We start from the raw sequence: 72,089 nt of genomic DNA on the forward strand, positions 1-72,089 counted from the left end.
GTTACAGAAAACTTGGGCAGAGAACTGTTAAAAGCTGAGAATGTGAGTCACATCCCCAGATGTGTGACCACTTCCTTCCCTGAAGATAACTGCAGAGTGACTTGCCCAGTAGCTGGACAGCTGGGGGTGCTTGGATTGGCCCCTGGCAAGGAGAACACTTAGGCAAGGTTTCGGTCAGGAGAGCCTATGTCCAACTAGGGAAATTGCTTCTAAGCAGGCTTCATTGTGCTGTTTCCTGTTAGGATGATTCCAGACAACAGGTCAATTATTTCTCACTCAGATGCTGAAACCAGTGGAAAGGAGAGATCAAAGGTTACAGCAAGAGGTTAATGACTGAAATAAGTTTAACAAATACAGGGGGAAAAATTGTTCTCTTTACACAGCATGGAGTCAACCCCTAAGAGTCACTCTAAGAATAGGTCACAGAGTCAAATACTGCAGAGCTGTGTTGTAGAAGGGCTTGGCAACTTTATATGAATAATGGTGTTTATATAATATGATGGGTTTGAGCTGGAAGCTAAGGGCTATGGAGATCAACAGTAAGTACTGACCCCACCACCCGTGAAAGTGTCTTACTGCTTTTTGAGTCAAGTGGGAAGCTCAGTGTCCATGTGCTTATTTCCAGATCTGCATTAATCTTCTTTCATTATCCACGCTTCCTTTCTGATTCACCAGAGGTCAAAGAATCTGGACTTGTACATGCTGACTATCTGGCCTACTGACATGTATGGCAGGGGCAGAGCAGTCCTCAGACCTAAGTTAGAAAAAGCCCCTCTCGATGTCCTCATGGGCTTTAACTTCAGTGACAAATTGCCAGGTCAAGATCTGCTGATTGGAAGGAGGTGAGATTCTTTACAGAAGTCTTCCAGAGCAAACTTCCAGAGCAAGTTTGCATGACAGTCTGACATAAATGTCCACATACTTCTACACAGAGATATGGGTTGGAGTGGCATGTGTTCATGCATGTATGGGTGTCTGTGTGTGTGGTATTGGGATTGGAGGATGAAGGGATACTGGTGAAGGATACTTTCCCGGAGGAAAAAAAATCACTTTTACAAGTGTCAGAGGGATGGCAAAGGCAATGCAGTTTTTATTTCTGAAAGGCACCGGAGGCCTATGCATCCAGAGTGTTGTCCTCAGAAGATGTGATCCTCGGAGCATACACACTTCTAAGTATCCTACATAGTTTCAGACTCAGTTGGGAGGCTCTTCTGGATGTTGCCTTCAGAGCTGGCAGTGTATTCCCTTCAAATATTCCTTGTTATAAAAATGTTTCAACTCTTTAAACAAAAGTAAGATTAAATGAAAATGTTTGTGTATCCTGTCTCTGTCTCTTAAGATTGGGATCAACTTGGACAAGTAACTTAACTTCTGTGTGCTTCAATTTCCTGATCTGTAAAATCAGAATAAATAGAATCTACCTCCTAGAAATCATTGGGAGAAACAAACAAATTAGCATACAGGCATACCTCGTTTTACTGTGCTTTGCTTTCTTGCACTTCACAGATGTTGCATGTTTTACAAGTTGAAGGCAAAGCCCTCCGCCAGCAAAAAGATTTTGAATCACTTTATTTTGATACATCTTATTTTGAGACTCTTTTTATTGCAGTGGTAGGGAACTGAATCCACAGTCTCTCTGAGGTATGCCGGTCCATTAAAGGCTTCAAATAGTGCCTCTGATAGAGTAAAGATTAAGTAAGTAAAACTCTTTAACAATTAACCAATATTAAGACTAAAAGAATATAGGCAATTAAATTGGGCAGTAGATTTTTGGTGCAAAACAGTTAATGAGACATATGTCATGAGACAAGCTTTTGGCATTTATATGGCAAGGATCATTATCTACCACCTTCCCCACTATTTTTATCCAGAGGCTCTTCCGTTAAACTTATACATTACAATACAACAAGGGTGAAAAATTCTCTAGCTTGGGGGAAAGTACCTCCCAACTTTGTAAATTTACACTGAAACCCCCTTCAAATTCATTTAGAAAACAGCTTAATGGAGTGTTGAAAATTCATGACATTTCCCCATGCCCTGTAGATAAATAATAACCTTAAAATTCAGCAGAAAATGAAAAGTTTGGGAGGTTTTTTTTGGTCTTTGTGTTTGTTTTTCTTGAAATGCCACTGACAGTTAGGCTGACCCAATATTTTAAAGCTTATTTACCATGTAAAGAGGACCCGAAGTCACAGTGTCCATTTTGTGTAGGAGAGTCAAAAGGACATCCTCTATCTTTAAAAAAAATACCATTAGAGCAGAGGGCTGAATCAAATGTTCGACTATCCAGGCTACTAAACACCCTTAGCAAATAAGAGCAATTTAAAACCAATGTAAAATCTCATAGTCAGGTATTTTATATACATGTGCATACATGGCTAAAAGACAGAAGTAAAAATAAACAATTCAGATGAAATTCAGCTGGCATTGTGATATACTCTGACCTAATCTCCTGCAGTAATAACTTCAAATCCAAACTAATAGAATAGCTTGAGTAACAGCATTTTATCCCAATTAACTCAGCTTGGCACTAAATAAGCATGGGTCTCTTCTACGAAATTTTAAATACTTCCTCTTGACCACCTGCACACATTTCCCTTTATTTGATTTTAATGTTTTTGTTTGTTTGTTTCATTTCATTATGTGTTTTTACTTTCTAATAGAGAGGGATGAGAAGTATGAAATGGGAAATTGCTCCAAAATGCCCCAAATCGCATTCCCTCTGCATACCTTTGAGTCTACACTGTGGGACAGACAATTGCTGAGGTCACAGAAATTGATTCATATTTTCCCTAAACCTTTCTTTTTCCTTTTTGAAGACTAATGTATGAAAATTTGGCAAACAAACCTCTTACAAATTTTTTTTCTTCAAACATTTTTCATAAGTGACATTTTATTGGTTGTTTTGAGGGTAAGTATACAGACATTTGAATTTGTACATAATTCTTAACATACATAACAAAAATGTAAAGTCATGTAATTATGATTCTTTTCTGAAGTTATTCCAGTGACTTTCTAGCTTAAAATTTGGAAACTAATTTTCTTAATAGAGTATCAAGTACCAATATCTGCAAATGTTGATACACCGTTACATCAAATTCTAATTCACAATTTAATATCCTATATACTACACAATCAAATTTTCTCTTTCACAGCACATTAACAAAGTTACTAGAGAAACTGGATGACCACATGAAAGATGTCACAGAGTGTATAGAATTCTGACAAGGAGAGCCAAGATCAAGGCGGGGGGGGCGGTGTGGGGGGGTTCTTTAGGAAACAACTCCACTAAAAACATGAGAATAGAAGTGATTTAAAATGTTCAAGACATAGTAAATGCATGGTTGACTCCAAATTGCCATTTAGTATGCTTTGTATTATAGGATATAAAAACTGCCCCCATCTGTGGAATGCTAAGCTGACACCCAAGTCAATCAAAGCCTCCCATGTTCAATATTCAACTGTCTTCTGGTTGTGCCAACAAATAAACAACCAGTAAATGATTTCGCCTCCTTAAAAAAAAAAAAAAAAAGCATTTACACATTTAAAAATGGGATGAGGTGGAATTCCTTCCTTCTTTAAAGTGTTTCTTAGAGTTACCAAAATGCATGCATTTACAAAATAGTTGGTAAAAATATTCCTCTGGAATGTACAAGAAGGGAGAGAGGGACCATCAGTAAGACACAATATATGATGTTAATCAGACTTGGCTTCTTTTTCTTCTGCTTCATCCGAGGCTGGACTTCCCTCGCATTTTGTTTCTCCGTTTTCTGCAGGTAAATCTTCGTTAGGCTCCTGGTTAGCCATTTTGGCCTGTTTTCCCCTTGCTCACCTTCTCTCTTCCCTTTGCATTTTTTTTTTTTTTTTTTTTTTTTTTTGGTCTGCCCTATTTATCCTTTCCTGCTGGATTTTTTGGCTTGGTTTCCACTTTTGCAGGAGCAGGTTTAGCTGACAACCGCACTGAATTCCTCTTGGGCTCCCCCTTTGCTGTCCCCTCAACAGAGCTGGCCTGCCCCTCGGGCATGGAGACCAGGCCAGGGGCTGGTGTGTGCCGCAGGCGGAGAGCCACGGCGCACTGAGAACCTTTGCAAACATGAACTGTCTGGCCGCTACCACTACACAATTTTTAAGAAACTATTTGGGCACAAAACTTTTGGGATACAGATTGCTGAATATGGTTTGTATATCCTGTATGAGAAATAAACTGAGTATCCTAGAACAAAGCAAGGAAACAAGATATATAAAACAACATTAAAAAACAAACAAAAAAACTAATGACATTTTCCAATTTAAAGAAATGTCAAAGGCAAACATAAATAGAATGCAATCATATGAATAATAACTATGATGAGTACTGAACTTCCCATCGAATTTTGTTTTAGTATTCTGACCTATTCTAACATTTAAATATTTCTAAAACTTTCAAAACATATGTAAACAAAGATGAATTAAAGTGCTTTGGGGGGTGGTGTTTTAAAGATGAAAGAATCACACACACCCCTGTGAAGCTGATTCACTGAATTAGGACCTAACCTGCACTAAGTGTTTGAAGGAAGATAACTTAAAAAAAAAAAATCTAGGATGCTATGAAAATGTCTTTCCAAAATCTTATTAGATAAACAACAACAACAAAAAATTTACAGAGAGTTATCAGGGACCAAAGATGCCACCTAAAGATAGCATTTATGTATCTAATGTTTAAATATAACGCCTCTAAACTTCTAGTTCACTCTTTTTTCGGTGAGCTAGTTTCTTATGAAACAGATTAACATGGAGAAATGAGGAAAGGAAGCGGAGAACAAAGCACAATAATCTCTGATGCCTCTATGGTGTTTTTTCCCCTGTCTATAAATAAAGCAATGAAATTGATTGTGAAAGAAGTGAACATAAGGAGGCCTGAATCTGAGCCTTGACTCTGCATTAATTGGTTATTCAATTCTCAATAAGTAATATAGCTTCTCTGGGTCTTATATTTTAATTATGTTCAATATATGGGTTTGGAACCTAACACAATTTCCTTTTCATATTGTAATTATGAAATATTTTAAGAATATAGAGAAGTGTACCAAATGATATTACAATCAAATGTGTACTACCCATACTTAACAAATGCTAATTTTTGTTATATAATTTGTACATCATACAATTGGTCAATTGTAACTTTATAAGTCAGAGATTTTTTTAGTAAATTTGAAGAGTATAGAATATTTTTATTACCCTCAAAAGATCCCTTGAATGCCTTTCACAGTCAATTCCCATTTCCAGATTTACTATATCTGGGTATCTCATATGTGAAATCATACACTAAGTGGCCTTTTGTATTTGGCTTTTTCTCTTAACACAGAACTCAGCAAACTAACCCACAGGCAAATCTTTTATAAGCCCTACTTTTGTAAATAAAATTATGTTGCTCATTCATTGCTGTAGCATCTAAGACTACTTTCCCACTACAAGGTCAGAGTTGAGTAGTTACAACAAAAATTTTATAGACTGCTAAATCCAAACAATATATGGATGTCATCTGGCCCTTCAGAAAGTTTTGCTTATTCCAGACTTGGCATGTCTTTAGTTTTATCACATTGCAGTATGTTTTAGTACTCTCTACCTTTATTGTTGTTGAACTATATTCCATCATGCTCCCATACAACATTTTATTTATCCATTCACCATTTCATGGGCCTGTTTTCAGTTCTTGGTTGTTATGAATAATGCTGCTATTAAGTATTTCAATATGTGTCTTGTTGTAGACCTATGCTTTTATTTTCTTGAATTGATACTTAGAGATGGAATTGATGGTCATATGATAAATTTATATTTAACTTTTTAAGAAGTCTGAAATTATATATCAAAATGCCTATTCAATTTAACATTGCTTCCAGGAACACATGAGGGTTACAATTTCTCCATATCCTCATCAATACTTGTTGCCTGTCTTTTTGATTTTAGCTATTCTAGGAGACACAAAGTGGCACAATCATTGTAATTTCCATTTGCATTTCCCAATGACAAATTATATGGAACATTTATTTCCTAGGCTTATGGGCCTTTTGTCTATCTTCTTTTGTGAAGTGTTTATTCAATTGCCTATTCAAATTCAAATTCTGGACACAGTCTTTATTGGATTTACAATTTGTAAATATTTTCTCTGAATCTAATATACGCTTTCAATTTCTTAATAATGTCTTTTGAAATGCAGTTTTAATTCTGATAGAGTTTAATTTTTAATGAATTGTGCTTTAGGTGTTGTAGTTAAGAAGTTTTTGTCTAACACAAAGTCGTGAAGATTTTTACTATGGATTCTTCTATGACATTCATTGTGTTAGCTCATATTTAATTCTATTATCCACTGTAATTTATTTTTTGTGTATAATGTGAGTTAAGTGTTTAAATTCATTTAGTATATGGAGATCTAATTTACCTAACAAAACTTGGTAATAAGACTATCCTTTCTCCGTTGATTTGCCTTGGTATGTATGTCAAAGGTCAATTAACTGTAAGTGTAAGACTTAATTTCCACACTCTCAGTCCTCTATGTGTCTATGTGAATGCCAATGGCACACTATCTTAATGTTTACTGTACCTTTATAGTAAGTTTTCAAATTGAAAAATATGTTTTTTTAAACTTAGTTCTTCTTGAGTATTGTTTTAACTATGTTAGGTTATATTTATACCTTTATATTTATACGTAACTTTAAGATCAACTTGCCAATTTCTGCCAAAAAAAACAAAGGAAACAAAACAAAGGATTGACTGAATCTACAGATTAATATTGGAAGGCTTGCCATCTTATTGACAGTGAGTTTTCAAATACATGAACGCAGAATGGTTCTCCATTCATTTAGACTTTAATTTCATTCAACAATGTTTCATAGCTTTTGGTGTACAAATCTTACACATCTTTCATTAAATTCATTCCTAAGTCTTTTATTCTGTTTGATGTTATTAAAAAATGAAATAACTTACTTTCATTGTCTTATAATAATTGATTGGCTATAGAAATACTATTGTATCATGAATATGCATCCTTGCTGAACTTGTTTATTAGTTCTAATAGTATGGGTCTTTGTTTCTTATTGGGGGGTTGTTTTTCTGGATTACCTAGAATTTTCAACATATTGAATCATGTCCACTATGATTTCCCAAATCCTTTCTGATCTTAATATCTCTTACATCTTTTTGTCTCCTGACTTGGTTGGCTCTAACCTCTAGTACAATATTAAATAGAAGTGGTAAATACAAACATCTTTGCTTTGTTCCTTAATCACAAGGAAAACAGTCTTTCATCATTAACTATGTTAGCTGTAGGTATTTTATAGATGTCCTTTATTGTGTTGAGAAAGTTTCCTTCTATCAACACTTTGTTGAGAGGATTTATGACTTTGTCAAATGTTATTCCTGTATCTACTGAGTGATTTTTATTCTCTATACTATTAATATGCTGCATTATATTAAATGACTTCCCAATGCTAAACAAACTTTGTATTGCTGGAATAAATCTTTCTTGGTCATGGCATATAATCCTTCTTTTATGTTGTTACATGTAATTTTATAATATCATGTTGAGGATTTTTTATGTGTATTAAGAAGGGATTTTGATCTATAGGTTCTTATGTTAATGCTATTTTTGACCTTGGTATCAAAATAATATTGGCTTCATAGAACAAATTTGAAGCCATTTTCTCATAATTTTTCTGGAAGTGTTTCAGAAGGATGACTTTTATTTCATTTTTAAATATTTGACAGAATTCATTAGCAAAGCTATCAGTGCTTGGGCTTTTATATGTGAAAATATTTTAAATTACTATTTCATTTCATTACTTAAATAAGTTCAGATTTTCTAATTCTTCTCGGTTCAATATTTGTTAATTTGTTTCTTTCCAGATTTTGTTCATCTAAGTCATCTACTTTGTTAACATAAACTTGGTCCCAGTATTCCTTTATAGTGCTCTTAGTTTCTACAGGGTTTGTGCTGATGTCCTCTTTCACTGTTTTTTTTTAATAGGTATACAGAACAAATTTATTCGTTGATTTACAGGGTAACAATTATTTCTTTCTTTTCTTTCCAATTTGTAAAAATTTTTTTTCCAAACCATTTGTCTCCACCTACCTCCCACCATTTTACCCTGCCCGATCCTTCCCCACTTTGGCTTTGTCCATGAGTCCTTGCTATATGTTCCTTGACTTGACCCTTCCCCTTCTTTTCCCTGCCCACTCCTCCCTTCTTCCCTGTTGTCTCTGTTGGTTTCTTTTTTCTTTCAGTGTTGCTGATCTTATTTTCCTTTCATCTTTGTTTTGTTGGTTAGGTTCCACTTATAAGTGAGATCATATGGTATTTGTCTTTTGCCCCCTGGCTTATTCTAGATGATTATTCAATTGTTCAATTTTAAATTGTTGATTTGAGATGGCTACTTTATCATATATCAAATTATTAAAGGCATTTAAGTCTATTTGTATATCTATACTCATTCCTTTTACCTGATCTGCCAGTTGATAGATTCACAAATACTGTACTTTATATTTTCTAGAGGCTATATAATATAATTTGATTTCCATCTAATTAAACATAGTGCTTAATTTTAAGGGATTTTCTAGCTATATATACATGTGTATATATACTTTGTCTATATATTCTGTCTCATATATATAAATGTATAAATCTAAAATAGATCTAATATAAATCTAATATAAAATCTATAAATATAAATTATATAAAATCTAACATGTATATATAATCAGCTTCTTTGCAGAGATCAAGTTTAACCCCAAAGATAATCAAATCAAAATAATAACCCAACTCAAAAATAATTAAGTCTTTTTTGTTACGGTTGAATGATAATATACAAAGACAAACTTTCATTTCATTATTTTCAAATATAACTTAGTATATTTCAACAGTTTTACGATTCCTTTATGAGTTGGCACATTCATCGTTACCTTTTTTCCTACATGTTTCACTAAAATGTTTTGGAGGTAAGATCTCTAATATATGTGTTGAATTTTGTTAAGTTCTTCATAAGAATGTATCATGATCAATGTATTATTTTCTCTATAAACCTATTATATTAACTTATATTATGGGCTTTGTGATAGTGAAAAAGTATTACATTCCTGGAGTCTATCTCAGTTTGTCAATATATATATTTTAATGGGTTTTGCTTTATCCCTGCTGATATTTTCTTTAATATTTTTGCAGCAATATTGACATTTCAAATTTGGTAAGTTTTATTTTGTGTTCATTATCAATCACATTTTTGCACCCATAACATATTTGCTTGATGCAATAATTTAGAAGTTTTCATTATCACTTCTCCTCTTTGGATTATCTGATATTTATAGAATTGATAGAATTGCCCTGTGAAACAGTTTCTGAAACTTATTCATGAGCAATGCCTTTTATTGTATAATTCCTTAAATTGTTTTCTGAGTATTTGTAAGTTTAGATAATTTTTACTGCTACTTTTCCTTAATTATATTTTTCTAGAAAGTTATCCACATCATCTAGATTTTCAAATGTATAGAATTGTACAAAAGAATTACTGATAATTTTTTACAAAGAGCTCCACTTTTGTATTTTATTTGATGTTTCCTTATTTTTTAATTACTATATTCTTTTCTTTTTTATTATTTAAACTAGAGTTGTATATTTGCCTAATTTTTAAGTGTTATCTTTTTATATACTTATCAAATAAAAGCTTTGCATTTTCCTATTCATAATGTCTGCTTATTTATTACTATATCCTTTCTGCTTCCTTTTGTTTTACTATTTTCTTCTTTTTCAAATTTGTGAGTTTGATATTTTATTTATTTATTTATTTTCTTTTTGTTTTTGTCTTTTTTAAATTTTATTTTAATTTATTTTTTCAAATACATTTGTCTCTGCCTCCCCCCCCACCACTTTCCCTTGCCCCTTCCCTCCTTCCCTCCCTCAGCTCTTCCCCTTTGGTTTTGTCCATGAGTCCTTGCTATATGTTCCTTGACTTTCCCCTTCCCTTCCTTTTCCCCGCCCCCCCAGTTTATTTATTTATTAATACAGTTATTTAATGCTACAAATTTTCTTCTAAGCATTAATCTAGCAATATCCCATAGATTTTAACATCTTTTTATTATCATTATTTTCTAGAAATTCTAGATTTTTGTTTTTATTTTCCTTTTATTATTCCCAGAGGATTTAGTAGAGATTTTATACATTTCTAGGAGAAGGGCATTTAAATTTTTCTATTAATTACTATTTTTTATGTTTGCAATTTTTGTATCCATGTTTAATTTTTTGTGTTTTTTTCCTCTGTTGTCTAATATGTGGAGATATTATTTGTAAATATTTTTATATATACCTAAAAGAAGACGTACTCATTTTTTTGGATTTCTTAGTTTGATATATTTAAGAGATACAGGAATTAAATTAAATGGAAAATAATTTCACATGAGAATATGTATTGTTATAATCAAAACACTAACAGATTAAAAGAGGATGATTTTAAGATGACTTCAAAAAATACAGAAAACGATATGATAAAATCCAAATGCTTCCATGTAAAGCAGCACATCCCTCAATACAGCAAGAAATTAGTTCTTAACACATAAAAGGATATTGTTTTCAACTATTTCAGATACAAGTTGTTTAATTACTCCCAAATTCGTCATTATGACCCTGTGTTTTAGTTTTCAATAGTGTATATTTGATACAATAATGTCTTCATTAGTATGAATACTTTAATTCACTCTCACTTTTCTATATTGACTATGTAGTTATAGGATTCAAAGTGAGAAGGTCACTCAAAAATTTAAAGCTTGATTCTAATGCAAGTTATCTTGTCATGTAATTGCTGTCTCTTTGCAAATAATCTCTAGTATACATGATATAGTTTCAGGATTTTTATTTTGCTTTTTTTTTTTTGTAATTTTTATTCTGCAATACCACTATGATGCATGGTGCAAAACCATTTGGTATCCACCAAAATCTATCATTTCCTGCTTTTATAGCAATAACACTATGCTGGACACCTGAAAAGTCCCTATTTCCCAGCCTCCCTTGCAGTTAAATGTGACCAAGGGACAAATTTCTCTACAGTAAAACAGCTTTTAAGAAAGTATGTATGTCTTCCTCATGACCTTTCCCATTTCACTGACTAGTTATGGGCGGCAACAAGTCTTCCCAAAGGTAGAGCTACAAAATGGTAGGAATAGGGGTCTATAAATTCTTGCATAGAAGAGGGCCGCTTGTAAACCAAGAGCATCTGTCCTGGATGGTTTTGTGAGGGAGAAATAAGATTCAAAGAGTTTAAGCTACAATATTTTAGAATATATTTATAGAGCAATTTAATCTACTCTAATAAAATGATTTTATAGATGAATTATTTTCATTTATCCTACTCAAAATTCAATGTAATATTTATACTGAAAACCCATATTATTCTTCAATTTTTTAGAGTTGTAAACCACTGTATTTTCGAACACCTCTCCCTCATTCTCTCCTAGTCTTCTCTTGTATGAGATTTTTTAGAATGTTTTCAACTTCCTCTTTTTCTTCTCTAGGTCTTTTAACTACTTGCTTTAGTTTGAGACTCCTGAAAAGCAAAGTCTGAGACAAAGAGTAAACTACAACTCATTTCTTATAGAATGATCCCAGTAAGAGTGACGAGATTGGACAAGGAAGTATTATGGACCAAACTATGCGCTCCCCCCAAAATTCGTATGTTGAAGCACTAACTCCAGCACCTCAGAATGTGACTTTAAAGATATGATCTTTAAAGAGGTAAAATGAGGTAATATGAGTAGGTTCTAATCTAATATGACTAGTATTCTTATGAAAAGAGAAGATTAAGACAAAGATACTACTATTATTTGTTTCTTTCTTCTTTTTTTTTCTTTTTTTCTTTACCTAACACTGTCATAACAAAACGCTACAGACTGGTTGGCTTAAACAATTTTGTAGGCTAAATGTCCAAGATTAAAGTGTCAGTACATTTGGCCTTTTTGGAAACCGCTCTTCCTGGATTGCTGATGACTCCCTTGCTCTGCCTCACATAGTCTTTTCCTCTGGGTACACAAATTCCTGGTGTCTTTTGTGCCCCAATTTTCTCTACTTCTATGGCCAAGGAGAGAGATCTTAGAAGAAACCAACTCTGCTGACACCGTGACTTTAAACTTCCTGCCTCCCTCTTTGCAGTCCAGAATGGCCTATAAACCTCACCTGCCAGATTTGTCACAGGGCCTCATATGTTTTCCTAGAACCCCCATATGTACATGCACAATACATTGGTTATTTTCTCTTTTTAATCTGTCTCATATCCATTTGTTTCATGTAATTTTTTTTCATGGTAACTACTTAGAAGGGTAGAGGAAAATTATTTTTCTTCCCCCATCCCATTAAAAGCATTGACAGATATCTAAGAACTTTCCATACAGTATACAATTTATGAACTATTTATATTAATACCATTTTACCCATACAAACTTAACCTAGGGAGGCATAAGCACGTCCTTTGATTTCACAAGTCCTCTCACACAATTCATTGGTAGTAATATATCAAATCAAACTAATCATTTCTAGCACCTCTCTTTTTTAAAAGATTAAAGACATTTTTTTTTAAGATTTTTCAAGAACCCTCTGGGATATTTAAAGGACAGTTTTTGATGAAATGGATATCATTTAGGATTTTATTTGGGAAAGCAATATATCGAAAGTTGTCAGGAGATGTCCTGGCTGGTGTGGCTCAGTGGATTGAGCACCGACCTGCAAACCAAAGGGCTGCTGGTTTGATTCTCAGTGTAGGGCCCATGCCCGGGTTGCAGGCCAGGTCCCCAGTTGGGGGGCGCATGAGATGCAACCACACATTGATGTTTTACTCCCCCTCTCTTTCTCCCTCCTTTCCCCTCTATAAAAATAAAGTAAAATCTTAGAAAAAGAAAAGTTGTCAGGAGATTTGAACATGATTAAAACAACATCATGAGTGGCTGTATAATATTTTACCACCCATTTATCCAAAGTGACAATAAATTATTAGAAAATGAGATAATGTGATTTTTAAGTTATCTTAGTCTTTCCTGAGTGAGAAATCTCTGTTTAATATAATTATCAAGGATATAATAAAATAAATATAAACCATGGGAAGTTATTCTCATAAAGCACAAAATTTTTGTTATCTAGGCAGATTTCATAGTGTCTTGTACAGCTTCTTTTAATGACAGACCAAGTCCAAAATTATTTAGTCATTTTAACAGGGGGAAAATTCTAGTTTTATATTAGTATAATATTTGTGATAAAGCTATTTTGACTATGTCTATATATATATATATATATATTCTTTAAAATACAACTTTTCAAAGTGCCAAAACAAAAATATTCATTATAAAACTGAAATACATATGTAAATATATAAATAAATATGTAGCTACTATTTGACAAATAAAAATGAGGCAACATATCGAACTTAAATTATGCTTAGAAATTAATGTTTTCATGTTTTATCCTTTATTACTTTTAGGTATAAACTGAAAATCCATTAACTACCTAAATTTAGCAACAGTTCAAGTGTTTTAGTTGCCTAAAAGTCTTCAAAAACTATATTTTACAAAATATAATTGATATTGAGATAAAATTTATTAGAATGAACTAGTTTCAGAAACTTACATTTTTCATAATCTTAAGCATTTGACAGAAGTAACACTAGGTTATTCAATTAGCAAACTTATATAAATTTAGATAAAATAAACCAAAGTAGAAAAATAAGCTTTCTTGCCCTAGCCAAGTAGCTCACTTGTTTAGAGCACCGTCCCAATACAGATACATCAAGTTTGTGAGTGTGATCCCTGGTCAGGGCATACGCAAGAATCAACCAATTAATCCATCAATAAGTGGAACAACTTATCTCTCTCTTTCTCTTTCTTTATTTCCTTTCCTTCCTCTCTGTAAAACCAATAAATAAATAAAAAATTTCAAAAAGCTTTTTTGTATATTATACTTAACATTGACAAATCAGAGAAGATACAAATGCTATTAAACCAAACATATTAAATTAGTCTAATTTGCCAAAAATTTACCTAAACTAGGGACTTGAATTTTTAAAACATTTGTGAGTTATAAGAATAAATTTTACTTTTCATGTTTAAGAGTATTAGGAGTGTCATTTATTTTCTGGAATGTTTAGGAGTATTTAACTAACATTAGTGATATTTGCTTCTACTCTAACTAGAATAGGACTACTTAAAACATTACATAATCACATTTGGGAATATCTGTAGAAATAGTAAAATATTATCCACTCACACAATGAGAGATAAAGGTCCTGAGTTACAGACATATAAACATACAGAGATGCAGAGAAAAGGCTTATAACTCCCATTCTAAAATTTAGCAATGGGTCAAGCATAAATACGCAAATACAAAATTATTCATCCAAATACACACTTCCTTGTGGGCAGAAAATGTTTAGTTTATTTGAGCTCAAAATAAACAAACAGGAAAACAGAAAAGGCTCACAAACCAGATTTTTTTTCCTCCCAATAGATATAAGATCTCTAAAACCATCCATCTATTTTCAGAGATTGCCACCTGATCAGACAATGAGGACAAAAGATGCTGGTACCATAAATCAAGTGAGTAATCACTAGGAATCAAAATCAATTCCTTATCATGACTCAGATGAAGAAAAGTCAGGAAGATGGGAAAAGAGCTGGGTGTACAGTAAAGTCCCCAGATCACCAGTCAGGGACAGAGAAAAGGGGCTCTGAGATGTCTCATTACCTGGGCTGAGTAAATAGTGACCTGCAGCCAAGAACCAAGTCTACCTGAGTCATGACACCAAATCAATGAAAGACAAATTGTAACAGACAAATAAGGAGATAATTTTATTCAGGCTATTACAATGGAGAGAATATTCTTAATGAGAAACTCTTCAAAGAAAAGAAAGGGTGTCCTTATGGGAATCAGGAGGAAAAACAGAGATAGGTCTTATCTCTGACTATGTAAAAATAGAGCAGTCCTTTACAGTTAGCCATTTTTTAGAAGAAAAAAATGTGCAAATTCTCCTTGACTACTGCTCTCTTCTGGAAATGTGAGTAAGCTGAAATTCAACATTGTCAGAGTTTTCTTTATTTCTTCATGTAATATTAAATTTTTGGTTGTGTGCCTTTCTTTGGTGAGGTTATTTTTCAAAAGTCTGTACACCATAGTATATTAAAGTTTCATGACATAGAAGTTTCCTACCTGTAATCAACTTGGGTCCAGGGGTTTCATTCACTAAGGAACAATTTAAGATTAATATACTTGTTTATTGTTTGTTTATTCACTGCACAGTTAGCATGAACTTGAACCAAAAGCAATGCAGTGCAAAGTCCTGGGATTTTCATTTCTTATCTTCTAGGGTTTTTTTTCTCTTTTTTCTTCCTTTCTTTCCCCCTTTCTCCTCCTCCATCTCCTTTAACATCCAGTGCCTAAGATAAGAAATACAATGCAAACTTTCATGTGCTTTTTTGAATCATTTTGTGTAGAGTTTTCTAACAGAAATATTCTGCAGACGGTGTTACCTGGGAAAGTTTTAACAAGGAGTGATTTTGGAACCGGCACCAATTGAAGGGAAAGAAAAATGCAGGATTGGGAGAAGGAGGATGCAAGCTATGTGCTCCCAGCAGACTTGCCTGCTCCTGTGAGGGTTTTCATGGGGGAGGGTGACCTGGCAGATTTGTCCAGAGTTGGGTTGAGAAGCCAGGCCTTCATGCCCATATGCCCAGCCATTAGACATGCATCAGCCTAGAAAGGGAGCTTAAGTTTGGGAAAAGTCTTTCACTTCAGCTCAGGTATTCCCCAAAGGAGACTAATAGATGAGGGTATCTGCTGTAGCTAAGGAAATAAATCATATTTGTCAGAGGCTCTCAGTAACCCAGTGCATAGTCCACAAAGTATTTTTCTAAAATGATGGGGAGAACTTGGAGCCCTGGGATTTACGCAAGCAATTCAGTTCTAAGTTAATCACTCTGTTCAGGTCAAAGCTTCTGTTTTCTTGCCCTGGTCACAGTGTTAGAATCCCCACCTGTAACTTTTAAATTCTGTAGTTTACTGTAAATCTTAGGAGTGTCAGCTTCTTCATAATGCTTTTGGCTTGATTTCTTCTCTTCAATTTTAGCACCTCAGAATTTCTCTTTAGAGCCCAGCTCTAAATTTGTTCTTTCATAGTTATTTTATAGTGTCTTTCAGATTATTTTATTACTTTGTGTTTAAAGTTCTAAAACTCTAACATGCTCTAGCGAATCTCTATCACTGACTGTTTTGGGTGTGAATTGTATTTGTTACCTATGACTCATTTCCTGTATTTTTAGCAGAGAGTGCCCTGTTTTCATCAGTTCTGTGCACTTAAAGGATCAGTGTTTCCTTAACCTGCTAATGTTTACTGCTCGTATCTTTTGATTTTAATTGTGAAATGCTACTCAAATTTCCTTTTCTTCAAAGGATTCCCTCAGCAGTAGAATGCCTCGTAATACTTAGGAGACAATATTTTTTAGACATTTTACTGGTAAAACCAGAATAAGAAAATTTTATGTTTGACCTTGAGACATGCCATTATTGTTAAATTGGAAATCTCTGCAACATCAACTTTTTAAGTTAAAAAGAAAAGGTCACTATCTCAAAACCAGGTTAGCCTCAAGTCACGATCAGATTTATTATCAGTTATTCCTTGCATATACTGTTATATGTGACACCTGTCTTTGCCAATAAAATCCATAATCCTGGAGAGCAGATAATGTATTTTCAATTTCCTTTGGCCTCACCCACATTATTTGGGACAAAGCCGAAAATATATAGGTATTTAGTCCTTATGGTGTCACAGAAGGATGTAGAGAGGAGAGAGGGAGGATGCCAGAGTGAGAGGTTGCCAGGTTCATTGGCAAGCATCTTGGCAACATCTCACCTGGGGAGGCAGCATGACACAGTAGATTTTGAATCAGACAAACATGAGTTTTCATCCCAGCTCTGTTGTGCACTAACTGTGTAACCTTGGGCAAGTACTTAAAGTTCCTTAACCTTACTTTTCTATTTTTTTTTCCACCTGATAAATGCAGTTAATAATAATACCTAACTCACAGGGGCTGTGTATTAAATGTGATAATGAATATCAATTATCTTTCTATCAGCCTGACAAAAGAAGGGATTGCAAAGCATATACAAAAAACTTGTTTCCTTCCCTTATAGCAGTGTCGCTGCAAGTGTGTTCCTAATTGCTGAATCAAATCAAACAATGCTAAAAACGCAGACTCTTTGACAGCCCACATTGCATCAAACATTTGTGGATTGGGTCTGGGGAATCTGCCACACCCAGCAAAATGAAACCCCAGCTACATCAAAAACATGGAGATCTAGAGTAAAAGTTTTTCTTTCTTGGTTTAAACAAATGGAAAGAGAAGGGTGGGGGAGATCGAGAGATGCAGGAAAACAGCAGCACAGGTCAATAGGAGGCCCATGGCCAATGATCATCTCGGCAGGACCCCAAGAAAAGAGCTCAATGTCTGAGCCCCTGCTGTTGCTTGGCTCACTTGCTAAACAGCCCTGTTTAAGGCTGAAGCCTCATCTTCAACAAACCCAGGAACATTTATAAATTAATATGATTGGTGTTCCAATAATCTTTAGGCAATTGTGTTCCATTGTGTTATTTGAGCTTTGTGAAAAATTTATCTAATGGAAAAATTCTTTATGGATGAAAGCTGGGGACAAATGATAAACATTGCTGCAGACAGAAAACCAAGTCCTTTTCTGGAACATGAGAAAGAAAAAAAATGTTGTTTTTTTCTCCTTTGTAAATAGTGTGAATCTATCTAAATCATTCTGTCTGGAAGTGATGCTGCTTTTGCCTCACCTTTACATATTCAGAGCAATATGTTCCATCATGGAATATCATCCCTGCCACACTCACCTCTTCCACAACTACTTTTTAACTGTAAGCTACAATATACATAACATCATGGCTTTTCTCGAACGAAAGTAGGTTATAAAAATACAATGCACATGTTAGGGTGCTGTAGTCAAGCTGAGTCTTAAACCCTGCCTTGAAGACAATAATGATTCCTGAACACCAAAAAGGGGAGAAACAGATCCCCAATTTCTAATATGTTAACAGCAGCTTCATAGATGCTTATGATTCAGGAACAAGAAATCTGATAAGTCAGTCAACACAAAGTTGTATCTAATGTTATTAAAAGCTGGCTGACATTCTCACTCTGCACACAGCTCAAGACAGGTGCAAGTGAAAACTCAAAAACAAAGAACCAGCCTCTGTTCCTTGGGGCTCTGTCCTGTCTGATTAATCAGAGGAGACCTGGCCCTCACTGACAATTGCCAAGAACCCAGTAGCAGCACAGATCAGCCCATTGAAACGTAGAAAAAGCAGTAGTCAGATTTAGGAGGCTGGTTTCTTCTAAGCCTGTGGGCAGTGACAATAAGGATGGTTTTGCCATGCTGAGAGGCAAATAATCGGTTTCCTACCTCCTACCATACTCTCCAAATGTGTTTAGATCACTAATGAAAATGAGTCCAGGGGCTTCCCATGGGTCAACATTTTGCATGTCAGAAAAACACTATATAATTCAGCTTGAGCGACAAGTCTCCGACGCCACACAGGGCTGCTGGAATAGGAGTAGAAGCTTGCAGGTCAAGAGAGGCATGAATTCTTAATGCCCCATGAGTCCAAGAAAGGAATAGCAGGGGCAGTCTCATATTCAATTATTTATCAAGTTCTTATGAAAATAAACCCAATATCTAGACTAGTTGGTGCATCTGAGAGAGTAGTAGCATGTATATCAATAAATAATATGGACAGTTCAGCTCCCCACAAAACTTTCCTTTTCTTACATTTTAAAGATAAAACCTGGCTCATCTGGCAGCATACACTATATGGTGCCATATATTTCTGTTCTATAAATAATGCTCCAAGCCACAGATATAAATGGGATATAAAATCACCACCCAGATATGAAGAAACCTTATTTATTTTTCTAGATTAATTTTTAAATAACAATAACAACTGCAATTTAATGAAGGCATATGCAGTAACCCCCCTTCACATGTAGTTTTGGTTTTCTAGGTTTCAGTTACCCATGACCAGCTAAGGTCTGAAAACGTTCAATAGAAAATTTACATTGTACAACTAAGTGGCCCACCATCACAGTAAAGTCTCTCGCGCCCTCCCCTTCCCCGATATGTAAGAGTTACGGTTGTCTCCATTTAGCACCATGCAGTTAGATTTAGAGCTAACAAAACTCCCAGATAAGAAGAAAATCTCTGAAAAATAGTTATTCTTATTAATCACATTAATGACACTATTTGATTCTCTTTCTATGCTCATTTTTCTCCATTCTGATAAATGAATTATTAAAATACAGTCTGATTTTCTCAGGCACCATTCTATCAAAACAACACATTATTTTGCAGAGTTAATGAAGAGCAACAGTTCCAACAGATGAACAGGGCAAGTCCAACAAATGGGAATGGACAAGCTGGTTTAAGCGAAAAATAAGAATTGTCCCAGTCTCATTTTTATCCTAGTGAATCTTAATTAGACTTATGGTAAGCTGCATTAGTGTTAATAAGGATTAATGTCAGAGTGATAAGCAGAGCATACAAATCAATAAATGCTGCCATATCAATATATGAACAGAGACACAAATAGCCATTCCAGCTCTTAACAGTGAACTCATTATAGAGTTAAATATTTGCTCTGTGGATTTGAAATACCTTGATAAGCAGGAGACGTTGTACTTGCACAGAGAGCAGTGCAGTGAAACTTGATAGATAAATGTAAACCTTAAATGGTTTACCAACTTGCCCATAAGGGTTATTTCAAAATTCTGCCGCAGTTTGGAGTCTTGTCCTTAGTTTTTGGAAGTGAAATAATGATCAATAAATCAATCTAATGCGTTCTTATTGATTATTACTATGGAACTGAGTATCAAGTTTTGTACCCCTGTGAAGGGTGCAGGAGTCACTTGAGGAGCTCACAGTAATGTTAAGAAGGAAAAAAAAATGAAATGATTATAAAGTAACATGTATCAGAATTAATTTTGGATTCAAGGTAAAAAGAGGTAAAAAAATAATAATAATAATGGCTTATACAAGAAAGATATTTCTCTTAAAAAGAAGTCAGTTTGGGGACTACAATTTCCATGTGGTGGGAGGATCCCAGATGGAACCTCCAACTTCATGGTCCAGAATGGGTTCGGCTGCAGGTAACAGACGGTGGGAGGAAATGGATGGGTACAACTCCTCACATTCACGAAGCGCTGAAGTCACATATTCCACTTCTACTCAAACATTCCTTTTATTCCTATGAATTTCAATTTATGATTTTTTTCTTTCATGCATTCTGCTTTTGATATCATATCTAAAAATTCATCACCAAACCTAAGGTCACTACTATGCTTATTTTTGAATGTTTTATATTTTACATTTAGAACTATGAACAATTTTCACTGAATTTTGTCTAAGTTGAGACATATCTGTCAACTTTTTGTATGTTTGTTTTTCCTTATGGACATCTAATTGCATGGCTAATACTTTCAGTAGAATGTTTGATTGATTTGTCACAGAAGACATTCTTGTTCTGTTACTGATATTAGCAAAAGTTAGATGTACAGTTTTTGTTTCATTTTTTTCCTTTAATAATCTTTCTTAGGTTCAAGAAGCCCTATTTTGTACCTAGTTTTCTGAAAGGTTTTTTTTAATCAAAAATGTATGTTGAATTAATTTATATCCTTTTGCTGCATCTAGTAAGATGTACATTTGGTTTTCTTTATTTAGCCTATTACTATGGTGAATTTTATTAATTTTTGAATATTGACCCAGTCTTACCTTCTGGAACAGTCCTTGCTTAGTCACGATATATTATTTTTCATATATTGCTAGTTTCAATTTATTAAATTTGTTGAGGATCTTTGGGTATGTTTCAGTAAGGGGCATTCTTCCTTGTTCTCTTTCCTGAATTTTTGTATCAGGAGAATGCTGGCCTCAAATAATGAGTACTGAGAGGTTCTATTTTTAATTTTCTGAAAGAGATCACTTAAAATTGGTACTATTTCTTCCTTAAATATTTGCAGGAACCCATCAGTGAAGCCATCTTGATTTTATCATTTATTTTTTAATATTTTTATTATTATAAATGCAATTTCTCTAATAGACATAATATTCAGGTTAATTTCCTTCTTTCTTATCCATTTGTTTATTTTATTTTACTTACCCTAGTTTCTTAAAGTGGAAGCACAGGCTACTGATTTTAAATCTTCTTCTCTAATATGAGCATATAATTTTAACAACAGTTTAAATTTTATTATTGTACTTTTAATGTTAACATATTTCTCACTGCTTTTAGTATTTTCTCATTATATTTGCTAAGTTAGCTTTAAATCTTACTGCTGTGACTTTGATGGTTCTGTCTCTTGTTTATTTTTTATTGTTGGTTTTTTGGGGGTCTTTATTTTTTTTGATTTTGGATTTTGGCAGTTTTATTATATATATTTATTCTATTTATTTCTCTTAGGTTTTGCAATACCTCAATTTATGATTTGAAGTTGTTTCATTTTTGAAAATTTTCAGCTGTTTTCAGTTATTGCTATGCTCTGCTTTCTTCCTTATACTGAAATTAAATATATATTAAACTTTTATACTGTATACTTTATGCTCTAGTGTTGCTGTTGTTTTTTAATCTCTTTACTTTATTTTGGATAGTTATAGCTGACCTAGCTTCCACTGCACTAATTCCCTCTCTTGTTGTATCTAGTATCCTATTAATCCCATCACCATTATTGTTTCTACATTTAGTTTTTTTGTTTGTTTGTTGTTTTTTCAGTTCTAGACTATCCATTTTAATCTTTTCTATGATCTCAATTTCTCTGATAAAATTCTTGGTCTAGGAGTTTATATTCTTGCACATACTAAGCATAATCATCTTAAAAATCATGTCTAATAACTCCATTATTTAGATAACCATGAATTTCTCTTTACTGTCTTTTTTTTTCTCCTGGAAAGGATAATATTGTTTACCTCCTCTAATATTGATTACTTCTGATGTAGAGCCAGGCATTATTGATGAAAAAAACTTAAAGACAATTTCAGGTATGAGATACCTTTCTTTAAATATCTCCAGAGCATTTACATTTATAACTTTTTTCATCTTGCAGATGGCTAAGGGATTTTGTAATGCTTGTTAACCTGAATGAACTCAGAGATATTTTTCTAATCTGGATTTCGGTTCTCAGAAAAGATTACCTCTCCTCCATATTCATTCTTACCACATAGACCCACAACCTCTCACTCCATAGTTAAGGCTCTAAACTAGTTTTGGATCCCAGACTCTTTAATTCATCAAAAGCTCTCAGCCTTTAATTTTCCCTCCTTAGGTATTGGGCAATACCTTAAAAAGTGGTGGCTTCAAAAATTTCTTTTTTTCTTGCTAGATTTTCTTTGTCACCTAAATCTTGGGCCTTAATTCTTCACTGTTTTGATAGTTCTCTTATGCCTTTAAATGTATATTTTAAAAATATTTTAGCAAATTGTATAGTTCTTAGTGAAAACATCGGTACAAATTACTTATGCCACCATTATTGGAAGCAGAATTTGACATGTGAATTACTAATACATAAAGTTATTTTTCTCCCTAAATTGCTAGTTGAGTGTTTCATTTTTAGCCTTTCATCATACAACTTAACAGCCCAAGCATCTCTCTGTTTTCCGATTCTCTTTCCCCATTCTAATCTCATGGTACTATCATCTGAAAATTTAGTTGCAGATTTTATTGGAAAAATCAACACTAAATTGGCTAAATTTATTTAAATATAAGTTTTACCAATATTTTAACCATTTCTTTCTGTTGCTTGCTTTTCCCTTATAGTTTTACTTTTCTGAAGTAGAATATTAGTTATCTTCTTAGAGTATGAGAGTTGAGCATCAGTGCCAACATTTCAGTGTTTTCTCCTTTTAAATAATTCTATCATATCCATATATTGAACAAATAACCTAGGGGATGCAAGTATCTAGGTTTAAATCTTTATTTTGACACTGAGAATTATTCTCTAGCTTCTTATATTAGGTGTTACTGATAAAATTAGTTGAGATATCTTGTGGTTTTATGGTTTTATATATACTCTGACCTATTTTTTATTTTTCTTTTGATCTTGAAGTTCCAAAATGGCTGAATGTGTTTTCTGTTGATCACATGCCACTTGGAGGTCCCTGTCAGTGAACTCATACCTTAAGTTTTTGGTAGTTTTCAATTGTTATTTTTTCTTTCTTTATGACTCTAGTATATTAATATTGGCATTAAATCATATATCCTTAATTATTTTTTTCATATTTTCCTCTTCTCTATTTCTACTTAATTCACTTTGGTGGTATCCTTTGATCTTGTGTACAAGTTACATAATTTGACTTATTCTTCTTCTATTGTGCTATTCCTATTCCATTGTGTTCTTTAACCCAACTATTTAGGGTGGTTTTATTAAACATCAATAATAGTAAATGTATTTAACTCTTTTTTGAATTACTTGTTCTTGATTTATGTATGTTCTTGCCTTTATTACAACTCCATGTGTTTGCCACATCTCGATGAATTTTACTCATTTTAAAGCCTTGCCTGGGCCCCACCCCTCCCCTGGGACAGATAATAATTTTCAAGCCCAGCCTGGAAAAAACCCCACTACACAAAGTGCTATATAACTAGCCCTATGGCCATGACTTTGGGTTACTGGGACATCCGCCCACTGGCTCATGCTGCCCACGTGCACTTGAAGTACTCACACTCAAACTAAGAGAAGTGCATGATGGGAGACAGACGCTCCAGGCTATGACAGAAGCCAGTGGCTGGGGAAAAATTCAAGCTGGGCCTGGACTGCCCCAATCTGCCCTACTTCATCGATAAGGCTCACAAGCCCACCCGGAGCAATGCCATCCTTCGCTCCATTCCTCACAAGCACAACCTCTGTGGGGAGATGCAAGAGAAGATTCTTAGGGACATTTTGGAGGACGAGGTTATGGACATCCAAATGTACAACACCAAGACCTGCTACAGCCATGACTTTGAGTAACTGAAGCCTGAGTTTTTTTAAGGCATTCTCTGAAGAGATGAAGCTCTTCTCACAGTTTCTGGGGAAGAGGTCTTGGTTTGCAGGAGACAAGCTCACTTATGCAAATTCCCTATGACATCCTTAATGTACAGCATATTTTTGAGTCCAAGTGTTTGGATGTGTTCCCAAACCTGAAAGATTTCTTGGTCCGCTTTGAGGGTCTGAAGTAGATCTCTGCCTGCATGAAGTCTAGGTACTTCCTCCCAACACCTGTGTACCCAAAGGCTTCCATGTGGGGTAGCAAGTAGGGCCTGTAAGTCCTGGAGATGGGAGGCCGGAGAATTGCCTGACATTTCTGCATTCTTAGAACCATCTCTTTGATTCTTTTTTCCTTCCCTGCCCACTCACCAGATGCCTTATTCACTCCTTATCTGCCTCATAACCCCTTTTTTACCCAGGTCCTCTACAGCTGCCTCCCCACATTTCTTCAGTGATGTTCCTACCCCTCACACATTAATCCTCTTACACTAATGCCAACAGGACTGACGTTCACCTCACTGGTTTTTCTGCTTTGAGGAGCCAATCAGACCCCTGGCCTGTAGAGCTCAACCCTGAGCTCCCACCACTGCCTTGAAGACCAGTATTGTCCGGTATTTAGGCCCTGCTACCCCAGCGTGGTCCCTGCCCAGCACTGCCTGATCCCCAGGAAAGCCTAATCATACCTTCCTGTCTTATTATTCCCTCTTGGCCGCTGGACTCAGGACTGAGTGTGTTGGGGGTCTGGGGTGTATTTGTTTTCCCTCTGTTGGCTACAGTGGCTGGGTTGTGGGGATGTATGTGTGGAGTGGTGGCAGGGAGAGGGACAGGTGGGATTATAAGCCTTCTTGTTCATTTCTATCTCCCTTTGTGTAGCTTTCACCTCAGTCTGGGGTTTCTACAGAAGAGAGTGCCTCCTGTGTTGGGGTCGCTCCTTAATTTCAACATTCGCAGAATGCCTTTTGTGAGCTTCTAGTACTCCGTGTCCAGGTTCAGGGTGCTCTCCAGGGTGGGGAAGGAGGTTGAGCCATCCACTGCTGGTGTGGGATCCTAGTGGCTTACCTTCTGTCACCTTTTCCTGGAAGTGTTTCTTGCTGTAGATGCCTTTCCTCTGTGCCTGTACAACATATCTCAGTAAAACACATTCCTCTATAAAAAAATAATAATACATAATAATTCATGCATGGTAGCTCACCTGGCTCCTTTACATGGGTGTGGAGTTTTCTTTTACTCTTATGTCTCAATGCACCTGTTGTGATTGGCTATCTTTTGGTTCCTCTGTGTGAGCTCATACATGCACTTAAGCAATCCTTATAGAGTATCAGCCTCCTCCTCGTGCAGTTTACGTGGCACTTAGAACAAAATCCACTGGCAAGGCAAGTGACCCTATTTGAGTTGCAGAATACTGAGTAAAGAATTGAAAATGTTATTATGTTGGTGGCCTTTAAAGTCCTTATAGAGTATCAGCCTCCTCCTCGTGCAGTTTACATGGCACTTAGAACAAAATCCACTGGCAAGGCAAGTGTCCCTATTTGAGTTGCAGAATACTGAGTAAAGAATTGAAAATGTTATTATGTTGGTGATCCTTTAAGGTCCATGGCTTCTTATTCATTCCAGGGAATCATATCACACAGGGCATGACCTTAGTGCTATATTTCTAGGCCTTCCAGACATCATGAAATCTTGTGGAAACTGAGTTTCTTTCAGGTATCCACTCTACTGTGGACCTGGTCAGCCTGACCGCAACAGCAATGAGATCCTCACCTCTGACAGCTGATTGTCAGGCCCCTCATATTCATGACCTCTACTGCATATAGGCATGAAATCTGTTGGCTTTGATCTTGTCTTTACTATTCCTACTGTCTTGAAAATACCTTCAAGAACCTAGGCTGTGTTTTAACCACATCCTGTCTTCCTTGTTTCTGTCCCTCTGACACTTAGCCATCTTGTCCTATATGGACACATGAACTTTTCTCTGTCAAAATGCTTTTTGCTTTTCCCTGCACATTGAGTGAGCCTATACACTTAGCTAACTTGCAACCAGACTTACGAATCTAGGTTGTTCTCTTAGGTATAGCTTTATTCATTCCCACAAAATTTTAAGCATATCACATGTAAAGCCCTCTAACTTCTTGTACATTATAAAATTATGCCATTAGACATTTCATGTTTTTTTATGTAGTAAATATTTGTAAAATGTCTGCTTGGTACTCAATTTTTGGGCTATCCTCTAATTAATCTCACAAGATCTTAACATATTAATTGATACTTTCATCTTCTAGAAAAGCAAGGAAATGATAGGGGAACTATGGTTCTAGCCCTAATTATGCATAATATGGAGAAATAAGTTGGTGAAGTGGAAATGATAGTAACCTTGGGGAAAAAAGGCGATCATGATATTATTTTAGAGTCTGATAGCTGGGTAGGAAATACAGATTTTTACCCTAGACTTACAGAGGTGAAATGCAAATCATTTTTTAAAAAAGTAGTTTTACATGTCTTTAATTAAAATAAAAACAAAACTTCACATTAGTAACAAATTTATCATGAACAGATTTATGAGTTTGCCATTAAATACTTCAGAAGACCCCTTTTTTAAATGATACTGGTAGGAAAGAATTGGGAGTAGCCTATGAAGACAATGAAGTTCCAATGGTAAAAAGAGTTAAGATTTTTAAAAAACATAGCTCTACATGGCAGAGAAAAAAAACAAGATAATTTATAAAAGGGTAGCATGTATCTGTCTGACACGTGCTGATATATGAGCCTGAATGGTTTTTGAAATGTGCACGGAATAGTGTTGAAAAGATTAAACTCAAAATGAGATTAAAGTTTGAGATGCAAATTATTGGATCTTCAAAATTTGATTTTAAAAACATGTTCAGAATAAGAACAGTTTAAAAAAAATAATCAGCCATCAAAAGAGACACATAAAAGTATAAAACAGATCAGATAGTTAAATGTAAATTTAAATACATAAAGGTGAGATAATCATTTAATTGACCTCTTTTTCTAAACATAACTTTAAAATCACTTTTTAAAAGCACATCTTTCTAAATTTTCTTATCTTAGTCTCTATCCTTGATTATTTTTGCCTTTTGTTTTTCATCTCACTTAAGTTTTTTGTTTTTTGTGTTTTGATCCAGAGTATTTATTGAGAGATGACAAATTCACTCCGTGGTAGATATTAATTTATATTTGATTATTCACAATTTGTGTGTTTTAAGTTCAATTCTTCTTTTGAAATTCCTTTTATGGTAACTCTCAGTGCTGGGGTTAGTGTGCAGCTCACAGGATAGGGGTGCTCTTCCTCTGTTTGATAGTTTTAATATCAAAGAGTTTTGTTATTCATCTATGGTTTCTTTTAGCCTTGCCTCTTCCTTTCCATTTTCACCTCCTTCCAATACAATAAATGCTGAGATTTTTAAGGGGTGTATCTTCATGACTATAATAGTGTTTTTGTGGTATCACAAAATTTTATTTGGTCACATTCTTGAGGAGTATTCTTAATATGTTACTGGAGACAAAAATAGATGAATTTGGCTTTTTAATGTTTAGGGAAGAGAAATGTGCAGGAAACTATTTTATAACTTTGGTTGACTAAGCTCCCATTATTTAGGATTTCTTTAATGAGACAGTTTGCCATTTGTGAGGTGATCTGGCCAGAGCTTATTTGAGATGCCTTTGTGAGCAGAATCTTTCTCTTTCTGCCCTTCTACAATATTTTTGGACATCCTGGGAAAGGCAAACTGAAGAGGAAGTTTATTTGATTAACAGTTCCTACTCAAAACTGTGTAATAAAATATCCTTTGATGTCATATTTTCCCAAAATTTTTTTCTGAAAACTTCCATGATAACAAATTTTAAGAAACGAAAGTTAGGCGTCATGCATGACAAGATTCTTTTTTTCTTGCCTGATTAAAATGAGAGAAGGAGAGAACCCTGAGGAGTGTTTTTAATACATTTTCCCCTGACACTGCATAAATCTAAGAACATTTATATGCTAATCAAACCAAAATAGGAATTATTAGTGACTGGAGAGCCCCAACATGGCTGTTATTTTCCCATCAACATATGATAACAGCTCTGACGCTGAATTAAGGAGCTGAATATTATATAAGCCCCAACAGGTTATAGTACATGACAGGTTTAAGCAATATGAAAATCCAGAAACCCTGCCCCACCTATTACATATTTATTTGATATTACAAATTGTAAATATTTAAAAATACACAAAGATACAGTGTGGGTAAATTCTTAATGTTTAATGAAATTATTCATGATATACAAAGAGTGAAATAACTCAACAAACACCATGAAGGTTAATGCATGCGAATGAATCAGAAGAGTCCAGCAATGAGAAGAAGATAGCGTGTCCTTTCCTAGGAAGATCATGAAATGGAATTAAAGTAACCTGATTTTCATGGTTAAATGATATCTCTGGGGATAAACGGAAGCATCTTTCACTGCAGACCTACTAGCAGCTAACCGAGATCCCACATCAGGTCTCTATCTCATACACTGGAACTCACTGATTCTTGTATGGTTCTCATTTTAATACCTTTTAAGATAGAAACATGGGCCCTGTTTAAAATCTATATATTTAGTTTTTCTTTTAGCAGTTTATCATATCACTTATTAAGAGATCTCCTCATGGTTAGAAAGCGCTATGAAATATAAGTTCAGATAAACAAACAATGGGAAATTCAAGAAAAAGCCAGCAAAAAAAAGCTGAGGTTATGGGTCTGGTGGGGAAATTTTTATTTTGATTTTCAGAGTTTCTAATGTTCTTATTTATCACAGATCCTAGTGCCTGAGGTCGAAGTTTACACTCCCCATCCTTAACACTGCACTGCCCACACAAGGAAAACCTCATCTGCAGAATTTCCCTGGCAGACTCCATTTGCATCTACATTCAAATGCTGTTTTCTAGTTCTTATCCTCAGAAACAACAGCAAAATTGCTCTGATGTTTACAAAGGCTCAAGAAACCAAGGCAGATAAAACAATTGTGAATAAAGTTTCAGCTACTGCCCTATGAAAAACCCAATATTTATAATGAAGCTGAAGAATATTGAAAAAATATCTGTTGATAATAGAATATTACAACCATCCCTGGAAACTTTAATTGCTAGGCTTTCATCTTTTCAGTACCTATTCATCTACTATCTATCCATCAATCTGTGTATTCTAATAGTCAGAACTCTTGTATTCTTAATTGAAAAACAAAACTTTTAGATGTTTATGTGAAACTTCATTTTTTTCGAGAATAAAAGCCATGTTGGATTTGCAGTTATACTCCATACATTCTAAGAAGATATATCCCCTATTATAGTTCTTCAAGTAAGTTTATCTTGTTTTTCAATGTAATAAAATCAGTATCTTTACTCTTAGAAGAACCCTTACTGATTAGCACAATTTTTTGTGTGTTAGAGAAATGTTTAATTTTAAATGTTAATCAGAGAGGAATTACTTATATTTTATCAAATGATTAAGATTTTATGATGTTTTTGTGACACAGTTTTCTTAGTAAAAGGGACATAAGAAACTTGGCTTTATCTGACAGATTTGATTGGTTTGACAAAAAATTATCTGTCATTTCCCGAAGAAACAATACACTATTACATCACTTAGATTTCATTTAATCTCTATATTTTGAGGTGTGTTAATTTATTTAATAATTACTTGATTACTAGTACTCGTGTAAATAAATATGATGCAAAGATCTATACCCATCCAATTGGAAGATTTCTTCAGTTCCCTGTGTAATATATGGACAAATAAACAGACACAAATATGTGTGTGTGTATGTGTATGTGTGTGTGTGTGTGTGTGTGTGTGTGTGTGTGTGTAAATAAATTTGATTCTAGGGTCCAGAAAAATTTGAATTTGGATTTTCTTGCAGAAATTAAATACTACATGACAAAGTAGCCAATTTACATAATCCCTTAGAACCTGGAGTTTCTGATGTACAAAAGTAGGGGCAATGATACTACCTAGCTTACAAGGTTGTATTAACTAAATCACTAACACGTACAGGGACTGGTTTCTAACAGTCAAAAAATAAATGGTGGGCACCTATGTGTGCTAACATTTTGCCAATAGTTAGTACTGCTACTGAAATGAGTTTTGAAAATTAGTCATACTGCTTGTTGACTTAGCAACAAGAAGTTGGTTTTAAAAACTCCGAGTAGAATGGGATAGGCCATCATGAAGATCATTTTTTTAAATCCCAGAATTTTTCCTAAGTCCTGAATATTTAAACTGAAATCATTCTGTACAGGTAGGTGAATACTCAGAATAAAGTTTTTAAAATGTTGCAAAGAATAATCCTGGCTTGTCAGAAACCTTGTCTATACTGTTCCTCTCCATACTCCATTACCTAGCAGAATCAGAGGTACAGAGGAAGTACTGGAAAATACTTTTAGTATAAATTAATTGAACTGAGAATTTTTATTCAAGAATTACTCAACCAAGGATATGTTCTATTTTTACTTAATATTCAGAGTATGAATCAAACTGAGATTAAAGTGCAATCTTTTGTGGGGCTCATACATAAACAAAGAGAATGATTAAAAACTTCCACTGGGGCCAGCAACATCTATTAGATAAACTTTTGAAAAGTTAGCCCAGCATTCAAAGTGCTTCACAATTTATCTTTTACTAAATTTTTAATCCTTATCTCCAACCATTGTACCAAATCCACTGCATACTATTTTATCAGACCAACATTCATTCCCTCTGTGACTTTCAGCCATATTTTACTTAGTACACAGGACACCCTTCTTAATTCACATATATAAAAAAAAAATTGCTCTCATAATTCAAAGTCCAGATAAAATATCTTATGTACTGTGAATACTTTCTAAGTTCCTTCTGAAAATTAATCACTCCCTCCTTTTTTATCCCATAGTCATTCTGTTCCTATCTCTAACGTATTTGTTATCACATTTTATTATAAATAGCTTTATTTATAATTTTCTTGTAACATAGTCATAAAGTCCTTCAGAGGAGGACCTTTATTGACATGTTCGTGTTTGTATGGCCTGTACTTAACATATTAGCTGGTATTTAATTTTGGTTAATAAAGTTTGTTGATTTTTGAGTTAGATTTAGAAAGAGGGAGCAAGCAGAAGGAACAAAAAATTACATAATTAACATTTCACACTTCTGAGTACCTAAATAATATTCTGGTTGCTTGCAGGATGATTCAAGTTCAATTTTCTTCAATTAAATTGTGAGTGTTCTAGTGAGTAAATAACCACTCTATCATAATTTTCAGCAACAATCTGATGGGATTAAAATGTAAATCAAGGCATCCATCACACTTTAGGCTGCTGATGGTAAAATATCCCGCACCTCCAGATTTCTTAGAGTAATAGATATGTCCTCGTCTTTCTCTTTACTGAAGAAAAGTGTAGTTTTGCCCTGAAGAATATTCTTAGCAGTAGAATATCATTAAAATTAAAAATAGTGATGAAAGAAAATGAGTAGAAATAAACAATGAGCAATTCACACACTAAAAACAGTGACATAAGGTGGAATATAATGGAAAATGAAAAATACATATAACAATGACTGGCTGACAGATTGCCATCATTTTATTCTCTGGGGTTTTGTCACAACCTTCAGTAAGGAGTTAACATTGAACATCTGGTGGACAGCCAGTGTGGAACCTCAATGAAGCTGAGAGTGCGCGATAGTAGAGGGATGAGCTTGGGGCTGTGGCTCATCTCCTCACACACACACCTAAGAAAATAAAATGAGCCAAGAATAGTATCAAATAATAACAGTTGCCTTCTAGAAAAACATCTGAGTCACATATATAGATCTTTCTTTGGCACCAAATAGTATGAAAATCAACTAAAAAAATGCTACTCTTGCTTTTGTCATCTAGAAGCTAGATGACGTTCAGCACTTAACCTCACTGAGCCTTAGGGTCCTCATCTGTAAAATATGGAAAATAATAACTCAACAAAATAAGTTCTACCTTTGTAACAGTTAAGATGATATTGTTGCCTGTGTTCTGCAAGCTGTTAAGTGAGGACATATAGTGCAATCTAATAGCAAGCTTTTTTTTTCCCTGAAAAGTCAGTAATTACCCACTCTGTTGCTGGAATCTGTCTATCTGTCTGTCTGTCTATCTATCTATCTATCATCATTTATCTATCTTTGAAGAAGAATAGTCTCCTATATTAAAAATCCCTCATGTTAATTATTGGCCTGAACTGTCTTTCCATTAGTAGCCTTAATTTTACACCAGTCTTTAATGATTGATAGATCTCATATTTTCTAGATGTCATCACCTATCATCAGCATGTGCTACTAAACCTTTAATTGCTGGCTCTCTGTCTCTTGGGGTGAAGCAGTGATGTGTAGCATTTCCCAGTTCCCTAGGTGTAAACATTCCCAGTACTATATACTCAGAGTTGGAAGAATTGTGCACAGTCATTTCTTACCGGCTGGTAAGAACGCGCTCTAGCTCACAACTGCCTCTTATTCACTAGAAGCTAATTTCCTCAAGCATCAATAAAAAACGGTGAACTTTTCTTAACTTGCTGTCTCTGAAACAAACACACTCATTTAGGCTCTTACCTGTAAATGCTGAAAATAAAAATGGAAACTGGTGAGAATAATTATTTCAATATGTGCCAAGTTCCAAGAAATTTGAAGACAGTTGTGTCTGAATTCCATTCAAATATAAGTTAAGGCTAAAGTTTGCTGAAATACCTGAAGCCAGATGTCCTGCTGAGCCACCCGGTAGATAAAGACTCTGACTTTGTTTTTGCTGCCTTGACTGTTCTGTATTCCAGCGCTCCTACTTAGAACAACCTGCCTAGTATTGTCATTGAGTGGTCCGCAAAGGACAGAGTTCTGTTTGACAGCTCAGCAGTTTTTACTCCGAAAGCCTCAAGAGACAGAAAAGCCTTCTCAGAGCAGCGCCGCCCTCCTTTACCTGAGCAGCGAAGAGCCACACCTCCAGGCTGCTTTCTCTTATCTGGTTCATTCTGTTTTCCACCCAGTAACTCCCCAACACCACTAAACTTGTCTTCCAGGTGAAGAAGAGAGGTTCCTATACAGAATCCACATAATTCAGCTCCAGAATTGAAGTAATCCTGCCTTTTGATGGCATCTTGGACTTTTTATCAGAGACTCTTTTTTACTTTAAACCTGGAAACCTTACTCTCATTCCTGTTTGATTACTTTTTGCTCTGTTTTCTTTTGAAATGCGAAGAAACATTTTCTTGTGAAACATATTCAAAAGCTAGTTATATGTTTAGGTTTGATCCTAGCCAGGTATATTCTCTGTAGTCCCGGCTTTGGCAGGCACTCTCATGGCTGTGGTCTCTGCGTCATACCATTTTCCCAAAGCATAGGTGGTGTGCACCAGGACCCTAAATTTGTTTTTTTTAAGATCTTATTTCTTTATTTTTAGAGAGAGGGGAAGGGGAGGGGGAAAGGAAGGGAGAGAAACATCAATGTGTGCTTGCATCTCATGCACTCCTGATTGAGCACCTGGCCTGCAACCCATGCATGTGCCCTGACTGGGAATCAAACTGGTGACCCTTTGGTTTGCAGGCCAGCATTCAATCCACTGAGCCACAGCAGCATGGACAGATTCTTAAAGATATCGATTCTCTGGAAGCCCCCACTATGATTGTCCTCCTCTTTTCTTTTCAGGGCAGATATGACTGATACAACATGCATTCATGAGTAGTCAGAGCTGTCCTGATCTGACTTTTGAGTTCCTTTCCTTTTCAAGCTGAGCAATTCCAACTCTTCCCACCATGTGTCCCTCTTAGAGGCTGCTAAGTACCATCATATTAGACAAAAAAGAAAACAACACTAGACTACTATTTTCCCCCTCAAGAGCAATTGAAAATTTTCTTTATGCAAATAGCATTTTTGTGTTCAGGACTAATTGGCAAATATATTCCCCAAATAATAATGTTAGTTCAGACTCTAGAGAGGGGAGCAGAGGAATGGCACACACGTTCTCCAGAAACCCAAAGACTAAATGGCAATAGGCTTTTACTAAGATAATTCTGCTCTATGAAAGGCCTTCAGGCTCACTTCCCAGAGAACAGCAACTGGAGATGAGTCATGACCCAGCTCTGCCAAGAACACAGCTACTGCATCCTCTTTTATGGTTCAGAAATGAAACGAACAACCTTGGCGTAGGACGCTAAAAAATCACAATGGGTATAACTTTCACAGAAAAGTATCAAGTATACCATTGGTTTGCCTATCTCTTATTGAAAGATATGAAAGAAGACAGTGTGTCCTTAGAGCAGCCAAGAATAAATGTGACAGTTAAACCAGACTACTTGTTTTTAAATTGTTCTGTATTAGTCTTTCTCCCTTCCTTCCTTCCTTCCTTCTTTCCTTCTTTCCTTTCCTTCTTCTTTATTTTTCTTTTTTTTTAGAGAGAGAGAGAGGCGGGCAGGGAGGGAGAAAGAGGGAAAGGAATATCGTGTGGTTGCCTCTTGCGCGCCCCCTACTGGGGACCTAGCCCACAGCCCAGGCATGTGCCCTAACTGGGAATTGAACTGGCGATCTTTTGCTTCGCAGTCCAGTGCTCAAACCACTAAGCCACGCCAGCCGGGGCTGCTTCTTAATGTACATATAATTAAAAAGTTAAGGCAAATTTTTTTTTCATTTTTCCTTCCAACTTATATTTCCATAATTCTACTTTAATCATTTAATACTTAAACATTTATAATTTTTACATTTTTAAATTCTGGGACTGCAGCTTTATGTTTGCACTGTTTTCTCACTGAATCCTTGTAGTAAACCCTGTGAGGAAACTTGGGCAGGCACCAACATGAGCAACTCTTTACACAAAGGTAGCCTACAATCAAAATGCCCAGTACTAAATTCAAGTTCTAAGTGCCTTTCTAAGTGTTCAAATGACAATTTGTTTTTAGGTGCTTTGTTCTTTTAAACATATTGATTTGGCTGCCCACCCCCATATTGAAGACTGTTTTAAAGCTATCTAGTAGTGACTTGATTATCTATAATGGAACTTCTGTCCATTCATTTGACTCTAAATTTGGAGCAATCTTTTTCTCCTAGAGCTGGTAAAATCCACAATGTACATATCAAATGCAAAGGGCCCAGGGGACAGTGATCTTTTAGAGAAATGTGAGAAACTTATAGTCATAGGAGTTGTGAGTCTTAGGGGAGCACATTTCTCAACCAAATCTAGTGAAAACCTAGAGCACGGGGAAAAACAAGAAAAGGAGGAGGGTGTGTTTTCTCTTCACTGTGGTCAAAAAATGGAAAGGCTATTCCCTCTATGGAGTGAAATGGAGAATATTGATAAACACCTTAAAACATTTATCCTGTCGATCATTAAAGGAGGGATTTAAACACCAATAAAATAATATTTATGCCTTTCAAACAAATTCTTTAGAAGACACGACTATGTTCAGTATCTCTCAGTCTTTGAAGAAAATTTACACTACTAATGAATCATATATTTATTAATATAGAAGAGAATCTGACAACAATGAAGTTCTTCCAAACAATTTCATATAGTAGATTTTCAATAAATATTTTTGATTAATTAATTATTATAGTGCATTTCTAGTCATTGGCCAGTTAGTCACCTCAGAAATATTTGTTGTTTGTATACATTTAGGAACATAATGCATATGAAAAACTATAAAATAAATGCACAAAGACATAAGTAATAATGACACATAAATAATATAGGCAATAATGTTCAAAGTTTTTAGAAGAGAAAAAGAATCCCAAAAAGACAAGTGGCCAGAACGGGTCTCTCAGAGTCCGAGTGATACTCGCTCTGTCTTGCATGTGGGTAAAACTTTGGGATATAGAGAGCAACCAAAAGGGAACCCCAGGTGTAACACAGCTACTGGGAAGGCAACGTGGGAATATTTGAGAAGGTGTGCACAGTCAACTTGAGTGAATAGAGACTACAAATATGACAATGGATAGGCAATAAAGAACATTTTTCTTCTAACTTATTTATGCCCCATCACTATGCTACCTCTAATGTGTTTTTGATGACATTTTTAAAATTCATAAAAACATGAGCATCTAGATTTTTCTAGTTTAGATGTCATTCCTAAAAGAGCTCAATGAGTTCTAAGTGACTATTGCCACAGCTTATCATTTGTGTTTAAATTTACTTTTCACATGACACTTGACTGCATTTACATGATTTTTTTTAATCTAAAGTATGTTCCTCACTACTTTCAAATATGCTTTAGGTTATGCAATAAAACAAAAGACAACTGCCCAAAAGGATGAACTATATTTCAGGGGAGAGTACAAGGCATTTCTGTCCCCAGAAGACTGTGGACATCAAGAACAAGGCATGCTTCCATGAAATTCTGTTATAATTATCAACATGATGATTTTTGTTTCCAAGATTTCACATCTTTAAGTTAATATACCTAAATATGTAGTTTGTTTTGTTTTCTTATATTTTCTGAATCCTCCCAATGACATACTCATAAAAAACAACGGCTGAAGCTATACTGTATATAAAATAAGTCTATTCTTTAAACTCCCAGGTACAATTTTAAATTGTCCTGAGGTACAGACCCAATCCACTGTCATTTTTCATGAATTTCAAAAGCCTCCAGCTTGTTTACCAACAGCTTTTATATAATCTCTACTCCTAGGCCATTTCTTATCGTCTGTCTAAGGAAATGGTATTCTTCAAGACAAGAGTGATCTCCTCCACCTACAACCAAAGGCTTTTTGACACCAAAATTGCTTATAATACCTTTTCTTTTGGAAATTCATTTTTTTCCTTCATTTTGGTAAGAACTATGTATTCTCAAGTCAAAGATTTCTCTACTCAGCTGCATCCAATATTGAGAGAATCTATTGTCTATAGGTACTCAGATCTTCAGAGATATATGAGAACAACTTCATGTAGTAGTTCAATTTTGCCATAGTAATGCCTTTTATCTATAATTAATATTAAGATTCTGAATCATTTTATCCCTATTATATTTTAAATCCATGGGTAACTACTACGCAATCTGCATGAATATCAATGCCTACTTGTCTCCCTTCCTGAATTGCATTTTTGTACTATCTATAGAAAGATCTGACCCCTTTTTTGATCTTTCTTGTTCTGTCTGCTTATAAAACAAGACAGTAGAATCATTCTGTCCTCTATGTCATAAAACTGTGTACATTACTTACTGTTATATTGCAAATTAAATAACTTAATATGATGCCAATACATTGTTTTGTTTTTGAGTCTGCAATTTGGGCAGAGTTCAGTGGGATGGGTGACTCTGCTCCACATGGCATCAGGTGAGCTGTTTGATTGAGGGATGTATCCATTTCCAAATGGTTCACCTGCTTGCCTGGAAAGTTGGTGTTGGCTGTCATCTAAGAGCTAGGCTGGAGGTCTTGATTCTTTTCAAAATGAGTTTCTCCGTGTGGCTTCTGGAGCTTCTTTGCAACATTGCACGGTCAGCCCCACTGTGTTCTTCGACATGGCTGCTGACAGCGAGCCCTTGGGCCGCGCCTCCTTCAAGCCGTTTGCAGACAAAGTTCCAAAGACAGCAGAAAACCTTCATGCTCTGAGTACTGGGGAGAAAGAATTTGGTTATAAAGTTTCCTGCTTTCACAGAATTATTCCAGGATTTATGTGCCAGGGTGGTGACTTCACACACCACAATGGCACAGGCAGCAAGTCCATCTATGGAGAGAAATTCAGTTATGAGAATTTCATCCTGAAGCACAGGTCTTGGCATCTAGTCCATGGCAAATGCTGGACCCAACACAAATGGTTCCCAGTTTCCCATCGGCACTGCCAAGACTGAGTGGCTGGATGACAAGCATGTGGTGTTCGGCCAGGTGAAAGATGGTATGGATGTTATGACAGCCATGGAGGGCTATGGGTCCAGGAATTGCAAGACCAGCAAGAAGATCACCATTAATGACTGTGGACAACTCTCATAAAGTTGACTTGTGTTTTATGTTAACCACTGGACCATTCTTTCTGTAGCTCAGGAGAGCACCCTTTCACCTCTGACTGCTTGGAATGTTCTCTAACCTTTGTGCTCTTGCTGCAGTTCATTGGCTTTCATATTTTCCTTCTCTCTTCCAAGTCCAGCTGGATTGAGGAGCTGAGTTTACAATTATGAAATAAAAACTCAATAAAAAATATTGTGTAATGTTGTACGTTTTAGTCCATGCTAGTCAATTAGTTAGAAACTTGACAGAACTTCTGTGGACCAAATCATAATTCACTGCATCAAAAAAAATCCACTCAATGCTAATCTCTTATAGATAAGTTCTTCTTTACTTTGGGCCCCAATGAGGCTACTGTGGGACAACACTAATATTCTTAGAAACCCTATTGTTTAAATACAAGGAATACTCTTAAGAATATAACAGGCCCTATTAGGGCATATCTTTAAATCTTTCTGAGGTCTAAAATATCAGATCATAGAGTCATGTCATAGAAACATCTAGCATTAAGCCATCCTATTGTGGTAGCCCACAAGGATTTGGTGTTTGTCCTAAAGCCTTTTCTTACTTTAAAAATCTATGTTTTGGTAGAGCTCAGAAGTAACAAGCATCCCTATTTTAAACTCTTAAACCTAATTCCTTTAGATTTCCTCTAAATTCTGCTCAGTCACCTAACAGGTCTTTCAATTCTCTCCTAATATTTTATCATACACAGCTAGAAAAAGTCAGTCAGCAATTTCTACATTCTGTCTTGAAAGCCTATCCAGTGAAATCCATGAGTTCATTAGATCTTCTCTCTATTTCCCATATTGTCACAGGCAATAGTGTTGACAAATGTTTGACCACTCATAAAGGCGAACCTCTTTTCTCTGGTCCACATGTTTTAGATTTTTGTTACATTGGCACTCCATTTTCAGGAACCAATTCTGCTCCAGTTTTCTACTGCTGAGTAAGAAACAATCCCAAAAGTTAATGACTTCCAACTGCAGCGATTTCATTTTATCTTGTCATTCTGTGGCTCAGGAACTAGCACAGGGCTCAGCTGACATTTAGCTGACAGCCAGGCTGATCTGATGGGTACTAATGGCTTCATTCCCATGCTTAGCACAAGAGTGGGGATAGCTAGAGGAATGGGCCTCTCCCAAGATATGACTACCCAGAGATATGGAGTCTCGAGGCATCTCTGAGTATTTCTTTTTTTTTTTTAAGCAAGGTAATTGGACTTCTCACTTGGTAGCTCTGGACTCTACGATAAAGTATTCTCAGAAACAGAAAGCTACCTGTTGTTTAAGGACTGGACTCGAAACTGTCATAATATCACTTCTTCTGTATTCTTTTGGTGACGCAGTCATAGAGGTGGCCCAGATCCAAAGGCAGATTCAATGGAAGCAGTATCCAAGAATCCATGGCTGTCTTCAATCTACCACAGGGAATATACCAGCACCACATCATTTCAAGCATAGGTTTTTCAATTTGGGTTGATTTCGTTTGCACAATCAACCATAGCCTATAAATAAAGGTGGTGGTCTGGATTATACAGTTTCATATCTTGTTATTGGAAATAATTTGGAATATATTTTGATCCATTTTTTCTTTTTTATTCCTAAAAAAAATTGATGTAGTTTGGATGAAGAAGGAAAAGCATAACTCCAAGGTGGCAACATTTGGGAATTTCTATTTTATTCAGTTCTTGGACATCCACCAAAAATTTATCCTTAATAAACCTTTTGTTCTGTGTCTCTTTCTTTTAGTGGCTTTCCATTAACTATAGGAAAGCTTTACCAATTTTCCTGTTCTGACGGTCTATATTCACTTTCTCTGATCATTTCATTTTTTATACTTTCACCTCCTATTAGTTTCTGCTAAGGCTGATAAACTTCATATGCTATTCTTTGCTGGAAGCTAAGAGATCTTTCTGTCTCTTCCTGGAACTTTTGATCTGGTATCTCTTGCCTTGAAACCATCAAAACTGTTGTTTTTATATCTTAATTGGTTTTCTTAATTTACCCATATTTAGTCCCTAAAAGATGGCAGGATAAATTTTTCAATTTCTTCCAACTCTCATATTTCATAACATTTGCATTTACAGTATAGTAAAAAAAAGACATATTTCTTTTCATTTCTAATATCTTCTAATAAGGCTTCATTAACTTTTACTCTCAGCTTCTCTCTCATACTTGAACATCATGATAACACTATAGCTAAAAAAAAAAACTGCAAAGCAGAAAATTGTATTTTTTGTGTTAAAAAAATACTTTGCCTGACCAAAGCTTTATTTTCAGATATTATTGGTTTCTTTCCTGTCTTGAACCTTAGTTTATCAAATCTAGAAATCATATGGAATTCTTGACCCACTATAATCCAGAAATATATTTAGACTGGACAAAATGCTTCAGAAGAAAATAAGACTATGACCTCCTCTGAACTCTGTCCTATTTGTAGAATAAAAGGAAAGAGCAGACACAGAAGTGCTAAAACACTGACAGAAAGACTCTGAAACAGACTTCTCTCCAGATATGGAAAGTCCACTTTTGTCATATTTTGTCACCTCTATGTCACTCGATTACAATCCAGTATAATGTTATCAAGGACTAGAATAAACTGTTTATGATTATGTTATCCAGGCTGTGAGATTGGGATGAGAGAGAGAAACCTGTCTTTAAAAAAAATCAATGTCAAAATACCTTTTAAAAATCATTCTCATTAATATATAAAGGACCCATGGACAAAGCCAAAGTGGGGAAGGATTGAGGGTTGGAGGTGGGGGTGGTGGGGTAGGGGAAAGTGGTGAAGAGGGGAAAAAACATAAATTAAATTTTAAAAAATTGTTCTTATTGAACAATAATGGGAATGGAAAAGTTACTATTCACCAGACTATTTTATGTTATCTCTTTTCTCTAACTGAATCATACACATACAAATACTTGAAATATGTTAAAAAATAAATAATGTTTTCATCATAGTCATCACATTAGAAATTCATTAAAGCATGTGAAGCCACATTGTTGAATACTTCGATGTACTGTTGTCAGGATAGAAATTAAGAGACACTTGTTGAGCATTTGCTAAGTGCCCAACTTTGTGTTAGGCATGTTTGTTTGTGTTTCCCGCATTCCAGTGTGGCACCATCAGCAGAGGTTGCTGAATAAACAATATAGGTTATAAATGACAAAAATTGTATGAGAAGAAAACCAAGTGATATGATTATTTTACAAAATCCCCAACTAAAAGAAATACTATTAGTTTGGACTCCAAATGAGAGCTCTGCTGAAAGTCAAAAGGTGTATCTTATTTTTTGAAGCAAGACCAAGACCAAGAGAAGAGCTGTTTACATTATACCACAGAGATTTTCCTTCTTCTGGAACCTAAGAATTACTATCTTCTCTCCCAGAGGAGCTACTAAGACAATGAATGGTCTTTAGAGGAAGTCACTGCAATCCCCAGAAAACTGTGTTTGTCTGGAGGTAGGAGGCTAGTTGAGGTAACTACTTCAGGCCCTCGTTACTTTGAGTATAGTATTCTAAACTTAGTTTTATTTCTACTTTAAAAGTTAATTTTGTGCATAGGCACACTGCTCTTTCATTGTACAAAGGGCTCAAACTGACTCTTACTTTTATAGTTGTCACAGAGGCTACAGCAAGAAATTTTAATGCGCTGCTTTAGAACGAAAAGTTGGCAAGCCAAGGCCCACAAACCAAACCTGCTGACTGTTTTCATACAGCCCACACACACTAAGAATGTTTTTTTTGAGTATTTTTAGATGGTTGAAAAATCAAAAGAAGAAGAATATTTCACAAAACTTGGGAATTATATGAAATTCAAATTTCAGTGCTGCACATAAACAAGCATATTTTGGAACAAGTCCATGCTCATTTATTTACCGGTGGTCTATGGCTGCCTCAGGGTTGCTACAGTGGAGCTGTGTGGTGGGGATTGAGCCGTATTGTCCACAAAGCCGTATTTCCATATTTACTACCCAGCCTTTTACACAAAAGTTTGCTGATCCTTGTAATACATGATCAAGTTTTTTGTTTTGTTTTGTTTTGTTTTTTTTAATTTAAAACTGTCTTAAGCCAATTTGCACTGTTGACTTGGAAAATGGAAAGCCTTGACAAATTCCTCTTTAGACTTGGGTTAAGGGCACTCTTAGACACAGAACTAATCCTTGTACTTACTTTGTGGGCAGCTTCTACTGACAGTATCTTTGAAATAGATATATTTGCCACTCAAATAAAAATGTGAAAAAGTGGTCAAAATACAGAACAGACTGCTATGAATTTTCCATTTCAATCTGTATTCACTGACCAGAAGGAAGAGAGCAATGAGGCTTATGAATTCACGGAAAGGAGGCACTGTCAGTTGTTTTGCAAATAAATTTCCTAGAAACATTACTGTTGGTAGAAAACAATAATATTTACTTTTAAAAAAAGCATTTAAAATGTGTTAATTTCAAGGTATTGTTCTACCAAGCTATAAAACTCCCCTGTTTTTTATAGCATGCTTTTATCCAATGGAATGAACAGTATGCTTTATCTTTGTTCAAAAGGAACTTTTTTCTATTTCCATCAGTGATGACTCCTCAAATAGTTCTTGATTCATCAATGCTTGATCTTTAGAATTCTCCTATTTCCTACAGGATTGAGGTTATTACCTTCGTTTCCTGAGAGAATTTTTCTATTGTCAAAGATGTCCATAGGATGCCCAAATAGCAAATAGGCAACAAAGCCACTTTGGAATTTTCAACTGACATCATAACAAACAACTTTGAAGGGGAAGCTTGCCAGGACATCTTGGAAAGTAGCACTGTCAGGGACCCAGATAAAATCAAGGTGATATTTGTTAAGTACAGATAAAGTGGTGTAGTAAGTTGGCACATTAACCTCTTAAGAAACAAATGTTGTGATGTTAAATTCAGTCTGATGCAAATTCAAGAACAGTAAATCAGTCCTACTGTTGTAAGATAAATCCCATTATTACCATATATCATTATTATATGGAAAACCTGGCACTGTGAACATTTTTACCCTGGCTGCTTTAGCTTATACCTTATATTTCCACCTGGGATATTCTCTACCCTTGTCTTGTTTAAAAATACTACATAATCTTGATGATCTAGCTGTATAATCCCCCCTCCTCTCAATGAGTTTCATAAACTATTCTATTCCTGAAGTTGCCATTTAATATCTCTGTTACTTTTTTGTTCAAATTACATTGTTGATTCTTAGGATTTGTAAACATTTTATGGTGTTATTTAATTTAAAAATACATAAAAATTCAATTCTTTTCTCAATTATAACTTGATTGGGGTCAGGATACTGCCTTGTATATCAAAACTTTTCCTATAGCATAAAGCTCTCTGTTTTTTTGCCAGTGAATGCATTAGAATAATTTGCTGCTTTAATTTTATGTATGGAATATGTGAGTTCAAAATTTGAATACAGGGGAAAACAATCTATAGTTCCAAAGTTACATTTGTTAGAAAGTAAATTTAACATTGCATTTGCTTAATTTTATCAAAAAATATATTTTAAAAAGAAAAAATACAGTAGTCTGATTGTGGTTATGTTATATCATTATAAAATTTGTAGCAAGCAGCTTCTGACACAGCTTCAAATGATCCCTGACTCTAAGTATTCACGTCCTGTGCAATTCTTGAGTGTGGGCTAGACATGGTGACTTGCTCCTAATGAACAGAGCGTAATAAAAGTGATATGATGTCTCTTCGGTGATTCAGTTATATAAGACTGTGATTTCCATTTTGCTGGTAGATTGTTCTCTTGCTGGCTTTAATAAAATAAGCTGTCATGCGGTAGAAGCCCACATGGGAAGGAATTGACGGTGGCCTCCAGCCAGTAGCCAGCAGTGAACTGAGGCCCTCGGTCCAACAGCCTGCAAATAATTGAACCTTCCCAACAAGCAGTTCAGTGAGTTTGGAAGGAGATCCTTCTATAGGCCATCTGCCAATAAGACCCCAGTTCTCAACTGTGGGATCCTTGAGGAACCCTGGAGTAGGGTATTCAGCTAACTTCTTCCTGGACTCCTGACCCACAGAAAGAGAAATGATACATGTATATGTTTTAAGCCATTAAGTTCTGAGATGTCTTATTAACTAATTGTATTTATTTCATATACATTTAGATGGTTTCATTTCTATAATATTAATAACTGAGACTTTCAGATCTTGATATATGGCAGTCCATATTCTCTGCATGGACAAGAGTGGTCAGTCATGTATCCTGATTGTAAAAGCAAAAGTAAAAAGGGTTTATACTTGTTATATCTCATTTCAAAATTATAACAATGCTGTAAGACAGATTGATAAGGAGGGATGATGTCTGTATTATTTCCATATTTAGAAGATACCAACACTAATAAAGGGTTAAGGTGCATAGAAAAGAATGAACCATGTGTACATTACCTTGAAGCTGAAGGTGAAATTATATTTGAAGGTCCTCACAACTTAGGAGCAGTTGCCTCTTTCACAAGTGTTTATAGTTTCTCCTGCTCTTTATTTTTTCCATTACGCTTTAGTCCCCTCTCACCCACTTCCCCCAGAAGTCACCACACTGCTGTCCATGTCCATGAGTCCTTTTTCCTTTTTGCTCAACCTCTCCACTGCCTAAGTTCCCCTTGACCACTAATTGTTTTCTGTTCTTTAATAGAAAAACATACTTTAAAAGAAAAACATACTTTAAAATGACTATAATTATGGCTGTGTGTGTGCCCCTGTGTGTATGTATGTGTGTGTAGCTGAAAGTATATCACTGCCATTTTATCTAAGAATATTGCATTCCCCCTAGGTGAAAGCATCCAGCCTTCCACTTTCCAGGAAGCTAAAAGAATCAAACCATCTGTGGCATGCCTAGCTGGGTGAATTTGAGATACCCACAAAGGATTTCTTCTCCTGAGACTAACCCAGAACTGTGGCAGACAAGGCTGAAATATCTGCCCCTGAACTGGGTGACTGTATAAAATCACAAAGAAATTCCTGGGAAATCTTTGTAGTTTTCCCAGAATTTGTTTTCATACCTATTTTTTTGTGTTACTGAGGAAATATTTATTATAGAGAAAAATAACAGCAATTTGTTCCAACTAGTAAGAGATTCAACATGTGATGCCAAATTAGAGTAGCTTCCTAGAGACTAAATATGTCTCTAGTTAATAATATGTGTGTGTGTTCTCAAACATGACATCAACAAAAGAGCATGATCTCAATTTAGGTATTTACAAGAAATGTCAGAAAAAGTTGTAAAACTGAATAAAAATGGGTAGCATATATGTATATGTATGAATATATGTTCATATATGTGTAACCAGTTTGTTTTTTAATCAATAGTTTATTAATCCAGACGTTATTCTTGTGGATAATTATGATCAAGAAATAAGAAAGTTCTCTGGAGTTATCAAGGGCTCTCTAAGTGCTAAATAAACAGGGGTCAGGATGAGCAAGGAGCTGGTTGTATGAGACATGGGTAGACAAAAAGTGCTTTTGTTTGCGTCCTAGCTAAAGGGACTCAAACCCACCATTATTATTCCCTTTCAGCATTGCACCTCAGGGAAGAGGGACGCAGCACTCCTGACCGAGAATGCTATTTCTAAAACAACATTCCCCCTCCACTTATATAATGTTTCATTCAAAATTTGTCCTTTTTTCCTTTTTTTTTTTTTTTTTTTGTCTTTTTTTACATTCCTTGAGGGCAGGACTTGTATCATCTGTTTTTCTACTTTGGGTTGTGCCCTGGAGCTATTTATTCAGCACTCCCTTGCACCTTTTCCCAGGACTCAGAGAGCCTTTTAAAAAGACACTGGAGTCGAATTTGGGAGGCAGGTTTTACCAGGACTTAAAACAGGCACCACCGGGCTCACTGAGAATTTTCTACTTTACACCCTACTCTGAAAGTTGTTGAAATAATTCAATTCTGGATTGGAGATCAGTTACTTACTGTCTGAATCATGATAATCCCTGCGGCTATACCTTCATTTTATGGAAAGCGCAGTTCCCTCAAACAATCAATTTTTGTCAATTGGCTCATAATTTGTTGTTCTGTGAAATTTAACTACGTGGAATAATTTACTTTGGAAATTCTACCTAATAAACAATTATTTCCAATTTACTTTATGTTTAACTACAAATGCATCAGTTAGGGGAATCTACCTACTATATATATATATACAACCCCTAAGTATGCTGGTTCAACACAATACAAAATTATCTCTTATTTAGGTAACAGATTGGTGCAGGTGTCCCTTGTCTGCAGGTGACTCTTTCCTGGGCTATGATCTAGGGGCCCAAGATTCTTACACCACTTGGTTCTGCCTTCCCTGTGGATTCCTGAGTCCTGTGCTGAACGCCTGTCATCTGATATGAGGGATTGGAAGGAAGAAAAGACTTCATTCCACTCTTAGTCTCATAGTCAGCCTGGATGCGAGAGGCCTGGGAAATATCCCCAGCCGGGTGTCTGCCTCTTGCCCCAAATCACTATGAAAGGAAAAACAGGAGCAAAAAATATAAATATTTGGAGGTCGGCTAGGTAGCCTTATCAGCTATTCTCTATCACAAATAATTAAAGCTCATAATATCTTTATCTCTTAAAATTTGCCTTACAAGGAGTACTCAATTGTACACTTTCTTATATGGAATGTTAATTGTTTTACTGTGGTTGATCATTTCTGCAGGAAACAGTTACAGGGCAGAGACTATGCTTGCTATTACACAGCGACGCAGGTATCCAAAACAGTTCTGGGCTTGGTGAAGACACACTTTCCCTTCATGATGGAGCAGTCCAACCCTACCAAATCCCCAGTATGAAAACCATCCATCAGGGCTTTAATTCCAAAACGGCAGTTCTGAATATACTATGGCTAAGTTATTCTATTCATTCTACCTATAGAGTTACTCATACTCTCCTCCTACACCTTGATGTTACCTATCGTGTGTTTCAGGTATGTTGGCCAATGATTCCATGGTTCCTGAAGTTCCAATACCAAATTTGTCATAAGCATCTGCTCAGTTGTCAAAAGGACAAAAATGGCATATCAAGTCTTTGTACTTGCCATAGTCATGGCTTGCTTTGTCTTGTTTTATTTTAATAAAATGCCTGTATGCATAAAGAAAAGGTAAAATTTCTGAATTATGACAATGTTACTAACAAATATATTTGCATTTGTATAGCTTTGTAGAGTGTCTTTTACTTTTCAAAGTACTTTCACGGTGTACTATATTTGGTTTTTAAAATTATCTGTTGATAAAGACATTTTAGCCCAGTGACGACAAATTAGTGTTTCATATTAATATAAATCGGTACTAAAACTAAAACTAGAATGGATGTTTTGGGGTTTACAATCCACATTTTTTTTTTTTTACAAAATGCTATGAATGGTAAGCTCTCTGATAAAGGAAAGTGTATGTTTTAATTTTCATTACCTACTTGTATTTTGAAATATTTTCTTTAAATTAATGAACCTGTGAGTATGAAGACAATGGTTACTGTTTAGCATATCTACTGCCTATTTTATTTTTCACCTTTTCCCTTAATGGTCACACAGCAACGATATTCCTACAGTACTGCTTCAGCATTCTCTCTCATTGGACCATTTCTGCAGGTCCAAGGAAGACATGAATAATACTATCATGAATGTATCCAGTGTTATTTATAACCCACAATTTTATTACTGCATTATAGAATAATCCAGAGGTTTTTTTTCCCTTGACCCGAATGCTAAATTCAGGGGTATGTCCTAAATATTTCAGTGCCCTTTAGAGCCAAATTATGAAAATATGCTGCACACCCAGAAGTTTTCTTTCTTTTCAAATTGCAAAAATTTTTGTTTAACGAGTGCCAGGTGTTTACTCTTCCTGTGTGGAGTAATACCGATCTTCAATGCCTTAAATTTAAACTGTTTGAATTTGAAGAGAGCCTCAGCTTGTTAATTAGTCTTCCAGGATTCAGTGGTCAAGGCTGCGTTCCCTCAAGCCCGTCTCTTCACCCTTTTAGAGGCAGTAGTTTTTTCCCTTTTCAGCCTTCATTTACCAGACTGAGAGTCCCTAACACTTTAGTCTGTTCCTCTGAGGATATGCTAGACACATAAATCAGGCTTCCAAGGAAGCTGCAAGAGGTAATTATTATTTGCATTTTGGGCATTTAAAAACTCAAAGCTCAGAGGTAAGGATGCTTAATTCTAGCTACTTCACCAGATTATAAATTTCTCCTGGGAACACAGTTCCTTCTGTTTGTTTTATCTACATCTCTGCTCCTTAAGATGCTGGTGATACAACTGTACAAATAACCCTGACTCCAGGCCTCTGAATAAGAAATATAACAGGACCCATCTATTTACTAATCCCAATTCCAGTTGTTATGTCTCACTCAGCTAAGGAAAGTAGACGGCGCAATTGGCACAACTTATACTACTATTTTACAAAAATAAAGAGTCTATTTAGATCACTGAGGTGAGAAATGTACTTATAATTTCTTTATTACAGACGTTATTTCCATCTGAATTGTATAGATTTATGCCGACCTCCCTTGAGTTTGGTACAATTTGTCGGCACAATTCAGGTATACTGAGAAAAATCATCTCCCCCTACCCAAATGGTTTCCTATGGTTTAGTTGCTACCAAAGAACAAAGCAGAAGTTTTTTACAAGGTCTTTTTAAAGTTTCAACCAAATTTAAACTTTTTTCTTCCCTGTTTGGCCTCAAAGTTACATTTTAATTACAGTGCAATAATTTGAGGAACATTGGTAATAGGGAAAACTTTTAGACCTTTTGTACTTTAGTGCAGTCAAGGGAAACCTCATTAGAGAGGATTTTCTTAGTTAGCAGGGCTTCGAGGTTAATGAGCTGTGAGTGATAATATATAGTAGTAATCCCTCCTGGCAGTAACAGGTTGTATTTTATACATTCCTTAATCTCAATAGGAAAAGAGGTGATGGGAGAGGGTGAAAAGGAAACCAATTTAAGGGGCTTGGGGATTTTCCAAAAATCCCACTCCTGGTATGAATCATAATTGAAAATTTCACATGTTCAAACCTTAGAAGCTGAAAGATGGGTAAAAACATTTCTCCATAAACTGATTTCAGTGCCTAACATAGCACCCTGCTATGAATCCCAAGCTGGATGGAATGATGTTCCTCAATATTTGGCATCACTAAGGGCTAAGTTCATTTTACTGTTGCAAGAAGGAGCTAGCTAAATTATGTGTCATAAATGTTGGATCAGCCTCAGAGAAGTCAGGGCCAGAGGGAATACAGAAGTAGATGCAGGTGGTGTGAATAAGGGGACACCCTCAGATGAATGCCATTCTGGGGTATAGTTTATATGATTTAATGCCAGAGTGTGTTATCTCTGAAATGGACTGAGACTCTTCATCAGATGTTTTTTTATTGGCATTACATTGGTCCTTGAGAAACTTTTTCAGATCATCTCACTTTGTACTTTCTTTGTTGTTGGGGAAGCCCTACAAACCAACTCAGTTCATGCCATAAGTTTAAAAAGATAGATTTCCCTTCTAAGCAAGTTTCGGAGCTCAACTGGTTGAGCCACAATATCATCTTAAGAGAGAAGAGAAAGGAAGAATGGGGATTCCTACCTCTCCGTCACCAGTTCCGCATTTATAGCTTGGCATCCTGAATTGTCATCAATAGCTTCTTCTGTTTACAAAATAAAATTCAGAATCTTTTTCCTGACATTAGAAGTCATCGATGATTTGGCATTATCTTATTCTTACATTTTATTTCCAATTTCTTTCCTCCACAAACTCTCTGCTAGAAACAAGTTGGAATATTCATTTCTCCTAAACACGCAAAGCCCTTTTCCACCGTCACTTACGAGGACACCGCCACCTGGAATGTTCTACTTCTCTTCTGGTTATCTTCCTCTTATTTTTTAGGATCTAGCTTAAAAAAAACACAAACACTTGCACATTCTACATAAAAATCTTCCTTATAACTCTATTTAGAAAAAACAGGAAAACAGTCCTCCTTTCTTTACCTCCTAAGATAATATTTTTGTGAATAAGTGAAAATATTTTAAAAACAAATGGAAAGTGCTTTATAATTCAAAGCTACTTCTTAACTTATAGGCACTGTGGTGTCACTTCCAGAAAACAAATGGTATCTTAACACTGAAAACAGAAAAAAAAAAAAAAATGTCAGAATGTACGAGCAAACTCATTTGCCTCTTTTTAAAAGAACTACATAAATGTGTGAGCACTTGATTACTCATCGGCCCCTTGGACCATTTGGAAAGCCATTTTTAAACAGGAAGATTTATGAAGCTGAGATATGTTTCAACCCAGTCACTAAAAAAAGAAGTCTTCTCTCTGCAGGTGAGGTACTAAACCTGTCAGTGTTTCCTTCCCTTAGCATTTGAAGCCCCTGTTGAATCTCCACAGACAGAAAACTCCGTTTTTGTTTACATCTAAGAATAGGCTAAAGAAGCCTTCTAACATATTCTTTTCCCCGCTCATGACCAGGCACCAAACATACGAAGAACAGTCTAGATTGAAATCCATGCCTACGTTGTTTCACTCAGGAGACTAGCGAGTAGCGAGGGCTCATCGGGGTCCTTCCGCCCTGCACACCAAACACTGCTACTTAGGCCTCTGGGATGCAGGGTCTGGCCCCGGGTGTGCTGTGCTTCATTATCTTTGTAAGGTCTAAAGCTCAGAATCAATTACTTGTTTTCTACCATCCACTTGAAGTACCATTTCTCTTTCAACTCGCAAATACTGTTCTCTTTTTTCTGTTTTATTGAGGTGACATTGGTTCCTTATAACCCTCAACAGTTTACATCAACTCTTATTTCCTGTCTCTGTTTGTCAGGTTAATTTGGGACTTCTGCTCATTTCTTAGACAGTCAAGAACACCTATAGTGACTACTTCAACAGGAGTTAAGTTGGTTACTTTGTCCTTCAATTTTATAATCTCTTATTTTTGTTCTCAATATTTTCTGGGTTAACCTTTATTAGAGAATACACTGTAACTGTTCCTTTGAAAGGAAAATTTTATGTCAATACAAAAAATATATGTAAACTATTTTTCTATAGTTTTTAATGGGATACAGTTTTAGAGATGAAAATCTTGGTGATTGGGGCAACTGCTGCATTTTTCCTCACAATCCTTTTGAGTCTTCTGGTGCTAAAGAATGACATTTCAGTTTTACGATACTCAAAATAATAACATTATCTACATAAATCTTATACCTTTGCTTTAGAAGTTAAAGTCTTTAAGAGAAGGACATATGGGCAATGACATAGAATATTTTGTTACCATTTTAGAGATGTCCTTAAAGAATTGTGTTATTTTTCAAATGGTCTTGGATAAAGTAATTACCTAGAATTTTGTAAGCAAAAGTTTTAGAAATAAGTTCCAGAACTTTTCTTAGTGGTTTATGTTAATATGGTCTTCTTTCTTAACTACGCCAGTACTAGAATATTTTACTGAGTACTCTGAATCGCTGAGCGCAGCAAGGGTGACTATACCACACTCCACCAGAACCCATGAGGCTGGCAATTATGAAACAAAATAGAAGGGGGAAAGATGAATAAAGCTGCCGCATGACCCTAAATATTGTGTATACTCTACCTATGGTTCTCTTCTTCAGATCCCTCTATCTGCTTCATACCTCTCATCAAAAATAAAATTTTTTGTATATTTCTTATACAACTTTTTTTTAACTTTTATTCATTAAGTTCTAACTCTGATGCTAATGAACACCCTAATCTAAAGTATGAGAACAAACATGGTTGGTAAAGGGAGGACTGTAAAGGGTGAGCCCACTGTGCTATTTGCTCTAGGCAAAATGCTTTAAGCCTTTTTCCCTCCTCCAGTGGGAATAAAATTGTTACCAGAGAAGTCTCCTTGGAGGTAAAGCAAATGAAACTCTAACATTTCTTGAAATTAATCCATTCCCAAACTCCATTGTATTTACTTTACCCAAATTACCAGCATTAATAATTAATCTGTTCTCAAATTCCTTGATTTACTTCACTAATTTTGGATTTACTTCACTGAGCTTTCTAAATTTATTCTTATTTAATTTTATTCAATAATATTTGAAAATGCTTCAAACCCTATGTATAATTAATTGTTAGAAATGACTTGAGTCTTTTGTGATTTAATCCTTTTATATACTGGGTGTCTACTGTGTTCTAAACCATCTGCCAGGCTATAGACAAATAAAAGAAGTGTTAAATGTAATGATTATCCTTAAAGAAATAGGATGTAGTCAATAGTATAGGTTTTAGAGACAACTCTTCCTTCCCATGCTCTGCTCACACCAATCCATAATCAATTCTTGTCATCCCCAGTATATATTTCTACTCCTGCTCTTGGTCTACCACTCCACCATTGCCATACTCATTCAAACCACTATCATTTGAGCCACTATCATTTGAGAAAAATAGCCTCCTGAATGCCCTTCCTTCTCCCATACCTGCCTGCCTTCCCGGTAGTATATTTGTCCAGAAACACCCAGAGTCATTTTTAGAAATTTCAAATTAGATCTTGGCCTCCTACTGATTTAAATTTTCCAGTGATATAAAATAAAATCTAAATTCCCTTTCTGGCCCCTTCCTTGTTGTTCTGACCTCACGTCCTATGGCACTGCACTCTCTACCAGCAGGGGCGCCTGGGAGCAGAGTCACTCCAGGTCAGGATCTCTGGGATGAGGCCCAGGGTGCAGTGCATTAACGAGCCCTCCAGTGATTCTGATGCACTCTAGAAGCTGGGATATCTGTCCCATGTCCTTTTCTCCCAGGCTGGGTTTCCCCAGCTCACAACATTTCTTCCCGCTCTTTGAACCAGTGAATCCAATTCTGTTGTCAGGACCTTTAACTCTCTGTCTGTCTGGAAAGTACTTACCCTTAATCTCTGCATAGCTTTCTCTTAGTCAACCAGGTTCCTGCCAAATACTGTCCCTTCAATGATATTCCCTTGACCACAATATCTAATGCTGACCTCCTTATTCCTTTCTTCCATATTGTTTCTTGTTTCATTAATAGTAATTACTACTATTTGAACTTGTTTCTTTTATTATGTATCATAAAAAAATATTGGAGCTGAGATTCCGAGACAATAACAGTCATTTTCTAAAGTGGGGTGCTATGCTATCCATATGACTTACAGAAGGTTTGCAAAAACTACTTTATACCTTTGTGGAATTATTCAATTCAAATGTATAAAATAAGTTTGAGAGGCCTACAGCAGGGCTGTGAAATAGAAGTTGGAGTGTGTATGTGGCTGATGTACTCTGAGTCTCACACCCTTCATCAGATAAGAACAGACATGCTTTCTTCATAATCTCAGATTACAGCAAAGGGCCCTACAGAATCATCTCTGAGAGTTACTATGTGTCCTCTACAGTGAGAGGAGCACTGGATTGTGTCTGAGAGAATATCAAAAGCGAGAGATGGGCTAGTTACCTGTTCTGACAGTGAAGTAATAATAATTTTAAAAAAATGGCTGGCTGCCTTGGACGATCTATGCTCCTAGACTTTGAAGAGGAAAAGGATGCATGATAAGTACTTCCCTTAGGCCACATGTTTTCCCTTGAAATCACACCCACAAGTTCTACCAGCAAGGGCAAAAAGAACTTCCCAGACAGTGGTAGGAGGTCTTCGTGCATGGCTATGGGCTAATGAAGATGCTTTGAACAACAAGCTGTAGGAGAGTGAATCAACATCAAGCAAGTCAGTTTCACCAACCCAGCCAGCCATTCATGAGAGAGAGTGAACCTAGCTCATATTGTTAGTTATGCAAGGACTTTACACATGTATTTACTCCTCCCTTGATAGTTCTGATCCTGGAAGGATCAGCATAAGTCAAAGTTAGCAAACAAAAAAAGGAATGTGCTATTTGCAAGCCAGGGTCCTGCGGACACCATTTATGCCATTCTTCTCTCATTGCAAAGGACTTCTCCATAGCCTGCTGGGTTAGGATAGAGGAGTAACCTTAACATTGAGCAAAATAAAAGGTTTTGATTCTTACTGTATCCAAACTTACTAATGATCTAGAAAAGTTTTTCTATGTATAAATTATATTATCTGCAAAGGAAACTTTAGTTCTTTCTTTGCAATTTGGATATGTTTCATTTCTTTTTCTTATTTAATTGCTCTGGCTAGGATTTCCAGTTATATGTAATAAAGTAGATGTGGAGAGCATGAGTATCCCAGTCTCGCTTTTGACCTTAAAGGAAAGCCTTTAATTTTTCATTATTGAGTGCAATGTTGGCTGTGGGTTTGTCATGCAAGGTCTGTCTGGAAAAAGTCTTGCTATTGTTAATATAATGAGAACAGTTTGCATGACATCGATGTATCCTGGCAGCCAAGGTGAGTGGAATGGAATGCACATGTGTGAACAATGACTTCACCCTACTAGTCAGTGGAGGTGACAGATGCCATTGAGTGAGCATGCGTACTGTGTGGCTGTTGCATTCAAAATGAGCAAGTAGAGCAATGAATGTGCATCAAATTTTAGATTAAGCTTGAACATTCCTTCATGGAAACTATTTGGATGATTCAGAAGCCTGCAGCTATAGGTAACTGGTGTTTGGCAGCTTCATTATGACAATACACTCACTCATGCATCGCATTTCATGCACTTTTTTTGTGAAACATCAAATCATCTATGTGACTCTGCCTTCCTACAGCAAAGATTTGGTGTCCTGAGACTTCTGGCTTTTCCCAAAACTAATACCATCTTTGAAAGGGAAAAGATTTCAATCAATGAGATTCAGGAGAATATGCTGAGGCAGCTGATAGAGAATGGGGGAACTATGTGAAGTCCCAAGGTACCTACTTTAAAGGGGTCTGAGGTGTCACTGTCCTATGTACAATGTTTCTTGTATCTTGTATCTTCTTCAATAAATGTCTCTATTTTTCATAATACATGGCTGGATACTTTCTGGACTGACCTCATATATGGACTATTATTATTAATTTTTACACAGTTCCTTCATCTCTACTATTCAGAAAAATACAAATGCTTTGATGATAGACACTATATCTTACTTCTGTGCATCCTGACCAGAAAGTAATAGATATTGTCCTTACGATCTATTTTGTAGAATTCTGCTTTGTTGTAGACGTTGTGTATACTGGTGGTGTATAGGGTAGTGTTTGTGTTAAAGTTGTCACTCGAGGAAACAGACACAGCCCTCCCCTTGGAATTTTAGATCACCTTGAAGAAAACCAACGGAGACGTATGCTCCACAAAAACGCTAGCCACAGTCAGCAGTATCCCCGTAAACTATTACACCTTATTATGGTCAGTCAATATTGAGAATATCCATTTCTGGCTAACTATAAAGGGGATGGGTACTATTTGAAATTTTCCTTTTATGTATTTGACCTGCTGGTATAGGGAAATAATGAGTTGGAAGAAAAGGAAAAATTGTATTGATCACATTACCTCAAATAGGCTCTAAGATAGACAAGGACAGGTAAGGAGGGGTTCGGGTCATTTGTGTTATTTAGAATGAATTATTTAAATATCTCTGATAGAACAGTTGAAGTAAATTTGGAAATAAAGTATAATATTACCATAAAGTCATATTGTTGATGACAAGAGGGCTAAAAAAATAGGAAAAAATAACTGCTGGTAATATTTTAAAGGGTAACCAATGCTTGCTAGCAGCTGCAGTAAGACATTAGGTAATAGAGCACAGTAATGTTAACTGCTCTCCTGGTAAGAGTGGTAAATGAAATAAACCCCAGCACCCAGGGTATCATTAATCTATAGTGAATAATGGCAGTGGTGGTGTAAGGAGATTAAAAAGGGCATTGTAAACATTTGTCGCTGTATAATATACAAATTAAAAATGTGAGAACGCATGCAGCTGCATAATCTACAAATTAAAAAGTGTAATAGCATGGCATTAATTACTGGCTGATCAATTCCCCCATAATTGCTGGCATGTAGATGAACAATTATAGGTCCGAAATGTTATTTGAGAAAGAGACATTGACCTTGGAACTGTAAGGAATGATACTCTGTTATACGGTAATACAGGATCCTATCAAATTCGGTTCCAGTATTTGTAGCAGCCGCCAGCTCGGTGCAGAGCTATAATCACCACACTATTTCTTTCGATTATGGTGCCAGAGGGGTTACACATTGTTTTCTCTTTTTGAACAGAAACACCCAGTGACCTTCAGCCTTCTGAAAATGGGACCATCAGGCCTCATTTCCAAGTTCAAACGGTTTTAATAAAAATGAAATAGCAGGAGATAATGCACTTTACCCTTCTAGGCCAGCGGAACAGTTTGGAAAGTTGGAAAGACAAACTTCATTCAGATGTGAACTTTCCAACTGGGATTGTGGCTAAATGCTTCCAGACCAACCATTTGCAAGTTGACAGCTGATAGTTAAGTAACCAGAGGCTCAAATAGTTGATTGATACTGGAAGTCAGAACACTGGCCTCCATTCTCTGGCCTCCTTAGTAACCGGCAATGCAGCAAAGCTGTGCTCTTGTTGACAATTTGCCTGTATGCTAACCAATAAGTGAGCTGAGATTCAGCATAGCAGTTGCTGCAGTAGACATGTTGCTTTGGCCAAAGTTAGCTCTGTTAGTGCCGTTCTTGACAATGAATTATAACTTCATGTCCAGGAGTTACCCATATTCTCAGTCCCCTTCACTTGCTAATGTGTCAATCTAGATTTTGCTCACTGCCCTTCTATAGAAACTGTCTTCATCAAGGTCACACTAACTACCAGTCCGGGGGACATTTTTCACACTGTAACCTCATCTGACCTTATTGCGGAATTTGACTCTCCCTTCACCTGGAAACTCCTTTTTTAGCCTTTGTTGACACGCTTGCATACTACCTGTTTTCTTTTCATTACTGGCTTCAGTGGTAAAAAAAAAAAAAAAAGTTTCAGTTGCATTCCTTTTCTTTCCCTTCTCTCCATTCTGTCCCAGTTCAGTTCTGGCATCTCTCAGAGGTAATTGCTGGTCCAAACCTTTGTTCTGCGCCCTCAAGTCTACAGCCAAAAGCCCACTGAGCATAGAAAATGGAAGGGCTCATCTGCTCAAATCCTGCACAAGAACTCTCTCCTCTCCTCCTGTTCCCCTGATGGTGACTGACAGCTGAAGTGTCCGTTCCATTTCTTAAGCTCTCAAAACCCTAATGCCACATCAGTTCTTATGGCCTATTTATATTATCCTTTAATTTTTCTCAATTTCTCTATCATTCCACTATTATTCTCTTCATGTTTTCCCAGGATTTTTGTCATAGTCTCACAAGCTTTTTTCCCCTTACACTTAAAGTACTATCCCCTGCCCCAACACACACCTTTCAGCTCATTCTCTGCTGAGCCACCCACAGTCGCTGCTAGCCCACTTGTAGCTTTTCAACAGCTTTAATATTTTACCAAGTAAAGCTAAGCCTGTCATCATTACCTACGATTCCTTTCATAACCCAGTCCCTTCTTAATTCTCCAAATGCGCATGCCACTACTGCCTTCTAACCTAGCATGGTTTCTCCAGCAATAGTTAACAACAATAATAAACACTTTAAACAAAGCCAGCTTTAAGAAACCTCCCGGCTCTGCACATACCTTGCCCTGCCTGGATTACTGCTCCCTCCCTAGATACTTCCATTAACGTATTTGTCAAAATGTGCTTTTTGTCTAAACAGTAGTGCCCCCTCTCCTGCGCCTTTGTAAATGTGGTTTCTATCAAAGCCTGATACCTTGTGGGCACTTGGTAATTTTTAGTTTATGAATTGTATTGAAGTTGGTAAGACCAAAAGAAGTGCTTGAATATGAGAAATAAAAAAATAGAGCACTGCTCCACTGAGAGTACTTTGCTTATATATGAAAGCAGTGACAGTAGAGGTAAGGATAATAATATCAAATGTTAACATTAGTATGACTGTTACTAGCAATAATAACACAAACACTGAACACTTCCTGTGTACCAAGCATTGTGGAAATTTGGGGGGGAGCATGAATCATCCCTATTTGATCTTGACAATAGATAAAGTAACTGAAATTCGAGAATTAAGAAAAACAAAAGCCTGTTAAGAATTGCATAGTTAGAAAGAGGTGATGCTGGGATTCAGTCCATGCCTGTCTAATACCAGTTATTTTATGAAGCGTTAATTGTCTCAACTACCCAAATCCCCACTCCCAGCACTACTTAAATTATATTTTCATTGAATGGCTCATTTTTATTGAAAATACACAATTAACAAGTTATTTTGGATTTGCTTACATTTATCTCTATATAGACATACACTTAGCCTGCAGATTAAAAAAAAAAATCCTAAACACTTTGAAAAGAGACTGACCTCCATGAAGCTTTGATTTTAAGCATTTTAAACAATCACATATCACACAGACACATCAAACAAATTTTCAGTTAATACCAGGTCCTTCTCCCAAAGTAATATTCATCAATTGCTTCACCTAACTGTTCCGTCTATTCAATATAGTTATGGAGATTTAAAACACACAATGGGTATTGATTCTGTGTCTCACATTGAGACCATTTAAAAATAAGAACTTGGGAGAAAATTTTGAGTAAAACCATTTACATAAAAAATAAAATCCTGGCATATAGCTTGAGTTTGCTATGAAAAGAAGCCATAAAACATATAAAATTAAAGAAGCAACTATTTTCAGAAACTTTTAATAGAATCTCCTTTTTGTGTTAATCAAAATAATTAGCATTTCTATTATTTCTTTGGAATCTCGCTATAGAACTCTTGGCTAAATAACGGGATTCACTGGTTTTAAAAAATGATTAGCATTTATATTATTACAGGGGCAACATACTAGAACATCATTTCCTATAAATTAGAATTCAGAGTTATGAAGGCTAGCATTTCTACTGCGATACTAGAAGTTTGTGTAAGCTTACTCACCATGAAAAGACTTCACTATGGAGTTCATAAAGCTGGACCTACAGAAAGAGAGAAGACAAATAAAAAATAAAGAAATAAAAATGAGATGAGAGTGCTTTTTCTTTTGAAATGTCCAACAATAATATTTATTGGTTAATAACATTATATAGGTTTCAAGCATAGATTTCTATGGTACATGATTAATATATTGCATTGTGTCCTTTTCAAATATGAATATGAACTTGCTCTAAGGTGATGCTACCCACATACTAGGTAGTCAATGACCCTTCAGAATGGGCCCAGAGCCTAGTTCAGTGGGACCAGTCTCACGCCCATCTTTCTGCCCTGGATAAACTTACACAGCTAGCAAACCTAAAAGGACTACGGGGAAGAGTGTCGGTTTTCCAGTTTTTTATTGGCTTGTTTAAGGGGAATATTTTTTCTTTTTATAAATATTAGCCATGGAGGAGGAAGAAGAGTGAGAGAAACATCAATGTGCAAGAGAAACATGGTTCAGTGCCCTCTTTCACACTCCCAACTGGGGATCCAGCCCGCAACCTGGCATGTGTCCTGACTAGGAGTTAAACTGGTGACCTCTGAGTTGGCGGGCCAGTGCTTAACCCACTGAGCCACACCAGCCAGGGCTATGGGGAACATTTTAAAAAAAAAAGAAAAGCCCTCAAATTTAGAAAAATAATGGGTTGTTTAAAAAACCATTAGATAATCTGGTTACTATTGTAATTAATTTTTTTTTACAAAAATCTGTTTCTTTGAATAAATGAACTCAGTTTGATGATGCAATCTGGACATAACTTCTATCAGGAAAATGGCAGTGCTTCATTTCCATGGCATCATTCTGTTACTGGACAGGTACCGGCCCACAGTGGGTCTGCCACAGGCCTGCCTGCAGGGTAAGGGTTCCTGACTTCATGTAGGAAAGACTTCCCAACACAAGTCCAGGTGATTTTGATAGTAGCTTATTAAAGCTGGGGCAGTGAAATAAAGGAAGGACTTAGGGTTGAAGCAGTAACAGGAGAGAGCCTAGGCTGTACCCTGCTTTGGCTCCCTAGAAAAGTTATAGGAATGAGCCAAGATGGGGCTGCTTTTAGCTCACCAGGAAATCAGAGAAAAAAAACAGCACTGGAAACAGGATCAAGGGGTAAGCCTAGGTTGAGTTGCCACTGCCCACTGCTCCCCTGGTTGCAAGTCTCCTGGGGACCCATAGAGTTTAGGAGGAAATAAAATGTTCGTGTCCAAGAAGGAGTAGGGCCATGCTCTAGAGTGAGCCCGCACCGAGTCTCTGTCCTGAGGGCTTTTATCTTTTTTTTTTTCTTTCTGTGGATGAGGATCTTAGGGGAGGGTTTTAGCAGAATATTCATCAGCTTTCCAGGTGCATTTTTAATATGGTGATGCATCAAAATGAGCACATAGGGAGCTTTGGGAATATATTTTGGTCTGCTATACTCTTTTACTTTTTATCTTGAGTCTGTCTGGCTTTTAATGGGGTTTTTGTTATTCATTTCTAACCTCATCTGTCCTTGGGTTTAGCTGGCACAAATGACATTAATTGTGTCTGTGTTCTCTAACTCTCAGACCAGGGAAGTTTAAGCGTGTGTTCTTTGGTTAGGAAAGAGAGGTATAAACCATTCACTCTCAAGTATCCTTGGTTAGGGGAGATAAGTTCTTGTGGCTCACCAGCTGGCTGTTACTTGCTCAAACTGTTTGGCCTTGTTTAATTTTCTTGTCTCAGTTTCCCTATTCTACTTGTGCAGGCATTTTCCTAGCTTCTTACTATCCTGCCTCAATTCTTTTGTTTTGTTTTGTTTTTTTAACGTCTTAGAAACATTTACAAACCTGTCTATAAAGCCGCTCCATAGCCTTCTTTGTCTCCTCACATTATTTAAGTCACTAGGGAAAACGTCTATCCATTCCTTTTTCTCTGTCCTTAAACAGCTCATACATAAAAGGTGTACAGGCAAAAATTGACCAGGGTCAAGGTCATTAACTGAAACATGGTGTCAGAGTCATAGCATATACTCTGGATCCTTCTTTCAACTCCCCAGCATCAGCGTAACACGCAATGAGCCTTGACCTCCTTTGGCAGTGTGGGTGAGTCCCACCTGCCAAACATCTGGGAAAGACCACGCAGAGCTGCCTATGTTAGACTAACAAACCATTCTCTACCTCTCTTCCACACTAAAAAAGACACTTCCTATTTTGAAATAATTTTAGACTCATAAGATGTTGCAAAAATATTTGAGAGTTCCCATGTATTCTTTATCCAGCTTCCCCCAATGACAACATCTCAAATAACCAGAGTACATTACTGAAATCAGGATATTGACATTGGTACAGTACTATCAATTAAACCACAGATCTCATTTTGAGTTCACCATGATTTACATGCACATATTTTTTTTGGGGGGGGGGAATGCATAATACCATGAAATGTTATATCACCCGACTAATTTGTATAATCATCGCTGCTGCTGTCAGAATACTTAAGTGTTCCATTTCCCTCATGACAAAGAAATACCCTCCGGTTATCCCTTACTGATCATATCATCCCTTGACCCTAATCTTAGTAATCACTGATGTAACATAGTTTTTCCTTCCTTCCTCCCTTCCTTTTTTTCTTTATTCCTTAAAGTATTTCCTATTACGGAAGAACACCCTCAGTAAGACTTAGCTTCTCAACTGCAGACGAAATGGCACTAGATATGCACCAGGTTGGAGCAAAATGAAACCCACCTATCCCTAAATTTGTGAAACCGATCCTCACTCTCAGTGTGAGTCAAACAAGTTAGAAAGCATTTCAGAATACAAAACACTCCATTGCACTTTTCACATTCCATATTTCTAGACTCACTTATTAGAGATGCATATACCTTGTGCCGTTGCTTTCTGACACTGGCAAATGCTTTTAAATCTTCTAAATGTTTTTATTTTAATGTGTGAAATGTGGTTTTTTTCAAGGACATGAAAGCGAACTGAGATCAAGTGGCAGGGGGTGTGTTGGCTATAAATATACTCAATACATAAATATATGCATATTGAATTTTTCTTCACTAGGCTGACTATAAAACACCTACCTTGTTGAATGTGTTATCTGTACTGTGCAAAGTTCACAATGCTAGGAGAACCATTTCTTTTGCATCTGTATGTTGTGCTGTGACATGCAAAACTGAGTTCATTTTTCCTAAAACATAAAACTAGACTTTTGTGAATACAATACTGGATCAGGTTAAGAGCTAAATATATAAAATACTTTGATTGTTAAAGAATAGATTTCAGCTTATGTTAACTGTAAAGATGCTTTTGTTTTTTAACATGCTCATTAGATATCAAGTTTTATTGTTCCTTTAATCTTCTGAAAGAATAAAACAGATATGACAATTTTTCAAAACTTTAATGTAAAAATGATCAATTTGCAGATGTTATACATTATGTATACACTGTCAATTATACATATACATGTAGAATGTTGATGTTTGTAATATTTAGACATTTAGCAGATAAACTAGTCTACCATGGTTATTTGACATTTGACTCCTTATAAAAAGAAGGAAATAAGGCTCTTATTTTAGTTAAGCAAGACTCGAAGAAGCTGTCTCTTCTTAAATAAGTAAAAGGATAAAAAATCAGTGAGGACAGCGCTGTCCTTTGGAGAATGGACATTGCCTTTAGGGTTTTGTAATCTACAACTGATTTAATAAGATTTATTCTTTTTATGATTTATGAAACACTACTTGTAGTTGAGAAATAATTCAGTATTATTCTGGACAGGATATGAAGAATGAATCTTTTCAGCCTTTGAAAGGAGCTTATTCTGCTATTCTTTTAAGCAAAGAAATAAGGCTGCTAATCTTAGGCACTATTCCCTTGCAGATGGTACTGGTCAGATCTAGTTCTTTTGGATGAAAATGTGAATTTTATACCTTTATTACAGTAAAAGGACTGAGCTGCCACTTAGAAAAAGAGTATATGTTCTTAGGTAAATGGCAAACTGTTTGACTTCACTCTGGACTGCAATACTTGATGGAAGGATTTTTTTTCATTGTTGGCTATGAAAAATAAAGACTGAAAATGCATAAATTGTAGCAGATGCTTCCTTAACTTACCCTAGTGAAATAATTTTGATGGGTGGTTATGAATTTGTAAGTAATGTTTACTTCTGAAGTGCCATAATTGCTTTTGGAACTATTTGAGGCATTTTGAATTGTATCTGTTTTTATTGTAATATGAAATTGTATTGCCATTTTATGAAGTGGCATCTTTTTGATGCATGGAAGTTCTGGATACATTTGTTATCCATCATGAGGAAACCAGATAAGTAAATATTACAACTATAACTGAAATGCTTCTTTTTTTACATGAATAAATGAAAACCATTTTGAATCTGAAGGCAGAAACACTCTGTCTGCAGGCTGACAAATTGCATATTTGTTTGGTTTCAAAAAACTGGTGCCTGGCTTCTACACTCTGGCTATGGGAAATGCCTGTCTCATGTACTACAGAACCTCTGAGATAGAGGTGCTCTCTCCTTGGTGGAGGTGGAAGAAACCACCTGAATATACCTTAAAGAGAAAGAGTCCTTGTCTATATAGTTACTATAGAGTAACTATATAGACTCACAGTCTCTCCATCTGAAATGCTGTGACTTACCTATACTGTTAAATCCCCAAATCCCTTTCAGATTTCTGATTCTTTTCATAAACAGTTATTGAGCACGTAACTTTGTGGAAAACATTATAAAGAATTCATTTGTTGTTAAGATACTTCAAGCACTCACAGCTTATAATTATGTGATTAATCTGCCGTTAATGTAATCCCCAAACATTGACCATATCGAATAGTATTTTTTCATATGGGTTTTAATCTAAAAATGTATAACCTGGATTTCTAAATGGCAAATGTGGTACAATTAGCCTCTGAAGAAAGAACTGTCTCATGGAGAACTAGTTAAGCAATTCAAAAAAACAACCAAGTCTTTATATTCTGATATGTACTTGATGTTGAAAGATCTTTTCTTGGAGGCAAATATCAAAATAATTATATGATAAAGATTATATCCAGAAGTATGACTTGCTCTTGTTGAGGATTGCTTGGACAATATATGAAACACATTATACAATGCAGACATTTTTGTTGGTCAGACAAGGCATGAATCAGGTAGGTGATCAGCTGCACAAATATTTAGAGTGAAGATAACATGTTTGAAGACAGAGACCATCTACACCAGTGCTTCTCAAACATTAATATAGATAGAAATCTCCTGCAGATCTTGATGAAATCCAAACTCTGATTCAGGATTTGCAGGGTAGACCCAAAAGTCTGCATTTCTAGCAAGCTCCCAAGTGACATCTGTGAAACTGGCCCACTGACTATACTTGCAGAAGGTAAGATAATGTTAGAAAGAGCTTAAGATCCATGTGCACATCTTCACCAGACTAATGAACAGGGCAAAATAATGAGTTAATAAGTAAATTTGACAAAGTACAAACTGTGTCCCACTTTCTTTGCTAAAGTTCCAAAGTCTGATTACAGAATTTATCTTTGTGTATTGATGACAATATCAGATCCCTAGTCTTCAAGTGCAATGGCGTTATTATTTTACTCTCTCTTAGGCATGGCTTTATTTATTCATATAAAAACAGGCGATGAAAAAAGTCATTACTGTTTCCAAATGAGGGATCAAATAAATTATTACAAATGATAGCCAAGTAAGAATAATCTAATTTCCAAACACAATTTTAAAGGAATTATTAAAGGTTTAGCTTATAAGTGCCTAAGATATGGCAGGCACAAAAGCAGGACCTCCTGAACATGTACTAGACACAAGTTAGGTTCCAATAGCCTGATTTCTTCGGCAGTAGACACAGCAAGTCTGGATTTTGTCAAGATGCTGACAGTGTCTCCCTCATTGATTTTAAAAACAAAATGTGAAGACATAGAAATTAAATGAAAGAAATTTGTTTTACCAATTATTATTTTAAAAACTATTAGTTTCAGACTGGTTAATTGATTAAGGTACATTGGGTAGAAGTTTTTTAAGTTAGACTAATGGGTTATACCTATTCCTTTTTATTTAACATTTTATTAATGTATTAGATAATAATTATAATAGAAAGATGTTGGCATCTATATTTTATATAACTTTGGGCTGTGGAAGATAGCAAAGATATCAACAGGCTAAAATGACAAGTCATATATTGAACGTATGTATCATTAACAACAATAAATACTTTTGTCTAACAGTCTCTATCTTAAGGTCAACAATAAAGTTTCACTATATTAACTCACAAAACCAAATAAATAATTTTATGAGAAAAAAATTATCAGAATCTCAGCTGGGTCTTTGTCATTTAAAAATTAAGAATTATTCTTTATAAAGTCCAAAATATAAAGAGAGGGGGAGAGTGGAGAAGTGTTTCTTCAAAGAGATTGGCTGGCATTTGTCTACGTGCAGGTATTGGTGGACAGATGAACAAAATGGACAAGTGGCAGTGCTTCTTTTAATTAATTAAAATTGAGAGGAATCTAATAAGGAAAGGTATATAATCAAAATGCACATGGCCTGTAGAAACCTACAAGAAACTCCTCATGAAGAGGTGCCAATGTTACATTAGAGTAAGATGAAATAGGGCAATTTGAAAAATTATAATATTTTCACTGATTTAATTGCTCTTACTAGGTCTCTAATTTTTTCCTTGTGACTCACTATTTTCAAAATGCAGTTAATAAACTTTTTGAAAACACATAATACCAACATTTAATAAAAGCATGAGAATGTAAGTGAATAAATGACTCAGGAAAACCTTTATTTCTTCTTGAAGAGGTGCTAGTTACACAGTGAAAGAAGATTCTTGGGTACTTCAGTCTCAGTGTCAAAGGCAAGAACATAGAGTCCAGGGACTGTTTGTCTTGCAGTCCTGCGGACCTGGAGACCTTCGACCCTCTGGTTACACTTGCCCAAGCTTTCTGACTTGCAATTTCTCTCCAAATTCTCACTGGCTCCACCTTGGCTTTCCTTGGCTGAATGTTTTAATATAACAGAGACTGGATTAGGAGAACTGCGAATGTGTGTGTGCGCGCCTTCTGAGTCAAGTACAGCCTTGAAGTCACAAAAGGCACATTAGAAAAAAGAAATATAGTAAAATGAGTAAAATATATTCTCATTCACAATTTCCTAGAGGCCCCTTGGTTGTTAATTGAAACTTTTGTCTACTTTATTGAACAATAAAAGTGGCAGCAACTACTCCCAGGTGTCCTTCAGTATTAAAAAGAGGATAGGATAAAGGGTTCCTAGCAAAGGTGACAGAAATTAATGGGGTGAGCCCAGCTATCAAACATTCTGATATGTGAATTGCCTGATATTTCTATAATGCCGTCTTATGATTGGAAATGTTATTGCTTCTATTGAATCAATAGAAAATGTTAAAGCTCCACAGAACCCCAATTACAAACTAAGGCTGCAAGGTTAACATCTGGGAGCAGCAGAGATAGAAACAATCTCTATTGTCATACCTTCCTGACAAGTAAATGTCAGAAGCATAACGCCTTTGCCTGGTCTCAGCACGTAGCACATGTAAAAGAGTGATTGTAAGGCTGCTTCAAGTCAAATCGCCTGTCATCTCAGCGTTGACACAGAATTACTTTTGTTTTATGCATCTATTAACCTTGAACTCTCAGCATTTGTTTTAATGCTCCAGGCTGAAGTGACCTAAATGTTCCTCTCTCATGCAGAGGGAGCCTGTGAGAGGAAAGAGCACATGGCTTGAGTTGGTGCTGGTCTTCATGAAAAGACAGTGCAGTTCAGACCAGAAGGACCACCTTTCTTCCAAATGGCAATATTCTGCTTCGAAGCCCACCATTAGAAGGGGATTCCTTTGTGTTTTAAACAGTTGCCCTTTCCCTCAAAGTCTGCTGTAGAAATGTAAAAATCACACATCATGGAGAGGATCCCATATGATTATCCATGACATAGGTATCACCCAATTTGTTTAGAAGAAGTCATTGGCACAGTGAGTAGGGGGCAGAAGGGAAAGATGACTTCTGTTTCTTACTATGGAAGATGAGGAGGCAAAGAGATGAAAGTAAATTGACTTTGACGTGAATCTTAATGTCTTCCTATATCACATCACTTTTCAGTCTTGCTAGAGCTTGCATATTAAATGTTCTACATCTTCCACATTACCTTGGCTATCAAACTTTAAAGAACATCCATCTCCGGTTGCTTTTAATATTATGCTAGATAAGCCAACTTGGACAGTTTTATGACTTACTCCAGGCCTTCTGTTCTATTTTGTTCTTGTGCTGTGTGGGTGTTTTGTTTTTTCCTAAACCCAAGGCAACTTTAGTTTCATCTGACTTATGTTATCAAATTATCAATTAATTATTTTTCTATTCTTTTTTTAATCCAGCATTGTGTACCTGAGTCTGGCTTTTAGATATCCTACTTTCAGAACATATCATTGTACTGCTCTGCTACACAATCGCCCCACTGGTCACCTAAGGAGGTGCAGGTTATACAAAATAAAACTCTTATTAAACATATTCCATAAACAAGGCACTGCAAGTATTTTACATAAATATTTTATTTAATGCTCAGAGAAATCCCATTTTACAAAGACCAGGATACACAGTTACTAACACTCTGATTTTACAGTCCAAGTTCTTTGCAATCTAGGGGAAAAGTCAGTATATTAATATAGGTAAACATATAATGCTTGGTGGTATACTCATTGGCAATGTTGTATCGTTAGAAATCATGCGCTAAAGCAAATTAAGGTTTTCATTCTAAAAACTAGAAGAGTAAGCAAAGCCATACAGCCTTTCCCAATGAGCTGTGTTCCTGAAATGAAGACATAGGCCCCTGATGATGCCATAGAACATTTTCCTGCAACCCCTGCTCTTTCCAAAATCATATCATCATTTCACTGTATGAAGCCTCTATTGCCAGGAGTGACTAATTTTATAGCAGGAATGAGCATTGCATAGACAGATAAGGGAGTTTTTAAGACAATAGCTTTGAAGAGTATAGCATCTCAAAGTCAAATTAGGTATTTGTTCAGTAAGCTCATCTTTATAAATATAAACAGATTCCAGTATTCATGGTGTGGTTACTGTTTAGTCTTGATTGCCCTACAATCAGACCTAGCATTTATATTTCTCTCTTTTCTTTGTGAGAACACCAGCTTTTGTGAACAGTTTCAGTGTAGTTAAATTCTAGAAGTGAGGCGGCTGACACCATCCTATTATCGAACCACAGCGTCCTAAAAAATCAAACTGCAGCAAGTGATTTTATTTTTCTATGAACAACTATAAAAATACTGCCCATCAGTCTGGAAAAGTACTGTCTTGTTGAAATAATGCCTATGGCCTAGAAATGAATAATTACTGTACCATTCATTTGGCAACATTCTTTTTGAAGTTAGTAAAAGTTTACATTGAAGGAAACTAGAGAAGTAAATCTAGTCATAACAATATTTCTCTGTTTTGGGCCAGAGGATATTTAGGAAGATGTGTGCTGCAAGAGTGATTGGATGAGCGTATCACCAGAAAGGGCGATTTTAGCACACGATGACAGGGATAAATGTAAAAAGACACAGTGTTACTCATCTCACAAAGCCCTCATTCACATTTATGTCAGCAGTCCTGTGCACCAAATGGCTTATTTTATTTGTTATATTCGTGGGCCTTAGGATCAAAGAACTCTAAGTCTTGCAGGCAAGGTTATGAAAACCCAGAATTCTAAACAGTTTATGGAGAATTATTTCCCGTGGAGGTCACACTGAAATAAGAGCGTTGCTCATTTGCTTTCTCTCATCCCTTTTTTACTTCAAAAGACACACTGATGATTGTGAAAAATTGTCAAGTGATTGAGTTAAAATTCATCCAATTTGTATTGAAGTTGTGTAAAATATATACAAATATATACATATATACATATGTACATATGTGTGTATGTAATATATATACACATAGAGAAAGACAGGCAGAGATAGGGACACAGATGGAGAGACAGAGAGAGAGAGAGAGAGAGCGCAAATCAATGACTCTATTGCCATATGTCTAGCACTGTATAAAGGCTCAGTAGGGTAGGAGGTATAGGAAATTTTATCACTCAGACTCAGCTCCCCACAAAATTTGCTTTTTAATTAGGAGACAATTGCATGCACATGAAACAATCAGAAAACATTGCAAAATAATACATAACTACATAATATATTTAGTGGCACAGATTTACAGTTTTAGAAATTCATAGAGTGGCTGATTCAAAACCTTGAAAAATAAGAAAGAAGTGTGCATAACAAAGAAAGCAATTACTAAAATTACTTTTATGTAATTGAGTCATTTACTTAATAAGACAATATTTATTAGTAACTGCTGCAAAAGGTGATGACGATAAAAAGAAATGAATACAGCAAAATCTCTTTCCTCAAAGAGTTTACAATTTAGTGGAAGAGAGAGAAAAGAAACAAGCATCCAGTGTCCAATACATTTCATTGTCATAAGCACAGACTGATGCATGTATCATTCAATTTATAAACAGACTTTGTACCAGCTATATCTGATCTCTATGTGAACATTATGTTTACAAGAAAGAAGCAACAACAATAAAAGAACACAATAAATAAAGACCCAGCAGACCAGGAACTTTGCAGTGTCACTTCTACTGTGAGATTTCTAGCCTTCACGGAATGTCCTCATGCCAAAGATTTAGGGAAGAATGAACTTCTGTATTACAAGTAATAAAAACAAACAAAAATAATTCTTTAAATAATGCCTTTTTCATCTTGATATGACAGGCCAGGCACAAGAGTATAATACCTAAGAAATCAGTGATCGGACAAATGAATAAATGCATGAATGATGCTACAGTGCCTCTCTCCTTGAAGACACAGCCTCATCAGTTAATATTAATTAGGTCCATTCCTTAATTAGTCGTGCATCATGTTTTCTTTTTCTCTTCTTCTCAATCTCTCATTGTGTAATTTAAATATCCTGTTTATTCTTGTTTCCTCTAGAGAAGCACTTTGAGGACAAGTCAGGTTTTATATCATTTGGAATAGATTCAAACTATACAATAATATTATTCATATAACGATTGCAACCCATCTCCTAAGAACACACACACACACACAAACACAATATATCAAGGACTAAAACAGATCGAGGTATGACATTCATTTTCACCAAGTACAAAAGTATAACTGTGGCTAAGAAATTATTAAATCTCAGGTTTTTCATTTGTTAAATGGGGGATATAGTATCTAACCAGTAAGAATTTTGTGAAGGTTTTGTAGAATGACATTTGTAAAAAACCCAAAGAAATTCATTGCCCAAGAAATGCCATACCCCTTTCTTTGGCATCCCACATGTTCATACACACATGCAATGAAAAATGCTGCCGTCAGGTTTACCACCTACTGCACACATGCTGCGCGGTGCTCAGTTCAGGGGTGTGGTACACCAGGAACACAAAGTGAGAGATGCCCTCTGGAACTGTGAGCAGCAATAGCTCTGAATAAGGTCTATTATCTTCTAAATTATCGAAATCAGCAATGGTCATGATTCCATTTAAATGCAAAATGGGGGTTGGTGTGGTACAGTTATAAAAACAACTATCAATCTGGTATATTTTCATATCTACATATGCCCTGACCCATTAATGGTAAATAATGCACTATGTATATAAAATTAATGCTATATGTGATATAGTATTTTGGAACAAAACATCCAGTTTAATGAAAGAGTTCTAGATGTGGCCATTTTTGTCATAAATTCTTTTATCTTCTATCCTACACTTATACAAAAAAAAAATTTCTCTGTGCTTTTATTTTACTATCTTCTCATTATCCCTAAACATACATTATATATATTTTTTTCTCTATACATTGAGCCATTCCCCTGACTGGATATATTCTTCCATATCTCCTCTGCTTTTCTGAACCCTTCCAGGCTTTCAAAGACCGTCACATTTCCAAACTCCAGTTCCATCAAGGCACCTTCTTCCTTCTGCCAACACAAAGCTGATCTTTCCCTGGGCAGTTTCAGAACTCAACATCCATATCTTATTCAGTTCTTAAGCAATAATTCCAGGAAGCCCATTTATTCTATTTGTATTTGTCTGGTTATCCAATTTTATAACTACTATAACCTGCTGTATAATATGAAACACAAATACAGTTAGGGCACTCTAATATTTCTAATTAATATTTTATTTCCCTCAATCATTCCTAAAAGAAATGTATCCTCTTTTTGAGACTCAGCCACCTTGCCCCCTCATAACTTAAGCCTGGAGGTGAAGAAAGAAGTCTAACAAGACTACCTCCAACACTGCTTCTTGCTGTCATATGATGCGACTGAGAATGAATGACCCTTTAAAGCTGAGTCTTATATTAATATCTCCCTGACTGGTTTAGATTCCTGGATAGACAATGGGATTCCTTAAGGAAAAAGGACCTTGTTTCTTTAAGACCATTTCATCAACAATGTATTATGGTTGGCCTGCCTGTATATTATATGGCATTGTGTACCCATATTCTGTTCCATTACAAGATGACCAAAAAGTAATAGATCACTCTTAATTATCCTGCTTGACTGAATAAGTTTTTATATGCTGAAGGGACTGGCTCAGAGATAATGCACAGTCTCAACCACTTCCCTGACCAGAACCAGTTTTCCTCCCAGTGCCTTCCACAGTCCTATCTTAAACTTAGATCTAGGATGAACTTCTCTATTTTCAGGTCAGTTCACATCAGAGTTTTACTGTCTTTTCCATCGAGTTGGCTTTGGGGGTGGTCATTTCTTCCCACTGACTAGGTCTACTTCAAACTGTGGGCATTCGGAGTCAACCTTCTTCATTCCTAGAAGACCTTTAGGACAATGAAACTCTAGGCCAAATGATTCCACCTTCACTGCAGGGGTCAGCTTCATTTGCCATGAGTCTCAGAGAGTGGCAGTCCTGATAGAGCCACAAAAGTTTCTGTTCAAACATAATCTGTAAGCAGTGAAAGCCACTCATTTTACAGCAAAAAATCTGACTACTCAGAAAATCCTTCTTGCACAAAGAATGTCAGTTTTTCTACATTAAAGTAAAAGCAAAAAGGAAACTGGAGCATAAAAACATCAAAGAGAGGAAAACATATATCCTGCCTACCTAACTAAAGGCAAATATTTAAAGCATCTCCT

The 72,089-nt window shown here is 35.8% G+C and overlaps 1 protein-coding gene and 2 pseudogenes across 1 annotated transcript; 2 read left to right on the plus strand and 1 right to left on the minus strand.

The window, feature by feature from the left end:
• Positions 1–3,696: 3,696 nt before the first annotated feature.
• LOC129078882 (non-histone chromosomal protein HMG-14-like) lies at positions 3,697–4,024 on the minus strand (annotated as a pseudogene).
• Positions 4,025–23,700: 19,676 nt separating this feature from the next.
• LOC129078883 (glutathione S-transferase Mu 1-like) lies at positions 23,701–24,347 on the plus strand (annotated as a pseudogene).
• An 11,451-nt stretch (positions 24,348–35,798) lies between these two features.
• LOC129078832 (peptidyl-prolyl cis-trans isomerase A-like) lies at positions 35,799–38,030 on the plus strand. The gene is given in 3 exon segments (XM_054583817.1): positions 35,799–35,986; positions 37,543–37,809; positions 37,811–38,030. Coding segments are annotated over 3 exon segments (675 nt in total).
• The last annotated feature ends 34,059 nt before the right edge of the window (positions 38,031–72,089 follow it).

Source organism: Pteronotus mesoamericanus, unplaced genomic scaffold (genome assembly GCF_021234165.1).
Source record: "Pteronotus mesoamericanus isolate MK-2021 breed Mesoamerican mustached bat unplaced genomic scaffold, CSHL_Meso_final contig_74, whole genome shotgun sequence".
In the NCBI taxonomy this organism is placed as follows: domain Eukaryota; kingdom Metazoa; phylum Chordata; class Mammalia; order Chiroptera; family Mormoopidae; genus Pteronotus; species Pteronotus mesoamericanus.